The sequence below is a fragment of the Trachemys scripta genome, chromosome 5 (genome assembly GCF_013100865.1).
Source record: "Trachemys scripta elegans isolate TJP31775 chromosome 5, CAS_Tse_1.0, whole genome shotgun sequence".
NCBI classification, from domain to species: domain Eukaryota; kingdom Metazoa; phylum Chordata; order Testudines; family Emydidae; genus Trachemys; species Trachemys scripta.
Window position 1 is genome coordinate 60,386,753 of NC_048302.1, and position 72,089 is coordinate 60,458,841.

A 72,089-nucleotide genomic window follows, 5' to 3' on the forward strand; every position below is an offset into this window, starting at 1 on the left:
AATAAGGACAAATTCAAAGTACTCCACTTAGGAAGGAACAATCAGTTGCACACACGTACGAAATGGGAAATGACTGCCTAGGAAGGAGTACTTCAGAAAGGGATCTGGAGGTCATAGTGGATCACAATCTAAATATAAGTCAACAGTATAATATACTGTTGCAACCCCCCCACACTCCCCAAAACATCATTTTGGGATGTATTAGCAGGAGTGTTGTAAGCAAGACACGAGAAGTAATTCTTCCTCTCTACTCTGCACTGATTAGTCCTCAGCTGGAGTATTGTGTCCAGTTCTGGGTGCCATGTTTCAGGAAAGAGGTGAACAAATGGAGAAAGTCCAGAAAAGAGCAACAAAAATGATTAAAGTTCTAAAAAAAAAATGACCTATGAGGGAAGATTGAAAAAATTGGGTTTGTTTAGGCTGGAGAAGAGAAGACTGAGAGGGGACTTGATAACAGTTTTCAAGTACATAAAAGATTGTTACAAGGAGGAGTGAGTAAAATTGTTCTCTGTAACCTTTGAGGAGAGGACAAGAAGCAATGGGCTTAAATTGCAGCAAGGGTGGTTTAGGTTGGACATTAGGAAAAACTTCCTGACCGGTAATTAAATACTGGAATAAATTGCCTAGGAGGTTGTGGAATCTCCGTCATTGGAGATTTTTAAGAGTAGGTTAGACAAACATCTGTCAAGAATGATCAAGATAATACTTAGCCCTACCATGAATGCAGGAGACTGGACTAGATGACCTCTCGAGATCCCTTCCAGTTCTATGATTATGATTTTCTGAAGGATCCCAAAAGATTTTTACATGTTCCGTACTAAAGTTTCATAGGTCTGAATGATAGCTACTTCTGGGGTGGAATTTACCACAATACACATACAATTCCTACTTGTCTTTATTTAAAAGCACAATTTTTAATTTTGCAATGAGAGCTTCTTGGCTTTTTTGCCTTTAAACGTGACTTAGTTAACAAAGCATACGTGCTTATAACATTTATAAATAATGGCTGAATTTTTTTTTAAGATATGTGATGTTTCTCTTAACTTTTCCTTAATCTTCCATGCTTTGGTCATTTTAAAACATGCAATCTTTACATGAAAAAGAAAATAGTATATGGAGTACACACAAATGCTCCACCTGCATTGGGGAAATATAAATAAAATGCTCTTTGTGCAGTGGGTTGAAACATTATTTAACCTTTTAAAAAGGTGGCATTATCCAAACTCATCCAACTGAGGGCCAAATAGTGACTCCCTTACTTGCACTGACTTCCATGAGACTACTTGAACAAGTAACTCCTCACCAATGTAAGGGGTTCACCATGTGGTCTGAATGAGTAAGAGAATTTATCTACTCTTCCTTCAATGGGACTTGCAGGATTTGCTTCCAGTTTGTGGTCACAGGGTCAAATATTCCATGTGTTTTGGGCTGGGACACATTTAAAATATGGCACATGATAATCTAAACCAGACTATTGCATTCAACAAACTAACTTGTAATGTCTGAATGCATACCTATTCTTTCTTAAATAATAGATTAACTACTTTCTATTCCAGCCAGATGTCTCCTAAACTTATAGAGCTTGCAAAAATGTCGTCTGAGTTTATCCCCCTTCAATCGGTGTTGCTTTCTTTATCAAGCCTGTACTGTATACAATATGCTTGGATATTTTAAGTGTTTTAAGACATTTTAATGGATTAGTAGCTAACAAAGGTGTGCCTTGAATGGTTCTTGAACCCTTCTCATGGATACCTGCTAATGTTATGTTGGTTTAATGTTCAGGACCTGTACATTTTTTTTATTAGTAATGCCACAAGAAAAGGTAATTGTTATGGACCCAGTTCTTTCTCTCTAGTTGTATGACCCATCACCTGCCTTGTGCTGAGCATCACCTGAGAGTTTGGAAGTTTAGGATGCTCAGCATGTGACAGGAGATGTTTATTACCTTGTAGAATCAGATCCATAGGGCCAGAACCAAAGGCCACAGAAGTCAATGGGAATCTTTTCATTGACTTCAGTGGGCTATGGATCAGCCCCTATGAGTAGCTGTTTCTTATATTCTCTGAACTTTGCCACCATTCCATATAAAATAATGTGGTGAATCTTCCTTAAAAATTGTCCATTTAATTTGTGCTAAGGATGAATAAACTTTTTTGGATAAAATATGAACCATTCCACCACAACCTTGGCAACTTTGTCCAAAATGATGCTTTTCCATATATAAAAAGCACCTATTTAATTTTTGTAATCTAAATTCACATGTTTTAGCAATAGCTTTAGTAATTTGAGAAAGCTGCTGGAATCTATTGTGGAATGCAAAGAACTTTTCACAAACCCTCAGAATTCACATTATATAGTAAAAATCAGAGAGACACTCCAGGAAATAAATGAGTCATTTATTTAACTCTTGGCTGTCAACATAGAGTGTATAGAGGACAAATAATGGCAAATAATGATAAAAGGATTCTAATGTAATGAGTTGTGTTGTTATTGTTGTTTTTTATAGACCTTTGGAAGATTATCAAGAAAAACCCTCTAAATTTTTATTGGCTGGAGGACTTGCGCTTGTCTCTTTGCGGGGGAAGGAGGTTTCTCTTGTCACATTCGCACTTCTGCAATTTGTGAGTGCTTTGTCCTGCTTTGGGATTTTAACTTTCCCATAATGGGGAATAAAGAAAGACCCTGTCCTTGAATATCTCCTTGCTATCAAGTCCCAAAATATAGAATGTTCAGATGCTATAATTACTTGAAAGGCCACTTATATCCTAGATTTTCTTTTTCCCTTCTCTGCCCCATTGAGAGTCATTTGTTATAACTGCCGAAGAAGCAAGGTTATTTGTATTTCTTCATGAGGAAAGGTACTCTCCCTTAAAATATAATTCATGACCACACATTCATGAAGTGCCCAGCACTAATAAGCCTACTGAAGATCATAGATGTTTATGAAAACACAACCTGTAGGGTAGGGTTACCATACGTCTGGTTTTTCCCGGACATATCTGGCTTTTTGGTACTCAAATCCCCGTCCGGGATTGGTGGGTAAGGGGCGGGGCTGGGGCCCTGTGGAGTGTCCTCCTTTTTTAAGGTTTAAATATGGTAACCCTACTGTAGGGCCACTGTTTCAAGGGGAGTCTTGCAATGATATTTTCTACCTTGCATGCTGGATCCAAATGACAGACTATTCTCAGCATCTAACCTCCAACCATTACTACGATATATATGGAGAGAGAGACTCATAATTCACATTTTGTTGTCCTAGCTGTAACAGAACTACTGTAAAATATTTTACACACTAAAAATAGTATCTCTGAACCTTATAAGAAGTTTAGGAAGAAATAAAATGTTTATTTCAATGCTTTCTTAGTTATGTCAAAATATAAATACTGTATTTAGACTTGAAGACAGCTACAATGCATTGCCAATAACAGTGTGCTGCCCAATTCTCCTCTGACTCCAGTGCTAAGGAGGGTCTCTAAGACTCATCAGGGGAACCCTCCTAAGCCAGTATCTCCTGTTCCAGGTTTGCCTATAAGAATCCCTCTGGGGCAGGGAACGTGGTCACTGAAGACAGAGTAATCTCCGATAAGATGACTAGGATTTATGAAGAAGCCCATTCAGTAAACACTGGTTTTAGGGTGGAATGTTTCAGCCAAAACCTAAAATATTTTGGCTGAAAACTGAAATATTTTTATTGTGAAATGTTGCCACAGTGCCTCATGGGGGTGATAGTTTGGGTTTATTGTACTCCCATTCCCTCTATAGGCTACGTTCCCTGGTTGGGCATGGTGTACCACAGTCTCCCCTCTTGGTGAGAGGAGGTGGTGTCACATGGGCATGGTTCATAATGGAATATGAAGTCCAACTGGGGAGTCCAGCTGTCATAGGGTGGCTGACCTCTGTTAATGAAGCAAGCCCAGTGCTCTTGTTCCAGAAAAGGTGCTCCCCATTTGGCCTATTTGATGTGTCACCCTCCTAAGATCAGAGACAGACCCAGTGATCATGAGTCCTTGTGAGCATCAGTCAGAAACCAATAAAATAAAACAGGCTGGAGGAAGTCTGTGAGGAAAATAGCATAAAGACTAAAAATTGTATGCAATCTTGCAACTTGTGATCATAATCCTTTGGAGGAAATCAGAACATAATTGCTTTTTTTGCTTTCCTTAGTGTATTCTGATATACAGATCTACTGCAAGAGAATGGCTGTAAACCCTTTCATAACAGGTCAGAATTTTTTTTTAAATTTGAGTATAGTCTGTCTATAAAGACAATAGCAGCTTTTAAAAATAAATTGTAAAATTAACTAAATACACAAGGCAAATTTCTAAATAGAAGTATAACATCCCTCAATGAGAAAAGAGTGGAAAATATATTAATATTTATGGAACTAATCATCCCCTGCTAACCTTTCCATGTCTGCAGATTAATCTTATGTGAAAAAAACATAGTTGGCTGAAAAGGCACAGAACCCACTTTAAAAACAAAACAAAACTATATCCCTTTCCAAGGAAAAAATCCACACTAATATAATGTTTTACCAATCCTCACACTCTTTGGTCTCCTCGCATGTTGCATTCTCTTTCTCTAGATTGTCTTCATTGTTGTGTAAGCGCTTTTGGACAGGGAGTGTCTATTATTGTGGGTTTGTTATAGCACCTAGTACAAGGAGGTCTTGATCCTGATTGGGTCCTCTAGGTGCTACTGTGATACAAATAAGTAATAAGTACTCACAATACATTATCTTCTCATGGTGTAGGCTTAATAGCAGAGTTAAGGTGACCAGATGTCCCAATTTTGGGGGCTTTTTCTTATATAGGCACCTATTACCCCCCACCCCCGTCCCGATTTTTTTATACTTTGTATATGGTCACCCTAAGCTGAGTGGATATGCAGCTTTAAATTGTGTGCAGCCTGCAGAAGTGAATTGAGCCAAATTATTGTTCCCCACCAAATATTTTACAATATGCTGCTATTCCCTCTCTCTCCTGTAAATCTATATTGAAGGATTATCCAGTTTCAGACTGCTGTGGGTCTCAAGTTTGACTGTTTATATGTTCTAAAGGTTGTTACAGTACATTGGATACATCTTTTGCATTGAAGTTTTCTTGTAGCAAAGTTTTTGTGGAATAACTTTAGAGCAGAATGAATGAATGAATGAAGTCCTCATTCCTGGGTCGGGAGACTGGCAGTTGATCAAATAAATGTCTAATAGTGGCTCAACTGTCCAAATTGTGCTTCCAAAGCTGTGCCAATTGCTGCACAGGAAGGAAAAGCCAATGGTTGACCTTATAAGCCTTCAAAACTAAGACAAGAGCCCTGCTGTTTTCTTCTTCTAGTAGACAGATTATAGGAGAGGATACATTTCAACATGTTTACATTGGGTTATTCCGAGTCCATGAGGTTTGGGGTTCTTGTGTTCCAAGAGTTTTTGGTAAAACTGTAGCAAACTTCTTATTGTGGATGTATATTATGTGTATGGTAGAGACAAGCAGAACTTCTTAATTATGTGTCATAGGCCCCATATTGCTAACGGCTAATATACATTCTCTAAGCATAGTGATAGTGGTGGGTGTTTTTGAAGCTGGAAAACTGAGTTCTGTTTTCACCATTTCCATGAAATTCATTGCCATGATGTGCACCAGAGAGACAACTGTGAAGTTACCAGATAGACATGATTTGTTACAAAGTTTTACCGTATTGCAGCAGGGTTGGCTGATTCTACCACAGTGAGCTTCAGGCCCAGCCATCTGTTTGTTTCTTTTATGCTGCCTAAAACTGGTAGAATTGAAAGTACTTAGTCATTAAGTCATAACACTCACATGCAAGGGGGAATGTTCAAAGAAAGTTTGCCTGGGGCACCAAAAAAGCCTAATGGTATAAATGCCAGATTCAAGGTAAGCTCCATACCAATCAGACTAAAAGGATTAAAACATTGAACATGGTGGATTTATGAAGATGTTAGAATTTGTTTGTTTTTTTATTAGTCCCTTTGCAGACGTTTTCAATTAGATATAGAAATGAGCAGAAATGCCAAGTAGACCAGTTTCTTAGAAGTAGCCTATAAAACATTACTTTTTGTCACTCTCAGATATACATGAAGGTTGGGTTGTTCCATGCACAGGGAGCTGCATGAAAAACAGCATGAAGGAGGGAAGTGGGAGAAACAAATGACATAGTTTCTTTGATGCCCCTCAATGAAATGGAGGAGGAATGAGGGCATGCAAAAGAAAACGAGTGGAATGATGTGTAGGACCTTGAAAGCAAGACACAAGGTTTGAGTTTGATATGAAATTTAAGTAAAGGAACTTGAAGTAGGGAGAAGGGAGATGGGCAGTGAGCAATGGGCAAGCTTACTGTTTGTTTGTTTTTTGGGGGGGGGTGTTTTTTTTTTTTTTCATGTTACAATTTTTGTTCTATATTTTAGTTTTCCTTAATGCAACCGATAATAAGGCTGGCTGTCAATTTCAGTTCAGGACTTTTCTGGTTTTGAAGGAGTTGACTTTGAACAGCCATCCTTCTGTTTTTCTTATTCTTTTAAAATGTCCAAATAACTTTGTATTTTTAACTTTGATGCCTAAATTCCACCCACCCTAAAGGTATCCTATTTTTATTTTCACTTCTCTAGACCCAGACAAATGTCAGGTTTCCAAAGCCATGTCTGTAATAGACATTAAATCTCATCTTTTCAGAAAGGTGACCAGTTCATAAGAAGCTTAAGGCATGAGGATTCTTTGCTATTTCAGGTGCATACTTGCTGATTATACTATTCTTTTATTCTCTCTGCCCATTCTGTTCCTGTGAATAGGCAGGATACATAAAGTTATAATGATCCTTCTGTCTGGACTAAAGCAGTCAGACAAAATGCAGGAACATGCACTCATAAATGCTTCCCAGGGTAATGCTGTGGTCTTTACTACAAGACTTAAATAGGGGCCAGGACATAGTTTTGGTTCACCAAGAGCAGACTGGAGACCAGACTGCCTCAGAGGCTGTCTACACTGCAACTAGAGGTATGATTCAGCATATGTAGGCATATTCACACTGGCTTTAATCTAGCTAATATGGCTACAAAAAATAGTAATGAAGATGTGGTGACATGCAGAGGCTTCAATCTGGACTATACAAGCCTGCCTGGAAAACCCTTGAAATGTATTTGCATACCTAGGCTGTGCCTAGGTCATTATCTTCACTGCTATTTTTACTGTGCTAGCTAGATTAAATTAGCATGTATACCTACTTGAGCTGCAGCCATGCCTCTTATTGTAGTGTGGATTAACCCAGAGTCACAAGCAGTTCTCTGGTTTCCCTTGGCTCCTAGAGTAATTTGCACTACCCTATACCTGGCAGAGATTACTTCCTGCTTTGCAATGGCATAGACGTGTTGACCAGTGCATTTGGGGGGGGGGGAGGGTGTAGAGAATCAAGGGTCTGCTCTCTCCATCCCCACCCTAGGCAGTTGTCCCCACTTGGACTGCAACCCTGCAACATAGGTAGCTCATGAGGGGCTTATGCTCCTTTACACTGCTGTATAGGTATGCACCACTGGCCCCAATTGTACCTTTAGATTTCAAGTTCTTTGGGGCAGGTATTGTCTCTTACTATATGTTTGTACAGCAACCAATGCTATAAGACCTGATCCTGATAGGAGCCTCTGGTTACTCCCATGATATAAATATAAAATAGAGCTGGGCAAAGAAAGATCATTCTGTTTCACAGAGCACTTTGATATTTCAAAATGAAAATTTGAATTTTGATATTTGGAATGAAAACCCACAATTTTGAAATTCTCCATGAAAGGGAATGGAGCTTACCAGGCAGACTGCCGCAGAGCCGTGGACCTGGAAGCCCTGGCTGTTGAGGAGCTGGGCAGGCAGCAAGCTGGCAGAAAACCAGGAGATCTTCATCAGAACCATCCCAGCAGGCAGGGTTCCATTAGAATAATACCTGGTGTCTTAAAGAACTTCCCCAAAATCAGTCTCCACAAAATATTCTGATGAATCAGCAAATTCTGGCGAAAAAAATGTTTCTTCAGCATTTCTCCAGTCAGCTCTAATAATAACAACGAATATGCTTGCAAATTAAAGCGCGGCCTAACAGTACATTTTATGGGTCCCTTTATTTTTCTGTCTTAAAAATGTAAGTTACCAGTGAAACAGGAAATCAAAGCCCTCTGATCATCTGAACAGGTACCGTATAGGCAGCAGCAGCTGCATTACAAGCATCCCACAGCAATATGTAATAGTACGCTAGCTTAGTGCATGTGATCATGACTCCTATCCCAGTGGCTATACAGCCCTCTACTTCCTAGGGCTAAAGGAGGTCTCCCTTAACTCAGGTGTTAAGAGGCTAGTGTGTTTGGTGCTGCATTTGATCTCCATTGACAATCAAAGCATGTATATGTACCCAGAGCACAACCTTGACCTAGATGAACCACTGAGGTTAGAAGATAGTCTTTCTGCCTATTTAAGCTTTGCCCTCTCTGCTGACTCTGCCAATATGGGTGCCAATTATTGGATTTTTTGAATAGTGGTTTTGCGGGGTAGGCACTTGTCCAAATGGCACAAAACTAAGATCATCTCACTTCACAGACTGCATATTACTGAACAGACATCCGGTGATACTGGTAACTTGTAATCGTTACTTATGTGGGTTGGATTCTTTCCCGTGTCCTGGATGTAAATAGCTCAGTCTCAAAATGTTTTGGTAAACTTAGTGCTCATGGAAGTGAATGAATAGTAGCAGTGGTTAGAGCCAAATGTAGCATAAATGCGGTGAAATTGAGAGAGCTTTCCCAAACAATGAATAAGGAGACCTTAGAGATGACAGTAGTGTTGTAATAAGAGGGAGAATCTTTTTTTCCTCCAAGAGTAGTTCAACAAAGAAGAAAAAGCAGGGAGATGGAAACCATCAATGTTTGTGTATAAGTTCTGTAGTGACACTAAGATTTCCAAAAGCAGTGATATAGCACATGCACCCTTTACCCAGATTTACGGAGCATTTATTTGGAGACTTAAAGACGTGGAAAATAAGCAACTTTACTTAAGGAATTTAGAATTCACCATAATTGTCTTTGTTCCAATAGCCCTTATGAATCCAAGGAAATTATATAAACCTAAAACAATCCTCTTAGCACCCAGGGAGATAAAATCCAGTGGTAAACACTCTTATCACACAACACATGACACATGAGTACCACAGGCTCGATAGCACAATTAGGCAAACTGCCCACCAGATGGTACAATCTCTTATTGTGGATAATCACATGAAGTGATACAATATAAAAATAGAGCAGAAACCAGCCTGCAGTCTGTATATTATGTAAAATGTTTGGCTAAATACTTACAATTCACTTGCAGAAGCTTTCATTTTACAAATCGGCATTTAAGAGAATTCATGCTACTGAAGCACTAAAGTGGCAAATACCCAGCAGAATTTACTTTTTAACCACAATGCAACTGAGTTAGCAGTAATTATACAAAGTTTTCAGAGGGTCCAGGCTGAAAAACACAGCTTTATCTCTGAGGTATGGTTAATCATTATAATATGATTACAAGCATATAAAAATACTACCGGCATATGTTTGTTTCAATTCTTTGAGAGAGGCTCTTGCTCTCCACATCCTCTGACCATTCAGAGTCACAAAACAGAAGTGCCCCACTGCAGCAGACATACCAAAGATGATATTTTCTTCTTCTTTGCTCAGTTTCATCAGCTCTGATAATAAGGCAGAGACAATTTAAATGTCCCTGAATAGAAACAAGAAAGTTGTACACTGTGTTGCATGAATCTTCTGTTTGAGCTAATTAGTCAAGGACATTCAAACAGATAGTAAACAAATATTTTAAAAATTGTTTGTTTGCAAAACAGAGTTGGCTTTGAATCTCCTGATCCCAAAAAATTATCAGACAAAAGTTTCAAAATTGTGATTGTTTGGCATTTTCAAAATGGAAACAAAAGCAGTTTTTTTTATTCTTGCATAGACGGATTTACTTATTCAGCAGATGAGACTAACATCAATTACTCAGAAGTGGAAAGTTCATCAGGACAGTCTCACCATGCAGTTGCCTCCAGGGTTGGACAATTCACCGCTTCAGCTTCCCTTTGTTACACAGGACTTATTTATAATTTATCATCTTTTCTTATACATCTGTATTCGGCCATGTCTACACTTACAAGCTTACAATGGCACTTATACGGTTGTGCCACTGTAAGAGCACTCGTGTAGCCGCTCTATGCTGATAATAAAACCAGCTCAATGAGTAGCGGTAGCTGTGTCAGCAGGGGAGCGTCTCCTGCTGACATAGGGCTGTGCACATAAGTGTTGCTGGTATAAGCATTCATGTTGCTCAGGGATGTGTTGTTTTTTCCCCACGCCCCTGAGGGACAAGTTTTGCTGACATAATTGCTAGTGTAGACATGTTCTTAGTCTCTCATTTCCATCTCAATTCTCCACCTCAATCAGTGCATATTTTGTGTTAGATCAGACCAGTTTCTTCAGGCTCTGTGGCCGCTTCAACTTTTATTTTCCTCACAAACATGATTTTTCTGCAATTTCTTACAGATGTGCAGTTCTACTTATGCTTATGCTGCTAAACTTTATCAGCACAGATTCTTAAAATTCACAGCAGCCTTGTATCAGGCCTAAACATGGCTTCCCTCCCAACAATGACTTTCAGTTTCAAAACTTGAGTAAATTTAGACTAAAAAAACAGATTTAAAAAAAAGTTTAAATTGAAATTAAATGTTTTGAAATTATTGAAACAAGTTGTCTCAGGATGGATAAGAAGTTTTCTGCCTAGCTCTATTTACATCCTATTATAGGGAGAAAGTTCACTGAGTAAGAAGTCATTTTAAAACACTCACATTAGAAATACACTTTGATGGGCTACTTAAGCCTTAAGAAAGAAGCTCTACTGTCATTCTTTCCTTGTTGTAGGAGGGAGGTGTCCTCCCTCTCTCCCCGCCCCAGATCTCTGCGGCTATGGGGTTGGATGCTGGGGGGTGGTGGATTTTCCCCCAAGTGTGAAACCTACCCTTATTTCTTCTCTTGTTTTATTCTCCTTCTCTGACAACATTCAAGTGCAACTGTGAAAGCTGAACTGCACTGTAATATGGTACAATACCATTTATATAATAAAATCCTGGCTTGTTTTCCATCAATTTCCTGATGGACTGATTGTGACATCCTATATACCCTAGTCAAAATTTTATGCTCTATAGATGTCAAATGTGGATTTTTTTTTTAAATGGTGACCAACTGACATGGAAACAGGAAAAATGCTGTCTTACCAGCAAGATTGTTTCAGTACTTTGTGCAGCTCGCTGAGGGTGTTGCCTTAAGAAAGCCATATACTGCAGCAATATTCAGTAAGCACAATTTGTCTGCCAATTCTTCCATCTCCTTCCCAAGGAAAATGATTGAATATGATTTTCTCAATGTTTCTCTGAGCAAAAATCAGTGGGCCAGATTCTCAATAGGCAAAAATCTGTAGAAATTCTCTCTAATAGTGTGGAAATCTATATGCAGAAATGTGACTTGGTATCCAAGATAAACGTAACTGGTGTAAGATACATTGTTTAAAGTTTGTCTTATGATCTCCTGCACTTAGAACCTGATTCTGACACCTTGCTCACATTGAGTAGTATCTTGCTCTGAGAAATCATCCCATTCAAATCAGTGAGACCTCTCATGGAGTAAGTTACTGCTCAGAACATATGTGGGAAGCAAAATCTGGCAGTAAGTATTTTCTGCAGTATCTGAGTCCTGCATAGCCATCAGTCCAAACTTAGAATTCAATAACAGAAGGCCTTTTAACTCATGTTTTTTTCATTCAACATATAATTTTTTTTTTAACCTCCTATATATGTTTTTTCCCCAGGGAATTACCATACCTCCATAATGGACAGGCTACAGTTTCTCATGTTGTCCCTGGCACAAAGGCTTATAAGATACAGATTTAATCGTAGTCAATGTCCTGATAACACATTATAATACATTCAGTTTAATTTTGACGTGATCAATGCTCACCCTAACTAAATCGATGACTGCTTTGAATTTTCTTTAAGAACTCTTAACTGGTGGCACTTATGCTGATGAAACACTTATAAATTCACTGATGTTAGCATTTATTTATATTACATGCATTATTTGGTACCAATAGCTGGTCTAATTATTATTCAGATAAAGGTGTAATAATTATAGATTGCGGTGTTGATGCCCACTTTCAGTTTTCTCCTACTTTCCAAATGTCTTAACTGAAACATAACATACTGCACAAAGTCTCAGTCCCAGGAAGAATTTGCAAAATGTCAGAAGAACCAGAAGAGCCATATGTTTGTTTAAAGAATGGATGCTTAATGGAACACAGAAGCACTACCCAACATTTTCAATGTAAAGAAGGCTCGGGTGTCCAATTGAAATCACAGGAGAAAACTTAGTTGAGTACAGTATAATTACCCAAGCTAGAGTATGACCAGAATATTAGGGGAAATAACACTTCTACTCTTTCCAAAAGGGCCAGGGAACTTTTAATGACCAGAAGTGATCTGAACCTTGCAGTCTGGAGGACTCATCTAAAAGATGACTTATCCAGAACCATGGGCAAGGTGATTGAGGCACCATTGCACTTTAAACAACAGTGTCAGAAAGTGGAAATAATATAAAGCCGAATCATGGCTTTGCTACAAGGCCCAAACCAGGGGCAGCATGGTGGTGTGCTGCCCTTGGAGAAGCCTGTGAATGAGACTGTAACTGAGTCACAGTTTCCGCCCATTGCTCCAAGGAGGGAGCAAATTGCACCAGGTCTATACCCAGCGTGGTGCTGGTGTGCCAGCACAGGTACATTGGTTAATGCATTGAGGGGGGCAGAGGGCTTGGCTCTGCTGAATCCCCACCCCTGATGCCCAGCTGCATGATGGATGAATATACGGACCCTGCAGAGCCTGCTTCCCCTCCCACATTGTTGTATGTGATGTGGGTAGCCATTCCTCTGGGTGCGCCTGTGAAGCCAGTTTCCTTTACAGCACTTCCTTTGGCCTCCCAACTCCTTAGGCCCACTTATGTTCCCCCATGCAAGACACAATATGTTGAGGGAGGAGGGCACAGGGAGGGAGCCTTTTATCCTCTTTGCACCCCTGCATAGGGGCCAGCTGCTCCATACTAATGTCACCAATGGAGAAGAGGAAGGGCAGTGTGAAGGAGGAACCATTGCCATGCCCTCCCCCACTGCACCAACCAGGAAATGGAAGCACCTTGTCAGAGGGGGCTGGATGGCCCCTGAGAGGGTCAGGCACCCAGCCTATCTGTGACAGGGTCTGCTAAGGAGAGTGAGACAACTATCCACTTGTGGATAGTTAATTGCCTAAATAGTTGGGCTGCTGTTAGTTAAGTAAGGAGCACCTGGGCCTAAAAAATGCTTATGAGAGCTCCGTCAGGGTTTGTGCATATGAATTATGATACAATCAGATCCCAGTAGTCACAAATTGGGCATCCAAAAACTGTAAACCTTTGGCAATAATGTCTCTGTGCCTCATTTTCCCAGCTGTAAAATGGGAATAATAACCCCTCATCTTGGAAAAATGAGCCAGCTATGGCTAGTAGCCTTTAACAGTCCCTGCAAATATGTGATGTCACATCTTTGTGGTTATATCACCATATCCATGAAATGTCACACACTCTCAGGTATGCAGGTGGTGGAACTACCGCTGAGACAAAGGCAAACTCAGGCCTGGTAGAAACCCAGTGGTGTAAGCCCACTGGAATCGGTGGACATTAAAATTGTATGTCTAGTAGAATACCAGGGATGAATGTGGCCTAGCATGTTCAATTACTGGGTAAGGAGAATTTCCCTAATTTGATTTCAAACAATTTATCTGACACTGATGGCATTTGCAGGAAGTCCTGTGACCATCCTCAGCTGGAATGAGACATGTCAAGATACAAAGGCTGTAGAGTGGAGTAGTGAGAGAGGGAAATTGGTGCTCCCTCTCTGGGAGAAAACTTTCATTTAACTTAGGAGCTTTCTTGTTTATAGTATCATGTTGCTGTACCATGAGTAGTACTGTAGACAGAATCCCAGTACAAAAGTACAGTGGAGCTCAGTACTTTGCAGCAACTATTAGTCAGCTCCATACCTGTTTAAGCTAGCTGGAGTCTTTGCATATATCTCAGAGGGAGCTGGATCAGGCCCAGGGCTGGCGCCAGGGTTTTGGCCGCCCCAAGCAGCCAAAAAAAAAAAAAAAAAAAAAAGCCGCGATCACGATCTGCGGCGGCAATTCGGCAGAAGGTCCTTCTCTCCGAGCGGGAGTGAGGGACCGTCCACCAAATTGCTGCCGAATCGCTGGACCTACCGCCCCTCTCCAGAGTGGCCACCCCAAGCACCTGCTTGACAAGCTGGTGCCTGGAGCCGGCCCTGATCAGGCCCCATGCCTGTAAATGTGTATCATGCACTCAACGGTATACATTATATATGCGCCTTTGGACCTTAGCACCTGTTTTACTGAGAGGGACTGCTGGCCAGACTTTGTTCTTTATTCTTTTATAAAGGTATTATGGAATCTTTAGATTCCACCAGGACAGCCACCAGAGATGGGCAGAATGGATTTTGCTTTAACAACTCATTTCATCTCAAGGCCACGCATGAGTAGGCAAGCAAACTCTGATGAGATAGTTATAAAAGATTGCTCCTTTTTTAAAATGCATTTTATAATGCGTCTTAAAAAAATGAATTTACATAAGGTGGCTAGCCTGTGCTGGTGCTCACTGCTGCTCACACTACAGTACTATTGTTAGCATGCTAGCTTGATGAGACCTAACACCAATAAGTTTATTCAAGCTGGGAATCCCACTGCTAGTTCCACATGAAGACATAGCCAGCATATTAATGGGGGAGTGCATGACCATTAATCTCAAACACAAAAGGTGAGTTAAAGATTCTGGTTTATTAATGAAGGAAATATAAACATGCTGGGCTGCAATCTTTTCTACACCTCAAGTTTTACAATAAAAAAGTCACCTCTGATGCAACACTCTTTAAAAATAAAACTGAAATGTTTATATATCTGTCTAGGTATCTATATCATGCTTGTCACCATCATATCTGAGTGTGTCTCCTTGAGCTTTCTGTTTTCATTAACATAAATATTACTTCTCTGACTGTTGTAGGTTGTGTCCTTGACCTTTAAATCTGCTATTTTGTCTATTTTAAAAGAATCTTTTGCTGTGTTAACTGAGCCTCTCCAAACTCCTCTCTAGAAGTATTTATATCCAAGATCTGTGAACAAGTTGCACTTCTTGATCTCAGCTTTGAATAATACTTGTCTTCTTAAATATGCATCCAAGTTTAAATCACTTTGCAATTACATCATTATATATTGTTGATGGCACTTTAAGATGTTCTGAAGTGATATTTCCACATTATTTTCTGAAGTTCCTTCTGCATTTAATGCTACTGATTTCACTGGAATAATTTGCTTATTCATTAGGCTTCACCTACTGCATTTATTCATATTATAATGTTTCTACAGCAGATCAGTTGCCCTTTAACAAATCCTATTATTGTTAGTTAACTATTGCTTTATCTTCCAAAGACTGCAAATAAATTCTTGACCTTGTAGTGTTCTGTGTCTGCACAATTGCATTAGCAGATATTATATCCCCTTAAGGTCTTAGATACCATTAGCATGCAGACAATACACGCTTAGTGTTTTTTAAATGTTTCTTTGGCAGGCAGACACTCTCTTAGAGTCAATGTGGGATTAAGCAAAGTGTTCAAGAATGGATGATAGCTTGACCTTAATGCAAATTAGTGGGTTGGCATTGTATCAGCCTTGAAAAATTGTTTGGAGTCCCCTTTTCTTAGAGGGTTATAACCAATACAAACAGGGTCCTCTAAACCTTAGGGATATATTTGATTCTGCTCTATCTTTAAACTATTACTCCAGGCAAATGAGTACAGTGATATTGTGAATTGTTCTAATCTGTTGAAGCTCTCTGGTTGGCAAGTAAATCATCCTCTTCCTGTGTCTAGGTAGTTATTTTAGAAAGTCTTTTTACCATAACTGGGAAATTGATATTTATTTCTTGGTAGCATGACTCTAATTCTCTGCTATCTTGTACCTTGTCTCTTCTTTTCCACCTGTGAAAAGTAAGTTCAAAGTGTGTGTAAAATCTTGCCATTTTGATTTCATAGGATTTGACTGCCATATTGTACACACTTTGCTGAGGTGACTGCACAAAATGCCAGACACAGAAGAATCTGGATCCATATATTTCTTCGTTTTATACGGAAAAATATGTAGGAGCAGGATTTTATAATTGTACTATGAGAATTAATGTATGATTTAATTTCATCCTGCCAGCCATCCTTTTTGAATAGCAGAAAGGAATGACAGACCAGAACAATCCTTATGACTGATTATGGTCACCCTTTTGTTTTAGGATAAGTTATAATGTATACTATGGTTTCCTAAATGTATTACAAATTAGGAACTCTAGTTAAATATACATTTCTTTGTTTTAAGGTTTAGTAAGTAAGAGACAGGATCTTGTATTGTATCCTGAAGCCCCAATGTGAATTGTTTTAGTTATAAGATTTAGCAAGGCTTGATTTACAATGCATTCTGCTGAATATAAAATACTGCTGTCTGTATACCTTTGAAGGTTTCTGTAAGAGATTGTTTGTGTGAATGAGGAATGCATGCATCAGGAAAAGATAAGGTGTGAAAGCCATCACAAATGTCCAGATGGTCAAGAAAAAGTAAGAGACTTGGAAAGACCAGGAGACAATCAGAAAACATAATTGTATCAAATGCTAAACATGTTAGCAGCATTGATGACCTCAGAGGTGAGGCAGGCACCCCTGAAGGCAAGACAACAAATATGAGATAATGATGGGAAGCCCAAAATAACCATCAAATGATAACAGCAGAAAACCCCAAGATTAACACCACATAAGGACTAATGATTACAGGATGACATTGCAAAATGCATGGACTCAAGTGGGGATTTAAAACTATAAAGCTGGGGTGTTTTGCCATGGAACTCTGGGTTCAGTCTTGCAAAGCCTCGGAGCATCGGATCACGACTGACAGAGCCCAGCTCCTCACTCGTGCTCAATCTAACTGGCCATTAGATTGACTCAAGCTACAACAGACTGGTAACATCAACTGGCAGGACTGTGTGTGTGTGTGTGTGTGTGTGTGTGTGTGACTGAAAAGCATATGCTAACTGTTGTATTTTCAATAAATGCGGCGTATTTGCCTTCTCCTCTATAAAAGATCCCATGTGCTTTGTATAGCATAACAAATACACTCCAGTTTCACTGTTGCTTGTTATTCAGGCCTTGTCTACATGAGAAAATTGTATCAATTAACTAAATCAGTTTAGAAACTGATGTTAAATCTGTGCAATACTCTTATATAGACACTTCCGTTGCAATTTAAGTTTCTCATATGAATTTGGTTTAAATTGATTCTTTACCAACTTTAGCCAAGTCAGTCGGCAGTGCTGGAATAATTTTTATAGTCAGAGTGCTGAAGGTAGAAACCATGTATTTGGGTTGTTATTACTACTTCAAACCAGGGAGTGCAGCAGCACCCCTAGTTTCAGCATCTATGAAGTCCATATAAGACACTCTTTCTGAAACTGAAATAAGATTGTCCACACAATAGGGTTGTGACAATTTAACCAAATCCATTTATAAACCAAGTTAATTAAATTAGTACAATTGCCTCATAGACAAGGCCTCAGACAGCTTCTTCTCAAATCTCAGTTTAGCTGTAAAAGAAGTGCTATTGTGGCTGTGAAAAAGTCTGTAGTTTTACACATTTTCGTTAGCTTTGACCTACTTAGCTTTCTGTTCACTGAATTACACTTTTGAGTTTGGATTCAATTGAACTCAAAGCAAAATGTAAATTTTGCCCAGTTTCACACCGAAGCCATGCAATTTCTGCATGGTCCAGGTTCACACAAATTGTGTGAGTAGTCCAATTAATGTGGGTTGAATTCCCAGTTTGTAATGAAACTCTAAACCAAGCAAGTTTTATGTGTCTTTGAGTTCCCTGTGATTATTCTTCACAGAACTCATACTGGCATGTTTCCAGTACTCTTAAAAATGAACTCATCATTCTGTTCATTGTCTTCACTATATATGTTTCTGTTGCAAATTGTGATCAGAGGATGCATCTGATCAGAAGCCAACTTGAGAGAGAGCTATTGGCAGGATGTTTTCTGTGGGGGGACCTGTTCTCAGTAATTCACGTCCCCTTTCTTCATCAGCCAAAGCCTGTATTTAACTTTCTGGACATGCTTCAAAGCTCACCTTTGTTCATGGGCTTTTGGGCTAGTGGGACTAAACCTTTCACTGGAGTTCTATGCCCTGGTTTTGAATGAGTGGAGTTTTGGCATCTGGTGGTTTACTGTTATAACTGAAGCAGTGGACTGACTTTTTAATTTTAGAACAGTTCTTATTGCATCTGGCTAAAAAATAATTTGAATTTTTAATACTTTGGCAAGAAAGAGCTAATGTGTTTTGCAAACATTTTTACAAAAAACATTTTGACCAGCTTTACTGCAGGTTGAAAATATTGGAACTTAAAACGCTTTTTGATTGGCACGAAAAAGACATTTTCACACAAATGGCTTCCTTTTTTGACTAGTTATTTCATGTTTTAAATTATATGTCATGTCTACAGCCCAGGACAAGTGCTGGATAAATAAAAAATAATTATGTATTTTTGCTGTTATAAGGTAAAACAGTAACAGACTAAGTCAGCAAATGTAGCTATTTCTATTAGTCAAAAAACATGTTCTCATGTGGGAGAAATGTGGATCCATAGGCAAACACTCTGAGAAATGGTTCTATTACAGAAGCATTAACTAAATGACCTTTGTTTTCACATGCATCGAAATCCATGCCAAAATGGAAATAATGTGCTTGTCTCTCTGATAATTTATTATTTGCTTTTACAGCTATAGTAGTGCTGAGTTCCATCATGCATCCTTATTTTGGGAATTTATAACACTATTTTTATATTTTGAGAACAATGCAATCATTGCCATAGAGCTCAAGTTACAGATATATCTCAACCCTGAGCAATAAATGTTTTCTAGATGCCATCTCTGTTGGATTATTCAGATACTTATCTCGTTAACAGCACATTTACTATGTTTGTACCAAACTGGTACAATGTTGGCTTGTAGGTACTACTACAACATAACATTATTATTAATTAGGACTATTTAAACATTTTTCTCTTGTAAAGCTATTTAAAACCAACTGAACAATTATAAAAAAAAGTGATTAAAATAAGCATGATATTCATTTGTTTAAAACAAATGAACAAGGGCCTGGTTGACAGTAGCTATTGAAAAAAATTACTCTGATTACACAAGTAGCTATATAATTAGAGTACACACAACCATTTCTCCAGTAACAATAGAAATCAGAAATTAGCTTATATAGCATACTGCATTACATGAACATGGGTGAGTGATCTGTTCCTACTGAAGTCGACTGATCTGGGAGGCTACAGAGAAACATTTCTAAATGTCTGTCTAACCACTCTCAAGTTGAAGATTCATCTTTTTCATATTACTCAGGTTACCCAGACATAAATACAGAATTTATTGATCACATAAGGTGAACTGTTGTATGCATTATATGTCAGGTAGAGGAAAAACAGGGCTGGTTTTAGTTTTGGTTCTGGTTCAGATTCAAGTCCCATCTTTCTCAAAACCCCAAAGGTCAGGAAAGGCCAGGGGATGCCATTTGGATAAATCATTCAATGTATGGAATCCAAATCCCTTTATTTATTTATTTATTTATTTATTTAGCGCTATCAGAATTTGATTAATTGAAATGGATATGACATTTAAATAAAGTTCACAAAACAAGTATTTGTTAGTGTTGTAAAATTGCTAATCATTTTAGTTGTCTTTATTTCTGGTTCCTGTTGAATTGGGCACTGAAGATAAGGTAATAACATGTATTTGTTATGGACAAAATCCTTACTCAGGGAAAGCTCCTATCATAGCTTTCATTAATGGGAATTATTACTGAGCAATGTAGGAATCAGCGCATAGTATTTTGTGATCTCCTGTGTTGAGAGGCACTAGTATTTCTAATTGTTTCTTTGTGCTCCCCTGTCTGTTTATCCACTTGTTTCTTGTCTTGAGCCTGGTCTACACTATGACTTTAATTCGGATTTAGCAGCGTTAAATCGAACTAACCCTGCACCCGTCCACACAACGAAGCCATTTATTTCAAAATAAAGGGCTCTTAAAATCGATTTTCTGTACTCCACCCCGACGAGCGGAGTAGTGCCAAAATCGATATTGTCATTTCGAATTAGGGTTAGTGTGGCCACAATTTGATGGTATTGGCCTCTGGGAGCTATCCCACAGTGCACCATTGTGACTGCTCTGGACAGCAATCTGAACTCGGAATCACTGGCCAGGTAGACAGGAAAAGCCCTGAGAACATTTGAATTTTATTTCCTGTTTCTCCAGCATGGAGAGCACAGGTGACCACAGATAGCTCATCAGCACAGGTAACCATGCAGGCCAATAATCGAAAAAGAGCACCAGCATGGACCGTACGGGAGGTACTGGATCTGATCGCTATATGGGGAGAGGATTCAGTGCTAGCAGAACTTCGTTCAAAAAGACGAAATGCCAAAACTTTTGAAAAAATCTCCAAGGGGATGGAGAGAGGCCACAATAGGGACTCAGATCAGTGCCATGTGAAAGTCAAGGAGCTCAGACAAGCCTATCAAAAAACAAAGGAGGCAAACGGTCGCTCCAGGTCAGAGCGGCAGACATGCCGCTTCTACGCTGAGCTACATGCAGTTCTAGGGGGGCCACCACTACTACCCCACCTTTGACCGTGGATTCTGAGGATTCTGCAGACGGGGAAGAGGAGGAGGAGGAGGAGGAGCTTGCAGAGAGCACTCAGCACTTCGTTCTCCCCAACAGCCAGGATCTTTTTCTCAGCCTGACTGAAGTACCCTCCCAAGCCAGTATCCAAGACCACAACCCCATGGAAGGGACCTCAGGTGAGTTTATCTTTTAAAATATAAAACTTGTTTTAAAAGCAAGCGTTTTTTAATGATTAATTTGCCCTGAGGACTTGGGATGCATTCGCGGCCAGTACAGCTACTGGAAAAGTCTGTTAACGTGTCTGGGGATGGAGCGGAAATCCTCCAGGGACATCTCCATGAAGCTCTCCTGGAGGTACTCCAAAAGCCTTGCCACAAGGTTTCTGGGCAGTGCAGCCTTATTCCGTCCTCCATGGTAGGACACTTGACTGCGCCATGCTTGCAGCAAGTAATCTGGTATCATTGCATGACAAAGCCTGGCAGTGTCCCAGTGTTTGCTAGCATTCAAGGAACATCCGTTCTTTATCTCGCTGTGTAATCCTCAGGAGAGTGATATCGCTCATGGTAACCTGGTTGAAATACGGGAATTTAATTAAGGGGACGGAGGTGGCCCTTCCTACTGGGCTGTTTGCCTGTGGCTGAAAAGAAATCCTTCCCTGCAGTTAGCCAAGCGCGGGTCGGGGCGGGGGGAATTGGCCCAGAGCTTTTCACGTTTGGCTAGCAGGGATCTTCCCTGATACCAGCCATGTGGTGGGGGGAGGGGTAAAGCGATCATCCCAGAGAATTCATGGCAGGGTGGGGAGTGTTAGTTTGGTTCCTGCAGGTATCTTCCCTGATAGCAGCCACGCGGTGGGGGGAGGGATAAAGCGATCATCCAGAGAATTGGATGGGGGGGTTAGTTTGTTTTCTGCTGCTGAAGGTTAACAGGAAAACTGCAGCACTCAATGGGCTTTGCTTGGTATGTGGGAAAGGAGGGCGCAGAAGCCAAAAGACAATGGCTTACCATGGCCGCATGCAAACCGAATTCTGTTGCCCGGACCTGCGTCTGTGATCTCTAGCAGCAAAGCCACAGGCACTCAATATTAAGAGGCAAAATGCGACCTTGCACAGAAATCACATGTGCTATGTAATGTGAATAGTGTTGGTCACCTTGAAAGAGTATAAGCATTGTTCTGCAAAATGTATCTTTTTAAAAAATTCTCTCCTTTTTTCCCTCCCTACAGCAGCTGCAAATTCTTCAAGCCTCCCTCCTCCGTCCCAAAGGCTATCTCAGATAAGGCATCGGAAAAAAAGACGCGAGACGAGATGTTTGCAGAGATCATGGAATCCACCTGCAGTGAAAGAGCTCATCTGAATGAGTGGAAGGACACTGTTTCAAAGTATAGGAAAGAAGCCAGGGAACGTGAGGCCAGGAGGGACCAACGTGAGGCCAGGAGGGACACTTGAGATGAGAGGTGATGGCAGGAAGATCAGAGGAGGCAGGATGCAATGCTGGGGCTGCTGCGTGAGCAAACAGACATGCTCCAGCGTCTGGTGGAGCTTCAGGAACAGCAGCAGGATAACAGAGTACTGCTACAGCCCCTGTATAACCCCCTCTCCCCTCACCATGTTCCATAGCCTCCTCACCCAGATGTGTAAGAACGCGGGGCGGGGGGGGGGATGGGGAGGCTCCGTACACTCTCCCATTCCACCCCAGTGGACAGCCCAAGCAAAAGGCTGTCATTTTTTTAACCTTTTTTTAGTGGCCTTTTCCTTCCCGCTAATCCTCCTCCCAAACCCCACCTGGGTTCTCTCCCTCTTTTTATAATCAATTAATAAAGAATAAATGATAGTGACTTTATTTCCTTTGAAAGCAAGCTGGGGGAAGGGGGAGGGTGGGTTCCTTACAGAGAATGAGTCAATAAAGGGGGCGGGTTTTCATGAAGGAGAAACAAACAGAAATTTCACACTGTCGCCTGGCCAGTCATGAAACTGGTTTTCAAAGCTTCTCTGATGCACAGAGCTTCCTGGTGTGCTCTTCTAATCGCCCTGGTGTCTGGCTGCGCGTAATCAGCAGCCAGGTGATTTGCCTCAGCCTCCCACCCCGCCATAAAGGTCTCCCCCTTACTTTCACAGAGATTGTGGAGCACACAGCAAGCAGAAATAACAATGGGGATATTGGTTTAGCTGAGGTCTGAGCGAGTCAGTAACGATCGCCAGAACCACCTGCGACAATGTTTTTTGCCCCATCAGGCACTGGGATCTCAACCCAGAATTCCAATGGGCAGGAGTGACTGCGGGAACTATGGGATAGCTACCCACAGTGCAACGCTCCAGAAATCGACGCTAGCCCCGGTACATGGACGCACACTGCCAAATTAATGTGCTTAGTGTGGCCGCATACATTCGACTGCATACAATCCGTTTCCAAAATTCGAATTATATAAATTCGGATTAATCCCGTAGTGTAGACATACCCTTATACTTAGCCCCCGCACTTAGGAGCTTATAGTCTATCTCTTTGTGTGTTTGTAGAGCACCTAGCACAATGGAGTCTTGGTCTGTGACTGGAGCTTGTTTGACCCATCACTATTTCATCTCTGTGTGAAATGAAACAACTCTTCAATAGTACCTAGCAACCCTGTTTAACAGTTGGAAACAAGCAATGGAGAATACTTTCTCTAGCTGTGATTGAGACATGTCTGTGTGGCTGACTGAAAGAAAGTTGTCATTGTTTGTTAACCTGCCATTAAGCTTATCTTTCCATTGATCGTAATCGAAACTACATTTCAAAATGTGTGCCAGCTGTCCAAATGCATTTGTGGTCATTAAACTTCATGCAGCATGCTAGTCTCATTAAAGACAATGCAGATGCCTACCCTGATTCTTATCAGACCACTTCCATCAGTGGTGGTGTCCGGTGTTCATTTTTTGCCTGCCAACACAACCTCAAAATTCCATCCTATGGGAACAGGGAATTCTATCAACTCTTAAATGTGTGTACACTGCTAAACTGTTTACTAATGTCCTTGACGAGGAAAATGAGCAGCTGACTTTGATAGATTCAATTAAGAAGCTATTATAAAAGATGCCTCTTACTTATTGGCTGAATTGTGGTCTAAGGTTTGGCAGGAAACAATAGCCAGATTTTCTGGAAAAATCAGAGGTCCTACATAAATCCAAACCTGAGCCAGATACAGTATCCCAGGAAACTGAGGCAACAAATGAGCTGCATGCAACTTCTGAGCAGACAGATTTGGAACCTGAGGCCAGCCGGGAATGGATGAATTGTGAGGCTCAGAATGAGGGTTGTGGTGAGCTGTTGGACAAAGATATTATTAACATTGCCCAGAAAAAGATGACGCTCATGGACACAGTTGAAGAGGACAATGAGGAGTCAAAGGTAGAAGCGCCTTTGGATCAGGCACCTGCTACCTCTGAAGCAGATGCTGCATTTAGCCAGTGTTTACTCTGGCTGGAGAGTCAACATAGTGATTACCTGCACATCTTGCTCCTCTGGAAGTTACACATAGTGGCAGTAGAAAAATTACATTGTACTAAAAAGCAGGCTGCTATAACAGAGCTCTTTGCTGTATTGTAGCTGATTACTGGGACTGCCTATGATTCTGTATTCAGTGTGCTTTGTGTGAGCTAGCATTCCCTGGCAACCTGATTATTTTGTCATCTACTTTTCAATAAATGTGCATTCCTTAATGTATTTTATTAAAGTGGTAATCTGACAATTTACTCCCCTACCCCTGCTGCTTATTCAATGCCCTCTTGATTATCAGAACTCTGAATTTATCCATATAAAATGACCCCCGCCATGTCCCCCTAGGGGACTGGACTAGATGACCTCTTAAGGTCCCTTCCAGTTCTATGATTTTATGCTATTCAGGTGAATGGAAGTACACAGTAATTGTCCAGCTAAACCAGAAGCAGTATAGGAGACACTGGCTCTGGATTAGGCCACAAATTTATTACTAACAGTCTGGGAGCATGTGGTGGATAAGCGTACAGTGCATGTTTTCCATTCCTTTAACACACTATTTATCCAATAACTGTATCCCTTTCCTATGGAGCGCCTGCCCTGGATATCCACCTCAAGAAGGAACTAGCAATTAGCTTGGCTCCCTCTCCCACCCTTTCCCATACCCTAGGGTTACCATATTTCCCCAATCAAAAAAGAGGACACGGGGGGGGCGGGGAGCCCCGCTCTAGCCCCACCCCCACCCTGCCCCATCCACTCCCTCCCACTTCGCACCCCCCTGACTGCCCCCCTCAGAACCTCCAACCCGCCCTGCTTCTTGTCCCCTGACTGCCCCCTCCTGAGAACCCCCCACCCTAACTGCCCCCCAGGACCTTACCTGTCCCCTGACTGCCCTGACCCTTATCCACACCCCCACCCCATATTCACACCCCCACCCCTAAACAGACCCCCCCCCGGGACTCCCACACCCCATCCAACCACTCCCCACCCCCTGACAGGATACCCAGAACACCCGACCCATCCAACCTTCCCCCGTGCTACCTGTCCCAACTGCTCCGATCCCTTTCCACACCCCCGCCCCCTGACAGGGCCCCCCCCCAGATCTCCCGACCCATCCAACTCTACTCCCTGACTGTCCCCCGGGACTCCCCTTACCATGCCCATGCTGGTCAGATGCTGGCTCCACGTGGAGGCAAAACACTCTGTCGGGCTGCAGGCAGCAGGGGAGGGGCTCTGGCTGCTGGAGGCCAATGGGAACAGCTTAATCAGGCCCAGCCACCCAATCAGCCACGGCGCACTCTGCATGGAAGGGAGGGAGGGGGAAACATCCCAGACCTTTTAACCTTATTACCAATTCCTCCCAGACGGCTATTTAAAGACAAAAAAGTCAGACATGTCCGGGGAAATATGGACAGATGGTAACCCTACCATATCAAGCTCGGTTCCCAGACACTTCCTAATGTCCCCTTTAATATCAACCAAAAACATGTCAGCCTCCAAGGATGAACCTTATCCTCCCTGAATAATTCTGGTGCCCCATATGCTATGTTGGTTGTGAAATTACCAACTTTCTATGACCCCCTATGAATTTGGCCACCTCCTTCTTCACATACCTCCTAGCTTTGTCAACCAGAGAGGTCTTCACAGCTCTCACCTCACCTTTCAGCATGTGAATACAATTTTTATACCTGGGAAAAGTTCCAAGAACTAAGAGGGACTATGCATTAAGGCTACCGCTTTACACCTTCCCAAATTATTTTCCCCAAGGTCCACCACAATTATATCTGATACCCACTCATGGGCCCCCACGGTGTACAGAAGGGGCATCAGCTGGTCCCATAACATGCCATCTCAGGACTGCTTCATCACCGAGCCCCAGTTGTGAACCCTCAGACAATCTGGAAGCCTGCCTATACACCCAGTAAACAATACTGTGCCCACAGATTTACACCACCATCTGCCTGGCCCATCTTCCTGCACCTGGAATGAAAACACAATGGAAAATTAACACGGGTTTCCCCATGTGGAGGTCTCATTTATGGTCTGTACACTTCAGAATGCCAACAGTCAGTTGCCTGAATTGCCCTAGCCCCCATACCCAGATCTGCCATTGCTGCAGCAGTCCTGAATGAGTAGGAATCAAGTTCATGTGCTGGGAGCCCCAGTCTTGTCAGTCCCCATCTCAACATGTAACCAACTGATGTGCTGTGAGAGGACTCCTGTCACTGTGCATAGGGAGGGGCCCATTCTTCCCTGGTCTTATTGCCATGTATGCCCTGAAAGCCTCCACTGGGCAGACCCCAGGCTTGCCCCCTTCCTGTAGGTGTATAGATTTACCGCAGCCTCCTTGATCAGTCTTTGATGTGCACAAATTTAAAATAACTGCTGGCCCTTCCCAGGGCATATCCCACAATTCCAAAGCCCTTCCAGAAGAATCCTTATAGGACTTAGATACCAAGAACATAAGAATGTCGATAGTGGGTCAGACCAATGGTCCATCTAGCCCAGTATCCTGTCTTCCGACAGTGGCCAATGCCGAGTAATTCGGAGAGAATGAACAGAACAGAACATCGAATGATACATCCCCTGTTGTCCACTCCCAGCTTCTGGCCAAAAGAGGCTAGGGATACCCAGAGCATGGGACTGCATGCCTGATCATCTTGGCTAATAGCCATTGATGGACCTATCTTCCATGAAGTTATCTAAAATGTTTTGAACTCCATTATAGTTTTGGCCTTCACAACATCTCCTGACAATGAGTTTCACAGGTTCACTGTGTTGTGTGAAGTAGTACTTCCTTTTGTTTGTTTTAAAACTGCTGCCTATTAATTTCATTGGGTGACCCCTAGTTCTTGCATTATGTGAAGGAGTAAATAACACTTTTATCTCCACACCATTAACAATTTTCTAGACCTCGATTATACCCCCTCCTAGTCGTCTCTTTTCCAAGCTGAAAAGTCCCAGTCTTTTTAATCTCTCCTCATATGGATATCATAATCATTTTGGTTGCCATTTTCTGTACCTTTTCCGTACCTTTTTCAATTCTAAAATGCTATTATCAACCCCGGGAACTGTTTTGATGCAGATGCATTGTCTTGTTTTCAGATGGATGGATTTTGGGAGCTGCCACCAGAAGCCAGCAAGTAACCCAAGTGGATGCTTCTAAGTTTTAGCACTATGGAACCTTGGGGTATGATGGTTTTCACTGGAACATAGAGGTCAGTGGCTTTGCAGGCATTGCAGAGCTATGAGAGATTTTACTGATTTTTGTGCAATTTCAGGATCTGGAAGGCTGGTCACCAACACATGTTACAGAGGAATGTGTGCTGCAGTACATGGTGTCTTTCGTACCCCGATGACTGGCATCCTCAACCATCTCCAATCGCCTATCTGTCCTTATGTTTGTCAGTAGGCTGAATGGTTACCCAGATCCAGGCCACTTGAATCAATTCTCTCCTGCCTGTGCCACCTGCAAATGCAGCCAGCTCACCCACAGGCATTTGTTTTCCCTGGATCCACCTCAGTTGATCCACCTCAGTTTATCCTTTGATAAACAGACAGACTACCCTGAGATCTGCCAGCCCCAGTCAAGTTTCCAGCCCCTTGTCCAAGAGGCAAGGACCCCCATCCCCGTTCTAGCACTGCTGCTATGCCTAGCCGACAGGGGGAATCCCCTGCTCCCAATCTCACCCACTTGCTATGATTTGAATCAAAGCCTGAAACCTGATCTCTCTCACCTTCTCCCACAACCTGCCTGCTACAGTCCTGTTCCCATGCAGCGCCATGCAGATTGGAGAGCTGGAGTCCTTGCTGCTCTGCCTGGCTTGCACCTTGCACATATAATCTGCCCCTCCTCTGGTCACCTGAGGGATGAGTCAGCATCCCCATGCTGACCTGTTCTAAGTCTACAGCAATGTCCATGCCTCTCTACCCCTTAGAGATAAGGTGCGGTGTGGTCATTGTCTTGACCCTACTCTCCATTAACTTTGCATGTCTTGTAGGACCTCACTTTGACACACTGCACAGAACTTATACATAAAGCTGATCAGCTATTGATGGTTAGAAAATTGTGCCTTTTCTAGAATGATAGAGTATTCTACATCATGACACAACTATGGTGATTATTTTAAAGGTTTTACTCCAAGAAAGAGATTCACTTCTGCTTCATCTCCTGATCTCAGGAAAATGCACTATATTTTTGCACAACTGGAAAAAATGGCACTCTTGCAAAATTCTGGCAAAGGTGTTAGCAGATATTCCAAAATAAAATTTAACCTGTCATGACACAATTTGTCTTGCTGAGACAAATAAATGGTTTCAGTGCTCAGTATGCACACACATATTTATTTGCAACATGTTGGTATGGCTTTGTTTTGAATTAAGTTCTTTAGTTATGACAAAGTGTAATTTCTCTATAAGGTTACCCTTTGTGGGAGAGGGGTCAAGGGAGTCCAAAGAAATGGATTTTGTATGTAGCTGTGCTATTCAATTGCTGTGTAACCTTGAACAAGTCACTTTACCTTTTTGTGCTTCAGTTTTCCTATTTATAAAAGGATCATTATGATACATAGAGACCTATTAAAAGTGCTCTGATGGAAAGCACTATCAGAGGTAAATATTCATTATTAAGGTATGAATTTCAAATGTAGAATTTATTACATATCAGTAGTTACAACTAGCATAGAATCATAGGGTTGGAAGGAATATTTAGCTTACTGTTTTCATCCCTGCACTGTTCACTGTAGCAGGGCAAATCTAATTATCTTATCCCTAAGCCATTTCTGATAGATGAATGACATGTTTAGCCTTGAATACCTTCAGTGAAGGTAATTCCACATCCTCCCTTGGTAGCTTCTTCAATAGTTCAAAATAAATTTTCCTTCAGTTCTAGAGCTTTACTCACTTTTTCACCATTGGCATTAAGTCCATTACTTCAAGTCCGATTCATTTTAACTAATGATTGTAATTGAGCTGTCTTTATAACACCCTGAATATATTTGTAGGTAGGTTCTTTTCTCTAGACGAAACATGGGTGGTTCTCTTGAACTGTCCCTTACAGGTTATATTTTTCAAAGCTTGTATCACATTGCTTTCCTTTACACCTTTTCTAATGTGCCTTATGAAAATGTGATGCATCCAGTGCTTTGAGGACTTATCAGTACTGAATAGAAAAAGCCTGTATGCTCTTATTAATATTTCATAAGCCTATCTAGGACCTGATTCTGACATTACTTACTGTGGTGTAAATCACAAGTAATTACTGAGATCAGTTAAATTTCTACCATGTTAAACCCATATAACTGAGATGGGAATCTCCTAGGGCAAAAGAATAAATGGACACAAATAAGACATCAGGAATAGTAGCATACGAAAGCCAGTAGGAAAACACTTCAATCTCCCTGGACAATCTATAACAGATTTAAAAGTAGCCATACTTGAACAAAAAAACTTCAAAAAACAGACTTCAAAGAGAAACTGCAGAACTAAAATTCATTTGCAAATTTAACACCATTAATTTGGGCTTGAATAGGGACTGGGAGTGGCTGGCTCACTACAAAAACAACTTTCCCTCTCCTGGCATTGATACCTCCTCATCAGTTATTGGGAGTGGACCACATCCACCCTGATTGAATTGACCCTGTTAACACTGGTTCTCCACTTGTTAGGTAACTCGCTTCTCTTCATGTGTCAGTATAATAATGCCTGCATCTGTAATTTTCACTCCATGCATCTGAAAAAGTGTTTTTTGTATCCACAAAAGCTTATGCCCAAATAAAACTGTTAGTCTTTAAGGTGCCACCGGACTTCTCGTTGTTTTTCTAGGGCACAGTTTGCTTTTGTGGAGAACTCATGCAAAGCAAAGGAAATGCTGCAGATTTCAGCTGCAGATTTGAAATCCTGACTCCACTGAAGTCAACAAAGTTTTGCTGTTAATTTGGATGATTTCACCCCATAGCTTCCTATTAATTCTTCCACAGAGGACACGGGGGTGAGGAGAAGAAGGAGGTAGAAGAGGGGAAACCGCAGAACATAAGGGACATCCAAACAGTTGCCCCTTGCCTTTCTACTCTGCTGACCAGCCTCACCAGCTCCAATTCAGGCCTGGAGGAACCATATTTGCAGGGACTTCCCCTGTTACCATTGCCCTCGGAACTGTCTCTAAAGTAGAGGTTCTGCTTCACAGAGTGAAGCAACTTAAGTTAGCACCACTCCAGTCTCTATTAACTTGTGCTGCTTTTCCCCAGGCATTTTCTGGAGGGTGGAAAACACAAATCAGCATAGCCAGCTCCTCCCTATGGTCACCCTACCTTCAGCAGAAGCCTCTCAAGCCCCTCAAGGTAGGCAGAAGCTCTATCCTATCTGTTGGATGGGTTTCTCCAGGGTCAGCATGTTTCAGAGAGTGATCTTCCTTGCTTCCATGGACCCAAGTTCTCCAGTATGGGTCCTACAGTATTTACATTTTCTGAGAATGCACAGAATTGTTGCATACAATTTATCATGCTCTAAAACCCCCATGTCCTTCTCTGCAGTACTGTTGCCTAACCTGTATTCCTCAACTATATATTTAAATAACTGATTATTCCGTCCTGTGTGAACTACCTTGCATTTGTCTTTATTGAACCACATTTTATTGATTTCAACCCATTGCTCTCATTTATCAAGATTATTCTCGGGCATCTCTGACAGGTACTGGATCTATAGTGACAAAATGTGTTTGAAGGTTTTGTTATGAATTTATTATAGTGCCAACAGCTCTTTGTTTAATCTCAGTTCTTAGTGTGTGTCTCTGATTCTGACTTTTCCTTTGGTATAACATCTCGAAGACAGCACAAATAAGCCTTAATAATCCTTTTCCCTCTTATTTATAAGACCCTTTCTATTCTGCAGCAATTTGGATTAAAGGGGTCTCCACTACTGTTAATTGGAGTAGCTCCACTGACTTCAGGGAAACAATACTGATTTACACCATCTGAAGATCTGGCCCAAATTCTGCAGAAAGGCACTATGGTTTTTATAGCACTCTGGTGCAGCAAACTGAACATTCTGTAACAGATTAACTCACATTTAAGAAAAAATGGTTTTTAAAAATTGAATTATGTATATTCAATCAGTATATTCTTCCTGTTATTTATGATGTTAAAATTCAATTTGACATTCACCCAAATGTTTATTGAGGCAGATTTTTGCATTGACAACACACATGTGCATTTTAGAAGTCATTGAATGGTGAAAAGCCAGAGATTTAGGCAGCTAGGTAAAAAATGGGACATATCACTTAAAATTTAGAACCCTTAAAAAGGCTGACGTGTTCGATCACGGGGAATATGTTCATAAAAATAGTGGATTATATGAAAAAATGGATAAAAAGGGGCAGGAACTTAAAACTACTTCATAGATTTATTTCTTCAAGAGCAGTACTTTGATGTCTGCTCTCAAGAGGTGAGGGCTGCAATGTGGGAGAAATCCCTAACATCTGTGGATGCGGCTGACTTGTTTGTACAAGCACAGCTCCCAAAAGAAAGGGCAAAAGCCCATAGTAAAGTAGAAAGGGGGTGTTGTTTCTGGGCAGAAAAGGAAGGTGGAGGGGGGACTAAACTCACATCTCCATGGCTGCCTACTAATATCTATCAGACCCAGGCTAAGAGGAAGATCCAAGAAAGCTTTACTTATGTGAATCCCTTAAACACATGAAGCAATGCCCTAAATATGGAGGCCCATGCTCTGATCTGTCCAGTTATACTGGAGGGTAATACAGTTACCTTCCAGTCAGAGATTTCAGAGGTGGCAGTTATTGTGAATTTTGTCAAGTCTGACAGCCTGGAAGTAGACAAAAAGTTCATTAACCAGGCCAAGGTAAATGGTAAAGTGTGCGAGGGATGGAAAGACACTGGAGCACAGATTTCTTTAGTAAGGAGAGATGTGAGTAAGGAGGCTGATATAATCCTAGGGTAGTTTAAAACCATGGTGGCTTTAGTTCCCAATACATTAGAGTGGAAATTAAAGGGTACTTTGAATGTGGGAGTTCTCAAGAATTTACCAGCTGATGCATTGGTTGGAATGACACTATCTCACTCTCTAAAGTTGTTAATATTATGAACTGTAGAAGAGGGGACTATGTCTCTGAGTTCCCAGAGGTAAATTCTGAGGAGACAGGGATAGCAGTAAGAAGGCAGGTAAGATGCATCTGAGCCCTTATCAGTGGAAAGTAGCAATGTGTCTCATGAGCAGGTGAAGGAGGAGTCAACCCCCATACCTGAGAGAGGCTGCAGTGAAAACAAAAGCCAAATGGAGTTTGCTGCAGAGCAAAGTTCAGACCCCTCACTGGAAAGCATAAGGGAGGCCCTCTACAGTAATGCCCTAAGTAGAGAGAATGGGGCAAGGGATTCTTAATAGAAGCGGGAAGGATGTACAGGGAGGCCTTCGTGGGCAAAAATAGAAGTCCTGGGGATCCCTACAAACAGTTGATGGTTCCATTAAGGCATCATGTGGCATTAACGTTACTAGCCTATCATTGTCCTTTGCTGGTCACTTGGCAACAGAAAGGACATATGAAAGGCTAAAGAAAATTAATTACTGCAGGACTTGTGACTCATGTCAGAATCTGAAGATCCCTGTAGGATACTTGCACACACCACCAGTAATCAAAGTACACCTCTACCTCGATATAACGCTGTCCTCAGGAGCCAAAAAATCTTACCACGTTATAGGTTAAACCGCATTATATTGAACTTGCTTTGATCCACTGGAGTGCGCAACCCCCTCCCCCCCCCCCGGAGCACTGCTTTACCACATTATATCCGAATTCATGTTATATTGGGTTGCATTATATCGGGATAGAGGTGTAGCATTTTGCAGGGTGGCTATGGATAGCATAAGGCCATTATCCCAGCCAATCCAGAGGGGAAAAAAATACCGATTAGTCATGGTGGATTTTGGTGCCAGGTATCCAGAAGTAGTTGCTCTGTCTAATGTGGAAGCTAAAACAATTATTAAGGAATTGTTTTCTGTATTCAGTAGAGTGCATTTTCCAAAAGAAAAAATATCAGATTGTGGGTCAGATTTCATGTTCCAGCTATTTAGTGACACATGGAATGTGCTGGAGGTATAGCAATTAAAATCTGTCTTATATCATACACAGCCAAACAATTTGGTTGAGAGGTTGAGTGGGACTCTAGAATCTATGCCGGGATGGGAAAATATGCAAACAAGATGGCCAGTGATAGGGTAACATTACATCCCAATCTGTTATTTGCTTATTCGGAGGTGCCCCAAGACTGCATAAGGTTTGCCCCCCATTTGACTTTCTATATGGGAGAAGTCAGAGGCCTCCTGGATCATCTCATCAGGGACTCCTGGGAGGGTAGCACTGAGATGGAAGGGGAACCAGTGGCTGAATATGTGCAAAGGTTTAGAGGGGATTTAAAAACTATAGTGGGAATGGTACAGGAAAACCTCACAAAAAGCCAAACAGCTCAAAAAAAAGAACAGTATAATTACAATACTTGTGAACAACCATTTGATGTGGGTGCTCTGGCACTGGTATTAATCCCTATTTAAAAAACAAAACACAAAATGGAGAATGCCTGGGAGGGAACTTTTGGGGTGGTAGAAAGGGTTAACAAGGTTACTTACAAGGTATGAAAGCCCTACAGCAGGGCTGCACCTCAGACTGTGCATATAAACAGGTTTAAAAGGTATCACAACTAAGAAGCCATTGTAAACATGATATGCTAAACAGAGGAGCATTCTAAGACACCACCTGTGTGGGATCACAACCTGCACCCAGCAGAGTATACCAGATAACTGGTAAAATGCAGGAGCAAATTCTTAAGGAGATAAAAAGCATGCCTGCTGTGGGAATAATTACTGAGTGAGAGTCCCTGTGCTGCTACAGTTGTTATGATCCCCCCAAAAGGATAGGATCATGTGGTTTTATGTTGATTACAAAAAGCTTAATGCTGTAACAGTTCCTAATGTACACATTTATGCCCAGAATTTATGACATGCTAGACACTTTAGTCCAGGCAAAATTCCTGAACTCCCTGGATTTAACAAATGGATATTGACAAATTCCCTTGGACAGTGAAGCCCAGAAGAAAAAAAAAATCAACCGTAATTACTGATTTGGAACTTTTTGAGTTCAAAGTGTTGTCTGTTGGGCTAATTGATGCAGGAGACACCTTTTAGAGGCTTGTTAACCAGGTGTTAAATGGGTTGCAGGACTTTGAAGGGGCCTAGATAGCTGATATTGCAGTCTCTAGCAATTCCTGCTGGATCATAAAAAATGCTTGGGAATTGTTCTGGAAAGACTCAAAGATGGAGGTCTGACAGTGAAAGTGCCAAGGACAGCTAAAGTCACTTACTCGGGTCATTAGGTGGTAGGGAGCCAAATTTGCCTGGATCCCTTGAAAGTTGACTCCATTGTTAACTGGCCTCTACCCAGAACCAAAAAGCAAGTGCAGTCTTTTATGACTATTTATTACCACAGGTTTGTGTGGGGAGTTCAGTGACCTTGTGTCCATTCTTGCAGGTTTTGATTTTTTGTACATATCTAACATGGTGATGCGGACAGCAGTCTGTCAAAAAGGCTTTGGTGAGGTAAAGATAATTATGTCAGGAAAGCAGGGCTGGTGCACCACCTTGCGCCACCCCCCCACCCAGCTAACCATGCCCCCCGCCCCTCTGTGGCAGCTAACCACGCCCACCCCGCCCGGGGAGCCCGCTCCAGCTCACCTCCGCTCCGCCTCCTCCACTGAGCATGCCGGCGCTGTTCTAATTCTCCTCCCCTCCCAGGCTTGCAGCGCCGATTGGAGTGGGGGCTGTGTGCTCAGTGGAGGAGGCAGAGTGGAGGTGATCTGGGGCGGGGAGCGGTTCCCCTGTGCGCCCCCCTCCCCGTTACTGCAGGAGGCCCTCCCTGCGCCCCCCACACCCCAGCTCACCTCCACTCCAACTCCTCGCCTGAGTGGGTTTTTAGGCACCCTCAACCACTAGGCGCCCTAGGCAGTCGCTCAATTTGCCTAGTGGTTGCACCGGCCCTGCAGGAAAGCCTGTTCTGGCCAGTCCAGATTTTGACAAGATGTTTGATCTGTGCATGTGTAGGAGTGATACTAATGCAAACAGGGCAAGGTAACAAAAAGCATCCCATTGATTTTGAGTAAAAAATGAAACCCCACTAAACAAAAGTACTCTGTTATAGAATGAGATTGTTATGCATATGTGTGGGTGGTTAAGCAGTTAAGACCCTACCTATTTAACAGTGGGGGTTCAGGGTTCTAACAGGTCACTTTCCATTGGTATGGCTACACAGAGCAAAAGGTAGCAACTCCAAACTGCTGCACTGGAGTATAGTCCTCTAAGAATCTGATATGGAAATTCTATACATTAAGGGTAGAGAAAATGTGGTAACTGATGCCCTGTCCAGACAGGAGAAGGCTGAACTGATGCCAGTGGCTGACTCTATTCAGTCAATGTAAGAGGGGAGATATAATTTTGGGACCTCTTGGTTCCAAGTGGCAGAGGGCACATGGGTGCATGAGGTTTGCAGGGATCCCCTGGGTTTGGTATCTACATACTAGTTCACCAAAGTGTGTCATGTAAGATCTCTACTGAAAGTCTGTATTGTGCTGATCGTAATAATACAGAAAAGATGTAAGGAGTTATGTATATATACTAAAAATTATGTTCTTAAAATCTGTGAGTTGGTGCCAGTCACCAGAAATTGACAAACATCTGCAGGGAAAAAGTCCTGTTTATCCCTCAGTCTGTCTACATGTTAATTCAGTATTCTATATCTCACAGTGAACACCTATTTACTATCTGAGCAAAATGCTAATCTAGTGATTGCAAAGTCTCCAGGGGAGATCCTAGATAGGAAAACACAGACAGGGAGGGTTATCCTGTTTGCAAGTGAAGACAATGGGTTTTTGGACTATCACCGTAGCACAGAGACAAATTGCTTCTTTCTATTGAGCCAAGAGGATAGTGTGTTTGAATCATGAACAGAAGAGCACAGCCAACCCTGATGAATATGGAGAAGAATTTTGGGAGAGCTTTTGCTCTATATGACCTGATAATGTGGTGTTAGTTATGTTTAGGTTTAAGTATGCACATTATGATTTAGTTTTATAGATAACCCTTTGTTTCCAATATTTCTGTTTCCTATCATTTGCATTTCTGTTTGGTGTCAAATGAACTTACACTTGCTTTCTGTATAAACAAAGTTAAGGGCTGTGTGGTGAGCAGTGCTGTGTTCTACAGTGTAACTAGTAAGCTGGGTGTACTGTTCCTTTATGAGAAGAGCATCTAGGAAGTCTTTGTTCAGTGGATCACGGGTGGGCATTCCAGGGAGATTCTTGGAGGACATGAGAGTTGGAAAGTGCCTATTGTTAACCTGTAAGGAGAGAACAGGGCCTATGGAGGCCTGGAAGGCAATGCTTGTGTTGCCAGAAGCTGGTGGTATTGTGGAAATGATCTATAGCAGGCACAGACAAGGCTTCCTCATGCTAAGGTCAGGTGGTAGTAAGATGTCTCACGAGCCTGGATAACCCCAGGGAAGCATCACAAACATACGAAAGCACATGTGTGCAGGACCAATACCAGGAAATGGACAGGATAACACATGTCAAAACCAAACAGAAAACCAAGCTGTTCCGCTTGCCGGTAACCTAATGAACGCATGGATTCTTGCTCTTGAAGGGTTCACCTCTGCCTTGATATGATTTGCCTAGTCTCTTTGGTACCTGTTTGGGTTCCCTGCTTTATTGGCAAATACAAACAGGAACACAGGTATGTGATGAAAACCCTTTCTTCTCACATAATGTGATTTAGGAAATAAGATGGAAACTTGTCTGAAGCAGAGTTGAGTCTGAGTCTCAAAAGTTTTGATTTGCATCCCGCTGTTAATCTGAACTTTTCAATATGTTTGAGATGTTCAGATCTAGGGATCTGGAGTTGACCCTTTTGATAGATAGACCAGAGTTATGAGGTTTGCATCCAAAACTGTACATTCCCAAAATTCAGGTATAGGATTCTGGCTCAGGCCCATCTCTCATTAAAACACAAAGGTTGGAAAAAAGTTCTGACAGTAGCTTTTTCATCTCCAAGCAGGCTGTTAGTCAGTGTCACTTGCTCTGAAGGGCAGCAAGAAGAAATATGATAAAAAACAACACTGGAAGAAAAGCCAGATACTTTATGGTAATGAAGAACTGGAGCTGTTAGTCCATTTGTAAGCTGGGCAAACATTTAACTGTCTGCTATGCTCACAGGAGGGAATAAACACTTTGGAACTTATTTCCTGAATAACTCATTCATTGCATCATCTAATGTTATAATTTGGTCCAGCATAATGCACTGTACAGTTCTAAAGAAACAAAAGTGTTTCTTGTGTGCAGTGCCCCAGGTATGGCTTATTTCCAAGAGTGAATCATAGTCACTGTCAATTACAACTGCAATCACTGCTTACACAACTTTCCACTCACTGTACTTGTGATTTATTTATTTGTATTAAGTTTACACAGAAGTAGAATTAGATATTGCATATCTTGCAAATTCTTTTAAAGGATTTACTACACTGGGAACACTTCGATATTTTTATTTATTTGGAAAATATTACCAGCTGGAGAGACATTCCCTATGCACACAATTCCGATTCTGCCACTCTTTATTCATGTTACATAGCATTTTACTTGAAATCAATAGGAAAACTTGCTGAATAAGGTGTTATTCAATGTGAATAAGGAAAGCAGAATCCATCCCAGAATGGGACTATGGCTAGAACCAGTAAAAACTTTCAGTTTTTCTTTTGTTTGTACAGTGCCTAACAAAATGGGGTCCTGGCCCATGACCAGGGCTCCTAGGTGCTATGATACCATCAAATGGTAAAACTTTGTCCACTGTATGATGCCAGCCTTGATTGCATTCAACCATTTCTTCCACAAGCATCTTTCTATGCTGCCAATATACATGAACTGCTCTCTGTGCTCTAATTCACCAAATTAATTCTCTCATTTAAATTCTGAAAATGCACTTACTTTACAATGCCCATAAGTGAGTCAATAATATTCACTAACTTGTACATTTGTCTTCCTGAATTATTAAAATAAAAAAAAACTTCATCAGACACTAAGATGTAAACATGCTTAAAATGAGTAACCTTGTGATGGGGCTTATCTTTGGAATGGGAAAAAACAAATTAGTTATGCCCTGTACCTTGGAGGTGATTGATTAATTGCCTTCTGGCCAGAGGTGGAGGAGGTATGCCTTATGAGTAGATGGAAGGAGCTCAGCTGGGAAGAGACCGCAGAGGAGAAAGGTCTTTGTGGAGGAGAGAAGTTCTGGAAAAAGGTTTAAAGAGAGGCCATAGCAGAGGAAGAACACCTCTGGAGCAGGTTAGGCTCCTCCAGGGGAATCCCTGAGATAGAGCCAGCAAAGCATAAGAACGGGCATACCGGGTCAGACCAAAGGTCCATCTAGCCCAGTAGTATCCTGTCTACCGACAGTGGCCAATGCCAGGTGCCCCAGAGGGAGTGGACCAACAGGCAATGATCAAGTGATCTCTCTCCTGCTATCCATCTCCACCCTCTGACAAACAGAGGCTAGGGACACCATTCCTTACCCATCCTGGCTAATAGCCATTAATGGACTTAACCACCATGAATTTATCCAGTTCTCTTTTAGACGCTGTTATAGTCCTAGCCTTCACAACCTCCTCAAGTAAGGAGTTCCACAAGTTGACTGTGCGCTGCATAAAGAAGAACTTCCTTGTATTTGTTTTAAGCCTGCTGCCTATTAATTTCATTTGGTGACTGTGACAGACCCAGACCAGTGGGGTACAGGAGTCTGGTAGAGGGCAAATATACTGGTCACTGGATGAGTAGTTTTCTGTTCCCTGAGTGACCAGAGCAGGGGCTGCACTAGAGTAATCAGGAACTGCTAGAACCAGTTAAGGCAGGCAGGCTAATTAGGACACCTGGAGCCAATTAAGAAGAAACTGCTAGAATCAATTAAGGCAGGCTAATCAGGGCACCTGGGTTTTAAAGGAGCTCACTTCAGTTTGTGGTGTGAGTGTGGGGAGCTGGGAGAAGAGGCGCAAGGAGCTGAGAGTGAGAGGGTATGCTGCTGGAGGACTGAGGAGCACAAGCATTATCAGACACCAGGAGGAAGGTCCTGTGGTGAGAATAAGGAAGGTGTTTGGAGGAGGCCATGGGGAAGTAGCCCAGGGAGTTGTAGCTGTCATGCAGCTGTTACAGGAGGCACTATAGACAGCTGCAGTCCACAGGGGCCTGGGCTGGAACCCGGAGTAGAGGGCAGGCCTGGGTTCCTCCCAGTTGACCTGGACTGTGGGTTCTTCCAGAGGGGAAGGTCTCTGGGCTGTTCCCCAACCCACATGGTGAATCTCTGAGGCAAGAAAATCTGCCAATAAGCGCAGGACCCACCAAGATAGAGGAGGAACTTTGTCACATGACCCTTAGTTCTTGTATTATGAGAATAAGTAAATAACTTTTCCTTATCCACTTTCTCCACATCACTCATGATTTTATATACCTCTATCATATCCCCCGTTAGTCTCCTCATTTCCAAGCTGAAGAGTCCTAGCCTCTTTAATCTCTCCTCATATGGGACCCGTTCCAAACCCCTAATCATTTTAGTTGCCCTTTTCTGAACCTTTTCTAGTGCCAGTATATCTTTTTTTAGATGAGGAGACCATATCTGTACGCAGTATTCGAGATGTCGGCGTACCATCGATTTATATAAGGGCAATAATATATTCTCAGTTTTTTTTCTCTATCCCCCTTTTAATGATCCCTAACATCCTGTTTGCTTTTTTGACCACCTCTGCACACTGCGTGGACATCTTCAGAGAACTATCCACAATGACTCCAAGATCTTTTTCCTGACTTGTTGTAGCTAAATTAGCCCCCATCATATTGTATGTATAGTTGGGGTTATTTTTTCCAATGTGCATTACTTTATCCACATTAAATTTCATTTGCCATTTTGTTGCCCAATCACTTAGTTTTGTGAGATCTTTTTGAAGTTCATCACAGTCTGCTTTGGTCTTAACTATCTTGAGCAGTTTAGTATCATCTGCAAACTTTGCCACCTCACTGTTTACCCCTTTCTCCAGATCATTTATAAATAAGTTGAATAGGATTGGTCTGAGGATTGACCCTTGGGGAACACCACTAGTTACTCTTCTCCATTCTGAGAATTTACCATTAATTCCTACCCTTTGTTCCCGGTCTTTTAACCAGTTATCAATCCATGAAAGGATCTTCCCTTTTATCCCTTGACAACTTAACTTACTTAAGAGCCTTTGGTGAGGGACCTTGTCAAAGGCTTTCTGGAAATCTAAGTAAACTATGTCCACTGGATCCCCCTTGTCCACATGTTTGTTGACCCCTTCAAAGAACTCTAATGGATTAGTAAGACACGATTTCCCTTTACAGAAACCATGTTGACTATTGCTCAACAGTTTATGTTTTTCTATGTGTCTGACAATTTTATTCTTAACTATTGTTTCAACTAATTTGTCCGGTACCAACGTTAGACTTACCAGTCTGTAATTGCCGGGATCACCTCTAGAGCCCTTTTTAAATATTGGCATTACATTAGCTAACTTCCAGTCATTGGGTACAGAAGCCGATTTAAAGGACAGGTTACAAACCTTAGTTAATAGTTCCACAGCTGCAGTGAAGCCTGAGAGAGGGCTATTTGCAGATTTCATTGGACTTTCATTTGGACTTGCTTGTGTTACCCCAGACGGGGTTTAGACTTTTATGTGTCTTGGATGGAGGGCCACGACACACAGCACCATGAGTGGAAGTTGGGAGAAGAGGCAGGCTGAGAAAGGTCATTGCAGGCTCAAGGGAGACCCCAGTAACAGGTGCCAGAGATGAGGACCCTGTGCAATACTGTGACCAGAGACAAAGGGTCACCCAGCAGGCGAGGATATGCTACTAAACCATGTGATTGTATTGATGCAATCCTCATCCTTATTCATCATGTCTGCCACAGATTTCTATGCCCGTGCAGTGCCCCCACTGAAACTATAGAAAGACACAAGATCAGCTCCACACACTTTATAACATAAGGCCCTAATCCTGCCAAAAGAAATGCACAGGTAGACTCCTACTGAAGTAAGTGAGACTAAATGCAGGTGTGGGAATGCACTTGCATATCATTGCAGATCTGGGGCCGTAGTTTGTAAGTATGTGGTGTGGTGTTACTGTGTCTTTAAGAGAATAGTCTATCCAGGGTGTGCTAGCTGACAGAGGGAGGAAGCAGCTGGTTTGAGGTTAGACAGATAGATTTGACCTAAGATAGAATGCTCTGTATATCTCTTATCTGTGTCAAATAAACACTGTTAAATTATTAGCAATGAATTATTATTAAGACTAGGTGGATTACGTGAATATACACCACCACATGGTACCAGGAGTGGGGTAAGTGATAAAAAGAACTGGAAGAAGTTTACAAAAAACAAAAACAAAAAACAACCCAAACTAAAGGTTGCTGAGAAGCAGGGCCGGCACCAGCACAGTAAGCAGGTGCTTGGGGAGGCCAACGGAAAGGAGCGGCACGTCCAGCTCTTCAGCGGCAATTCTGCGGCGGGTCCCTCAGTCCATCTCGGAGCGAAGGACCTGCCACCGAATTGCCGCCGAAGAATGAAGCAGCGACGGTAGAGCTGCAACTGAAGTGCCGCCGATCGTGGCTTTATTCTATTTTATTTTTTTTCCTGCCGCTTGGGGCGGCAAAAACCCTGGAGCTGGCCTTGCTGAGAAGTTTTAAAAAAAAAAGTTTTAATTAAATAAGATGTGTCAGTTAAGAATTCCCACGTTTCTAAAAATGTCGAGAAATGCTGCAGGAAATTGGAAAAGGTTCAAACAAGAATTTAATTAATTTTTTGAGGGCATCGGGATCTACCCAGAAGGAAGATGAACAAAAGATTGCCATCTTTTTGAATATTGCATGTGCTGAAGCAATTTCATTATAAAATTCATTTAAGTGTAATAGAGAACGAGTGGACTGAGTTGTTGTTTTTTTTAGTTTTTTTTTTTTTAAATTGAGGAATACTGTTTACTGAAAAGAAATGAAACGTCTAAAAGATTTCAGTTTCACTCAAGAAATCAAATAGAGGAAGAGACTTTGGGATTTTTTTTTTAAACAATCTAAAGATATGAAGTCAGACTCGTAATTTCCAGTCAATAAGAAAGCAAACTGTAATGGGTATAAAAGATATCAGTGTAAGAAAGAGACTTTGAGAAAAGACAGATCTAAATTTGAAAAAAGCAATGAGAATTTGCCAAACTGCTGAACAATGATTACACATTTTAGAAAGAAAACAAACTGATGTGAATATAGACTTAATAAGAACAAGTTAAAAACAAGTCTCTGGAAGAAAATGGAGTGAAAATATTAAAATTAAAACATATGAGCATATGAAAGAATCTTCTAGATGTAGAAGAAGAGACCAACCTAGACAATGTCCAGCATATGGGCAAACAAGGTATTTCTATTCCAGGTATACAAACATGTTTAGCACTAACTCTAATTAATAGAATTCAAACTATTTGGGATCGTGAAACACTGGAAACAGAACATCAATTTAAAGAGTTATTCACTGACAATGATAAATTAGATACAATTAGATATAAAATGTTGTTAAATGAAACAAAGTAGAAGTTGTCCTTAGCTTTTAATAAATAGCATACAAAAAGAATTGGGAAGGTTCATTAATTTAGATATAATCAAAAAGAGTGGAACAGCCAAATGAGTGGGTGAATTCATTAGTAATAGTAGAAAAGAAAGATGGATCCTTATATTTATGTGTAAATCCAAAAGAGTTAAATAAGTATGTTAAAAGAAACATTTAAAAATACCTACCAGAAAAGAAATATTTGGACAAATGTCAGGAGCAAAATACTTTTCTTCTTCAGATGCTCTGCATGGATTTTGCAAATACCATTGGAGCAAGAAAGTCAATTGTTATGTAAGTTTAACACACCTTTTGAATGTTACTGTTTTAAAAAGACAATCTTTTGGATTATGTTCAACTCCAGAAGTATTTTATAGAACAATACAAATGATTCTTGTAAAATATATGTGGCACACAAGAATACATAAATGATGTAATAATATGGGGAAGATATTTAGAAGAGCATTATCTAGAACAAAAAGAAGCGGATTGAAACTTAACAATAAAAAAAGTTACATTTAGAGTGTAAGAATTAATGTTTCTAATTAAAAAACTGACCAGGGATTATAGGATGATCCAAAATGAATACAAGCAATTGGTAATATTGCTTTTCCAAAAGAGAAGGAGCCATTACAGAAATTTTTGGGTCTGGTAAGTTTTGTAGGAAAATAAATGCCTAACCTAGCAGAAAAACAACAATTTTAAGGGCTTTGTTTTGTAAAAATAATCAGTGGAAATGGGACTGTCACCATCAACAAGAATCTTAAACAACTAATAAAAACATCTCCAGTATTAAAACCATTTGATAGCAACAGACTCACAAAATTGCCTTCGAATTCATCCAGAAAAGACCTAGCAGTAGTTCTATTACAAAAAGTATGGTGATCAATGGAAATCATCTGCTTATGCATCTAGAGTTAAGTCAAAAATGGAATGTCAATATGCCCAAATAGAAAAAGAGGCTTTGGTATCAGTTTTTGCATGCAGAATGATTCACAATTATATCTGGTAGATCTGTACTGGCAGAAACAGATCATAAAGCATTAGTTCATATTTCAAAAAGAAACACAACAGATATACCAGCTGATTATTTTTTCAATTGTATTTATATGATTTTAAATTAGAGAACCAGCCATGGAAATCATTAATTGTTGCTGCTGCTCTTTCTAGAGCTTATGATGTAACCAGTGTAATTGAAGATGATGATGATGTGGTACATATAGATGTACTTTAAAAGTTTCCTATATCAGACCGAGTATGGGAAGAAATGGTACAAGCAATTAGACAGGATAAGAATTTACAAAGGGTTATTACAGCTATTGAAAAATAATATAATAAAAAAAATACCAGAGCCACATACTCAATTTATTCCAGACTTATCAGTAATTGAAGGAATTCTGTTTAAAGGTAATAGAGTAGTAATTTATTTTAGGGTAACAGCAGAGATTGAAACACATACACGAGGAACATTTAGGCATAGAAAAATGTAGAGCAAGAGAGGTCCTGTATTGGCCACACGTAAACCAAAAGATAGAGAATTATATAAAAGAATGTGACATGTCAAAATTTAGAAATACTCAGTCTAAACAACTTATGATATTTATTTAAGAAAAACTTAAGACCTTGGTCTAAATTAGGTTTAGATCTATTTGAATATAAAGGACATGCATTTCCTGATTATTTTTCACATTTTCCTGAAATATCTATACTAGAAAACACGTGTGCCAAAGAAGTCATTAATAAAATTAAATCAATTTTTGCAAGGCATGGCAAACCCAATATGTAATGATTGATAATGGACATCAATTTCACAGTCAGGAGTTTAAAAGTTTTGCCATAGCGTATGATTTCAATCATATCACATCAGGTCTATGTTACCCACAATCTAATGGGCTAGTAGACAATGGTGTTAAAATAATAAAAAGATTACTACAACAGCTGAAGAAATACATACTGATTTATATTTGGCATTATTAAATTATAGAACATAACCATAACACAAAAGATTTATCACCTGCAGAGTTATTTAAAAAAAGCTTAGAAACAGATTACTTATGTTTTCTGAAGAAGGGTATAAGAAAAGAAATAAGTATAAATATCAGTCAAGTTTATAACAAAAGAATTATAAGAGAGGATCACATAAACTACTCTACTTGAAACCAAATGATACAATATGTATCTACATTGGTAGAAATTAGGCTCAGATAGCCACTATACAAAAGAGGTAGCACCTCAATCTTATGTTATCATGACTAATAATGTATGTAGATTATATATCTTTTATTCAAAGAAGAAATTATGTAGTACAGCAATAAGAGCAGCAAGAGCATTAAAATGACATCATTCCTCTAAGTAATAACTTCAATAATACAGCAAATATAGAAGGTAGATGTTCATAAAGTCAAATAAACCCATTAAGACTTATAGAAAGCTGTTGATATAATTCTGGTGTGTGTGCGTATATGAATAAATTTGTGTTTTAAATAAATAAAAGAAAGGAGATGTGGTCCTGTAGCTTTAAAAGAATGAATAGCCTATCCAGGGTGAGGAAGCTGACAGTGGGAGGAGGTAGCTGATTTTAGGTTAGACTGATAGATTGACCTGAATGAAGATGCTCTGTATATAAGTTAACTATGTACCTAATAAACACTCTTGTTAAATTACTAGCAATGAATTATTAATAAGACTAATGGATTACTTGGAATATCAAACTACACATTTTCCTTTCTAGTTCTTATCTGAAGTACTTAAAAGACTTGGGGGGTACCCTGCAATAAAATAAAATCAAAATAATGTATAGTGTAAATAATGTGAACTGTAGGATGCACACTGACACTGAATGACCTCAAAAGGCATGACATTTGCCTCTATATAATACACAGAGCTGTTCAAATTTTTTTGCAACAAAATTTACAAAGAAGGGAATACAAATCTGCAACAAATGTACAAAACATTTGTGTCTGTTTTTCAACAAGCTCTAGTAACAAACAATTTTCAATCTAACGCCTATTGATCTAAATATATGAGTTTTGATTGAGCACTAAGGGGGAGATGGGCATATTTCATTACAATTGTAAATGCCATCCTGTTTTTTTTTTCTATTTAAGTATTTGCTACCACATTGTTGTGCTGGTTCCTTACTCTTTACTAGGTACCAATATACATATCCATTTGTAAATGAGCAAATTATTTAAAGTACTTTAATAAAAGAGACATTGTTATAAATGAAGATCTACATAAGCAAATTTTCACAATCCTATCAATTGAAGAAGTTTGTTTAGTGTAAGAAGTGGTATTAAGTAGTGTTACCATAGTAAGAGCTGCTTATTTTTCTTGAAATCATTCTTGTTGCTCTTCTCTGGACCCTCTCCAATTTCTCCACATCTTTCTTGAAATACGGTGCCCAGAACTGGACACAATATTCCAGTTGAAGCCTAACCAGCGCAGAGTAGAGCGGAAGAATGACTTCTTGTGTCTTGCTCACAACACATCTGTTAATGCATACTTCCATAATAGAAATGGGATTTTCAAAATTGTTCAGTTCTTGCCTAACTCTGCTCCAACTGAAGTCAATGGTAAAATTCCTATTGACTGTGAGGGGAGCAAGGTTAACCCATTGCACTTAGCACTTATGCAAAAATCATAGTTAATAAGGAGGGAAGAGTGAAAGCTCTGTCAATAAGCAGTGGGAAAGATCTTCAGATAACATAAATGTCATAGCTCCACCCCCTGAGATCCTGCTATAGGGACTCTAAATTATACTTTAAATATACCACATTTCTCTAACCTTCCCTGGAAGTTCCTGAATGTATGAACCATAACTATAAAAGTTAAACAAATTATTCAATTTTCTGATCATCTGCCCTGACAGAAAATTTTACCTAATGTCCCGATTTTTTTTTTGCATATTCAACTATTTTTCACCTAGTGTTAGTACTGTTGTCCAATCTTTATCCTCACTTGAAATCTTTATCTCCACTTGTTGCTGTAAAAGTATTTAGATATATCACTCCTGTTGTTTATAAGGTAGTATGTCTTTACATAGTTTGTGAACCCTCTAAGGCTGCTCACTGTGTTCTATGATGTAGAAGCTGAGAGAAATCAGCCAGAGCAGTAGTATGTATGTAGCTAGTTCTTGCATGTTTATGTACATTTAGTAAACACAGTTATTTGGGCCCTAACTGTGTCTTTGTTGTTTCTTCATCTTATTTTTGTTTTTTAAAAGGAAGACACATCAGACCCTTACAGTTTTGACAAATGTAAAAGAATTCAGTTAACCTTTCTTCCTTGGGCATATTCAGATCTCTTTGTCAGTTTTGTTGCCTTTTTTGATCTTTCTTAATCTCTCAGCCTCTTTTTTTAAAGTGGGAAGATCGATGGCCTGACTGACTTCTGTTGGACTATGTACCTTGGTAGGTAGGCATTACATTAGGAAGACCTTGAGGGATTGAGCTTTAGAATTTACTGTACACAGTATTCCAGGTGCTCTCTCATCACCTTACAACTAGGGCCCAGAGGATGAGAATTCTGCTTTGTGGAAATTTTCAAGGTTTCCAAATTTGTTTTTATTCCACATTGGAACAAAATAAAAACCTTTTAAATATTTGAGCAAAAATGAAATAGTTTTGAAATGTCCATTTTCAGATAAAATCCTGAGAGACAGAGTATGTGGGTGGGGGGAGTAGAGCATTGATCTGGGATATTGAAGACCCATGGTCAAGTCCCTACTCCATTAGATTCACAGAAGACTATTTAATCACAGATCACTCTGGAGCAAGGACTTAAACCTAGGTCTCCTCAGTGACTTAACCATGAGGCTCTATAGTCTCTCTTTCCCCTGCCCACTGAAAGCTTTGACAAAACAGCATATCTCAGTAAAATTTAATGTTTTGACCAGCTACTAATAATATATAAACTCCATTGTCTCCAAGAGACATGGCTTTATATTAAATACACATCACAGAAATGAATGATCATTTTTATTAATACAACATACTATAAACTCATTTTTGATGAATCATTACTTTCCTGAGGTTTCCAGTCAAAAATAGTGAAAACTAACTAGAATCTTTCTTCACATAACACATCTGTAGGAAAGACAAAGACTATGGGTCTAGTCCCCTCTTACTGACATTAATTTTACAGTATAACTGCACTGGCTTCAGTGGAGACACTTTTGAATTACATCAGCATATTACTAGTTCACCATAAGCATTCAATAGCTATCATTACAACTGATTTATTTTCAAACTTTAATTAAGAGGAACCCAATTTACTTGTCAAATTCAAAAGACTGAAAAAATATGTATCACTTATGTTTGATTAAGTTTGTTCACACACTTTTTCTTTCAGTGTGTAGTTTTGCAATTAGTTGGTGCCGCTTTATACCAGTATATTTATTACACAGAAACTCTGAAAGTTACTTCATGCAGGACTTGGCCGTGAATATGAGATTATTAATGTGCACATCTTTTTGGATATACCTCTTTAATTATTAATGTAGCACCAAAAGTGTGCAATATACTTCACATCCAGTTAAGACAAGGTTCCTGCCACACACATTTTACAGTCTCATCAAACACATGGGTAGCAAGAAGGGGAGGAGATGCAACAAAAAGTGACAGGTTTCAGAGTAGCAGCCATGTTAGACTGTATCCGCAAAAAGAAGAACAGGAGTACTTGTGGCACCTTAGAGACTAACAAATTTATTAGAGCATAAGCTTTCGTGGGCTACAGCCCACTTCTTCGGATGCATATAGAATGGAACATATATTGAGGAGATATATATACACACATACAGAGAGCATAAACAGGTGGGAGTTGTCTTACCAACTCTGAGAGGCCAATTAATTAAGAGAAAAAAAAAAACTTTTGAAGTGATAATCAAGCTAGCCTAGTACAGACAGTTAAGAAGTGTGAGAATACTTACAAGGGGAGATAGATTCAATGTTTGTAATGGCTCAGCCATTCCCAGTCCTTATTCAAACCGGAGTTGATTGTGTCTAGTTTGCATATCAATTCTAGCTCAGCAGTCTCTCTTTGGAGTCTGTTTTTGAAGTTTTTCTGTTGTAATATAGCCACCCGCAGGTCTGTCACTGAATGACCAGACAGGTTAAAGTGTTTTCCCACTGGTTTTTGAGTATTTTGATTCTTGATGTCAGATTTGTGTCCATTAATTCTTTTGCGTAGAGACTATCCGGTTTGGCCAATGTGACATGGCAGAGGGGCATTGCTGGCACATGATGGCATATATCACATTGGTAGATGTGCAGGTGAACGAGCCCCTGATGGTATGGCTGATGTGATTAGGTCCTATGATGATGTCACTTGAATAGATATGTGGACAGAGTTGGCATCGGGGTTTGTTACAAGGATAGGTTCCTGGGTTAGTGGTTTTGTTAAGTGATGTGTGGTTACTGGTGAGTATTTGCTTTAGGTTGGGGGGTTGTCTGTAAGCGAGGACAGGTCTGTCTCCCAAGATCTGTGAGAGTAAAGGATCATCTTTCAGGATAGGTTGTAGATCTCTGATGCGCTGGAGAGGTTTTAGTTGGGGGCTGAAGGTGACAGCTAGTGGTGTTCTGTTATTTTCTTTGTTGGGCCTGTCTTGTAGGAGGTGACTTCTGGGTACTCGTCTGGCTCTGTCAATCTGTTTTTTCACTTCAGCAGGTGGGTATTGTAGTTTTAAGAATGCTTGATAGAGATCTTGTAGGTGCTTGTCTCTATCCGAGGGATTGGAGCAAATGCAGTTATATCTTAGAGCTTGGCTGTAGACAATGGATCGTGTGGTGTGTTCTGGATGGAAGCTGGAGGCATGTAGGTAAGTGTAGCGGTCAGTAGGTTTCCAGTATAGGGTGGTATTTATGTGACCATCGCTTATTAGCACAGTAGTGTCCTGAGTGACTGAACAAGGTTCCTCAGCTGTTTAGATTCTTCTATTTAGTCTATTTTGCAAACACTTTGAAGGGACAACTAGGATTGGGGGAGGAAGGATCATCCTTGAGTTGGCAGCAGGATATCTAGGATGAGATGTTGGATGTGCACATCTGAATAGACAGAGATTGGGGTGGAAAAGATCTGTCAGGTATCCGCATAAGGGTACTAGCTAGAACAGTTTAGGTTCCAAGAAATAAGTAATAGACGAAGAAAAGGAGATGGCCCAGTATAGAGTTCTGAAAGATTCTGGGGTATTTGGAGGAGAACTGACAATGCAGCGAGAGGGATAAGATAAGGGGCAAGAGGGCTCGAGGATCAGCAAAAGAGAATACACATCTTGGGCCATGTAATTTCCAGGGCTGCCCAGAGGATTCTGGGCCTGGGGCAAAGCAATTGCAGGGGCCCCTTCCATAAAAAAAAAAGTTGCAATACTATAGAATACTATATTCTCATGGGGACCCCTGTGGGGCCTGGGGCAAATTGCCCCATTTTCCCCCTTCTTTCCCCCTCCCCCCTGGGCAGCCCTGGTAATTTCTTTGGCTATGTCAATTCAAAGAGATTTTATTTTTACCGTTTACAATGTAAGGAAAAACAAGCCGTCATCTGTACAAATTATTTTAGGTTATGTTGTTGAACATGAATCAATGAAATTAGCTGAAAGAGTTCCACAATCCTCAACTTCCTGAATTATCAAAACACATTAAATAAGAGTTCATAGAGTAGTCTCTTTAGTATTGAGAGAAACAATACATACTTTCACTCAAGATATCAAAGTATCTTTATTTATTCCTCCTACTGTACCTCTGACTGCACCACTTCCTCACAGGCTAGCCAGGATTGCATTTCCTTCAGTGTATGACAAAAACTAGAGACGTGAAAGTCCTATAAGGTAATTTGGTCATTGTCCAGCCTCCCACCCCAACCTGCACTGCCAGATTGTTTAGTGCTCCCAGAAGCATATGAAGTGGCAGAGGCAGCACTGCTTATTTTAGGGCATATTTGAAAAGATCACTGCAAACGTGCCTTTCAGGGAGACTGGAGAAGAGGAGTGCACACACAATTTTGCCTAATATTTTTGTTCTTCTATATAGATGTTCCTCTATAAGGAGGACAAGATACCACTAATTTTACTGTATAGATTAACAATAAACAAAGAAAAGGCATAGCAAGCTTGAAATAGCTTATACCCCCTCTCTGACCTTTCCTAATCTCTAACTGCATAGAATCTGAACCCATTCTCCCCACAAGCCAATGTGATGTAGTGCCACCTGGCAGGCAGTGAAGTCTTTTTTCATCTGAGTTTTTCATCTCAGGTAAGGTTTCCTGCTGCTGCTGGCTTTGGCAGAAACCTATGGATTTCCTCCTTGATTTTTCTGTTCAATATTATCCTTCCAGTGGTTTAGCTTTGCATATCATTGGAATTTAAAGAAGCAGAAGGAAAGACATACATCTTTTTATTAAAGGTTGACCCTGTGCTTTTTTAGCTCTTTTCTGTATTTTTTTTAAAATACTCCTTCACATCATTTTATAAATTAACACAAATTGTTAAACAACAAAGAGATAGATTGGAACAAAATGCTTGCTTTTATAGGGGACGATAGCTCAGAGCCTACTATATGTAGCAGCTCTGGCTTTTAAAAGAATATAGTCAACACTAAAATTTGATCCCCAAAACTTAGTTCAGAGATTTGGTTTATTTGAGTGTTTTAGCCAGAGCTTTTAAGAAATGGGTTTTGTATATGTGAGTTAACTGTACTGATTACCAGCTATTAATTCTTGGGGCCCCCCATCCTCCAAAGTACATCATGCGAGCAGACCCTTGCACCCGCATGTAGCCCCACTTAGTTTTACTGCTCAAATTCACAGAAGTCCAACCATGAAGATCACACCTTACAAGATCAGGAGCCTTACATGTTTCATTCCTCAATGTGATCATCTCCCTTTTCGGTCTAGAATACTCAGGAAGATCGATCAAGCTCTCTGCAGTCAGAGACACTAGTGAGAGAGGAGTTTTGAGGCCTGGTTCATGTTCATTTGAACTTTTAGAAATAAAAAAGGCAAGAGTAGGAAAAAGAGAAAACTGTACATAAGTAAAATCTATTCAAATGTCCAAGGGTGATTCTTATTCCCTACATAGCCTGTGATATTTATGAAGAATTTTCTGTTATTGAACTTTAGTATTCAGGTCAGTTTAGTCCTTTAGGGCCAAATTCTGATACTTCACCCATACTGACTGATACTTTACTCCATAGTTTGTGAGCACCAAAGAGAAGGGGCAGTCCTTCATAAGTGTTTGGCAATCACTCAGTATACCATGGGCCATGCTGTAAATAAATAACAAATGATAATATTAGACTCTGTTCCTAGTGAACAGAAACTGTCAAAGAGCTGCCATTCTTACAAAGTTATATTTAACAGCAACAAGACAGATATCTTCATCATTTGTTCCTCTGGGAATTTTCTGAAGGTTAAGCTTATTGGATGAGAATAATACAAGCTATTCTAGGTCTTTGATAGGCCTGCAATTTTGAGATGCAGCCAGCATGTGACATTTGAGGCTGTTTTATTGTGATAAAGTACATTTATTCAGAAGCTATTATTTGTTTCCAGTGGTGCCAAGAATGTGTTAGATTCTGTAATCAGAGTTACCACTACAAAAGATAACACTGCTGACAGACTTAAATGAATTCTGGGCCATAGAGGTATCTTTTGTGCTTTGCCTACAGAACTCCACCTTCTTAATAATTAGAGCTAGCTACATAGGTAATTGTCCTTCTCACAGAAACTGTGACCATCAGAACATTGTAGGGTTGCATGTGTTTTGTTTTTTAATTATCTTGAAACAATTTAACCTGGAGAATGACATAGTTAAAGTAGCCCTGTGCACATGAACAGATGAGTCTCTCATCGATAGAAGCATAAATTTGGAGTCTGTCCTGTGAAGTTTTGAGTATCTCCTGCAAGGCTTTCAGCACACTCAGCTTCAAGAGAAGCTGAAGAAAGTCAAGGTTGTTCCACCCCTCCCAGAACTGGACTGAAAATATTGTCATTTTGGTAGGATTTCTTCTCCGGTGAATTAATGCCTATGGGACATGAAATCTGATTCACTGCCACAATTATTATATTTGCTAATATTTCATGACAGGAAACCATTAGGGGCACAGCCTTTATTTTATATGACAATTTGAGAATCACACTAAGATCACCTCTGGCCATTCCAGCTGTTCTAAGAACAATAAAACCATGTAAAAATGGACTGAGAGTGTAAGTTTTCTTTGATAACTCAAGCATAGCAGCCCTCTCTTATGAAACATAGTCCTAAATAGCTCTGAGAAGCAATATCACTCCAATGTTTCACTTATGGTTATAGTCACCAAGTTTAATTAGCTACTACTCTGAGCAAAGTTGGAAAAAAAAAACCTCTCAATTTAATTTACCACATTAAACCAACTGACTGAGTTCTACATATTGTTCAACTCATGAGCAAACCTGCTGTCCTACCAGTAACATATACTGTATTTATGATTAAATTCAGCTTGAAACAGGCATACTATAATGGTAAGCAGGATTTAAAGTTTTAAATTCCCTTCCTTTCACACTCACTACTGAAAATACTATTGATCATAAAGTTGTAAAACAACCGTTCATCAATAAAAATCACAATTTGTCTTACTGAATTGAGCATAGTAAAAAAGAAACCACTCTATCAGCAAGCATTCAGTTTGTAATTGCACGATGCAGTGTTGTCTTAATTAGTGTCATTTAATCATTTTTGGTTCAGCACATTTGTTTCTCAATGGGTTTGATTCATATTACTACAAGAGAATTCATTATCACCTCCCTTAACTTTATTTTAATTTATTTCTTTAATTACAGTACATCGCTGTGGCAAGTATGCAACTTCAAGTCAACTAATTCTCATATTCTAGTTTACATTAAAATAAAGTATACACTTAATATGCATTGATCATTTTGCTTATGTTTTCCTCTACAGCTAAATCATGTTATGTGCTGATACATCTAGCCAAAAGGTTGCCATTAAATAAACAACAATAAAAAAATACTCTGTTAAATACCACTTGTAGGTGATAGGCATAATAATGATTAAACATTGGCTTACCTTTGCTTTATTGTGTCTGCTAAATGTAAGTGAGATTGTCTGTCTGGGTATACCGCAAGAAGGACAGGAGACTTGTTATGGGTTTAATCAGGCCACAACTTTATTATATAGATGTCTGGGGCTACCCGGCAGATAAAGTGTACAGTTCAGGCAAATCCATGCTTATGCAAATCAATTCTCTGAGGCTTCCACCAGCCCCCCTTTGTTTCCATCCAGGTCCCCCAGCTGACCCATGGCTTGGACCTTACCATCCACCAGCCTCATAAGAGGGTTAAGGAGGGCTGTGAGAATGGTGGGGGGTTGGCTTTCTGCCGTACCAATCATAGGAGTCCCCAACCCCCCTCCCCGATTCTGCTCCTTTATCCAGTACCTCATTTTAAGACCTTTACCAGGCCATTTATCTGGTCACTGACTGCCCTCCCTATGGAGTACCTGCACTGAACATCCGCCACAAGGAGGCGCAATAAAAATATACTCTGTTAAATACCACTTGTAGGTGATAGGCAAAATAATGATTAAACATTTGCCTACCTTTGGTTTATTGTGGCTGCTAAATGTAAGTGAGATTGTCAGGTTGCTTATGTGCAAAAAAAAATTGTATTGATTACAGGGACTGGTGCATAGGTGAGCAGTGCCCTAAATAACCAGTACTGATGGTGAAGAGTAAGTTTATTCAGGTATATGTTGATTCAAGTGATCAAGCTTTATATTCATTTGCTTCTAAGGCACGGTTTCATATGTAAGGCTTTTGGTGGTCATGGATCTTTTACTGCACTACACCCACAGGAAAAAATATCACCTATATATCAATTATGTATTGGAAGTGTAAATAGCTCATTCAGGGCCTGATCTACAGTCTATTTAAGTCAATGAGAATCCTTTTATTGACTTCAGTAGGTTTGGGGTCAAGCTCCTAAGGGGTAGGAGGAAAGGAAGTAATGTATTTTACATTTCCATTCAGTTTCAGGTACAGATGGATTTTTGAAGGAGCTGGGGAAGTGACCTTAATCAATGCCATTCCTTAGATCCTACTTGATGCACAAGACCAGTGAAAGGATGTGTCCTTATGACTGAAAGAAAGGGAAAGTCAGTGTAGAGATATGTTTATGAAAGATTGTGATTTGGAGATGCTCCCTCATAAGGGACAGTGTTGTGAGTGTGGGAATTTGGAGATATGCCCTGAAGGAGAGGGTTTGGGAATACTGCATGGTTCTGTGTAGCAGCTCACTACAGAAGCTCTCTAGTTTGTTTTATTAAAGTTTTACTCCTTTGTCATTCACTGGTTTGTTATTTAATGAACCTCTAAATCATTACAGTTTGGGAAAAAACAAGAGTCAAAATACTTAATTGCCAGAAGAGAGGAAGAACTGTAGAACAACCTGATCCCATCAGTAGCAAAATGGTCACTTTAGAACTACAGCATTCTACCTTTTCTGGATTTAAAAGGCCAACTGCCAGAGGAAAAAATGCTGAGCTAGGTCCCTGAAGGAATCATTATTTATGTGACAAGTTTCAGAGTAACAGCCGTGTTAGTCTGTATCCGCAAAAAGAAGAACAGGAGTACTTGTGGCACCTTAGAGACTAACAAATTTATTAGAGCATAAGCTTTCGTGGACTACAGCCCACTTCTTCGGATGCATATAGAATGGAACATATAATGAGGAGAGCATCTATATATCCATTCTATATGCATCCGAAGAAGTGGGCTGTAGTCCACGAAAGCTTATGCTCTAATAAATTTGTTAGTCTCTAAGGTGCCACAAGTACTCCTGTTATTATTTATGTGGATATGCATTTTCAGTGAGAAAGAAAGAATTTTGAGTTTGCTATAATCTTTTGGAGCAATGATCTTGGCCCATCTCCTAGCCAAAGAAAAAATTCTGCAAATCAAATCTAGCATGAGTACTAGTGCCATGTGATTCACTGATTAATGAATAATTTTTTATCTAAAATATATAATTTGTTGTTCTTATGTACTGGAGGACATCTACTACAATATACATTAAAGGTCTTGAGAACATGACTATGAAGGAAGGCTGAAAGAATTGGGTTTGTTTAGTTTGAAAAAGAGAAGACTGAGAGGGGACATGATAGCAGTTTTCAGGTATCTAAAAGAGTGTCATAAGGAGGAGGGAGAAAACTTGTTCACCTTAGCCTCTAAGGATAGAACAAGAAGCAATGGGTTTAAACTGCAGCAAGGGAGGTTTAGGTTGGACATTAGGAAAAAGTTCCTAACTGTCAGGGTGGTTAAACGCTGGAATAAACTGCCTAGGGAGGTTGCGGAATCTCCATCTCTGGAGATATTTAAGAGTAGGTTAGATAAATGTCTATCAGGGATAGTCTAGACAGTATTTGGTCCTGCCGATGACCTCTCGAGGTCCCTTCCAGTCCTAGAATCTATGAATCTATGAAGTGTTAACATGGTACTTCATAATATTTATCAATGACCCTCAATCATAGGGTGACTGCATTAACACAATCAGTATCTGTTGAATGGAACCCTAAGTCTTTTCATTTATGCCTAGACATTCTAATTTGTGAAACTATGGGGTTAATGATGTCATTGATATTATACTGTTCTAAATAGCATTTAAAGGTAATACATTTATCTGAATATTTTTCCAATCTTGCCATAATGAATATATGAAATATACAAAAATTAATAAATGATTTTTACCTCTATAGTTGTTGTTTTGAAGAGCACTAAGTGCTTCCATGGGTCCCATGATTCCTGTTAGCTAAAAGCAATGCTGACATGCTGATGTCAGTAATCAGCAACAGAACTCTGCATTTAAAAAGTAGGTCAGCTATCTTGCACTATGAAAGGCAAGTCCTTTGCTATTTCTAAGTATTGTATAGAGAAACTACTGTAATCAATAGCGAGATGAACTAATAGCAATTCCTTACTCTCCAGCACTAATCAGTTGTACACTTCAGCATTCCAGTTCATCTTGGGACTTCTATTACCAGTAGTAAGTCCAGTCACCCACGGCAGCACTCTAGCAATTTTTAAAACCACTAAAGAAATTAACAATTTTGCATTTTGTATAGCGTTTTTCACCTTGAAAGATATATACAAATATTAACTGCTCAATTTCCGTTACATGTCATTTTGTGGTCCAATTCTTCCCATAATGTGATAGATCTTCTATGGATCTCACAGGTTGTAAGGAAGTGTCTGTTTTTATTAGAATTCCATCTCAGTGTTTTGTCTTACATATTGTATCTTTGACATGTCTTGCTGTACTGTGCCTTAAAAATGAATTAAATCATTAAATAATTTAAAGAAAAACTAATCACCACAACACATTCCTAAGGTAGATAATGATTTGGTTCAATTATTTGCTTCAGTGAAGTTACTCCAGATTTATATTGATGTAGTTGTGAGCTGAATATGGCCCACTAACCCCATTTTACAGTTTGTGAGATGGAGAAACAAAGTTAGAGAGGTTATGGGACTTGGCCAATGTCACTGAAGGAGTCAATGCTATCGTTGGATCAGCACTCCTGAGCTTCTGGATCCCTGCCATATGAGTAAACTGCAATACACCTCTCTCCTTAAAAATGTTTTATTAATTTGAAAACTTTAGTGCTGTTTGCATAAATCTACTGAGGCATTTAAGCTGACACTAACATTCAAATCTTAAATTGCATCCTGTTTATGGCTTTGGAATGAATGAAATATGGTTTTAAATTTTCTTTGTCATTTTCTAGTTGCTGTCTATGGGACTTTCTGAAAAAATTCAAGTAAGGAAAAGGAAAATTAAAAAAACCTTTTAAATATTATTACTCTTTGCTCTGAAGTACACAATTTCCTTTCAACTATTGTATTCTAATAAAATATAAGCCTTTTCTAAAGACGTGGAGACAGAGTCCAGACTACATTACATCACTGTATTATAAAAATAAATGTTTTTATCTATTTGTGGTGAAAAATGCATATTTTTCAGGAAATTACTAATTTTTCTAAAGTGGCTGATCCCAATTTCTTTAGAAAGAAATATATAGCTGTAATAAATTGCTGGAGCACTCCTTGAGGAGTTAGCAAACTGCAGCCTAATTTCTGGTGAACCCAAATATCACCCAAATTAAGCTACCATAAGGGTTATTTTCCTTTCTAGTTTATGAAGATGAGGATTCTCCTGTTGTCTTTCTCCAGATTTCTGGGACAAATTTCTAGGATTGAGAGGATAGTTCAATCTTCATTCAGTGCTTAGGCCCTCGGAAAGGGTAACAATCAAATAGTGTTAGCTGTTTTTGTTGTTGCTGTATTTTGGAGTGTCATGTTTTGTGATGCAGGCCTCTGTGCACTGGGAACTGCACTAAAATCACCAAACTCATTTCACACTAGGAGGAATGGGAGTACACTTTCCAACTAAATGTTTAATCTACTTTAACACTGAGCATTTGAAACTTACAGAGAGTAAACTGTCTGAATTATTCAGAATCTCGAGAGATGTCAGGATGAGGAGTAATTGCCCAAAGCACAGATTTGGTTGGGAACAATTCTTGACAGAAAGAGTGACTAGACAACAGAATAGACACAAGAAGTTGTGGAGGTATCATTACTATTGAAGTTCAAGAACAGACTGATAAGTGTGACACTTTGTCTTTCAACCCAGGACAATCACCATCTGCCCTGCAATTCTGGGTGCCTTAAATGTTATGTTGCTGTGGCTCACAGCCTTGAGGCCAACAGCCATCATACAAGCATGCAGATCATACCCTGGCTTCTACCACCCAATTACTTTTTGCAGTGACCCCAACACCCTTTCAGTCCAGTATTTCCCCAAAACCTTCTGCTGGGATTCCTATTACTGTGAGGCCCCTCAGCAAGTGAGAGTTTAGCCACTGCTAAACTGTGACAACTTTGGCACACCAGCTTGTCTGCCTTGTCAGCAAATTCTTCAGACATCTTTGGGGAACTTGGGAGTTGGCATTCACTGTTAGCTGCAAGGCAAGCTCCAAACCTTGCCTTGCAGCTAACAGTGAACGCCAACTCCCAAGTTCCCCAAAGATGTCTCCCTGCAGCATCCAGCCCTCTCCAGGAGCACTCGCAGAAGTCATTAAGTTCATTGCTCCTTTTAAAAGATAATACACTGCAGCTCATTAACTTGACTGGGCCTTGACTAACACTCATTTCAATCACAGAACTGAACTGGGTTATAGTAAAAGTAAAACAAGTTTATTAAACAAAAAGTTATAGGTTGAAGTGATACCAAATATAATGAATAAAAATAGAAATGGTTACAAACAAGCAAAAGTAAAAATATGCTTCTGAGACTACAATTTAATTTCAGCAAGTACAATCTTTGCCTAAGCAGGTTTCTCACACATCTCCAATTCCCAAGACTTCCACCCGTTGGCTGAAGGATCCAGTGTTCTGTGATTCCAAGAGCTGTGGCCCCTCAAATCCCCCAGGTGATGGATAACTATGGGGTTCTCTCACCTTTTTTTTATAGTCCAATAAACCTCTGAAATGTAGACTTTGACGAGTAAGCCCAGCCCGGCCATCTCTTTCCTACTGGTCTGTAGAAGCCATGCTGTCTTCCCAAAGTTCATTGACCCTGCTTCAAGACTCAGGCTCCTGAAGCACGCAGACTCTACTCTCTGTTGATATTGTTAAGTATTTGTCTTTCCCCACTTGCTCTCATGATGATTTTGCTTACCTTGCATGTAAATGTGCTCTTCTTTGTCCTTGATCACATATCACCTAATTTATATCAGAGACACATTCAAGCAGATGGAACCACATTCCTTTGTCCGGGGTGGGGTACTTTATGTCCCACCTGGCACACATTTTATATGATTTTAGTATATGTTTTGTAATTTTGCATATGTTACCTGTACATACAGCTCACAACAATATTAGTGATCAGTGAGTTATGAGTTTTCCAATGATATATTACATGCCATATTTTGGAGATATATCATGACAGCAGTGTGTTAAGTGTAATGAGTGTGTCAGGCCTGACAAAAGTTGCTGACAGTAGTGAACCACCAATGGGCCTTTATGTCACAATTTCCCCATCTTATTTAGTCCTGCAAAATGTGGTGGATCAGACTAGATAACTTAGTGGGTATTTTCTGCCCCTGCATCTGTCTGTAATTCTAGTTTTATCCTTGAATTTTCATGATTATGGTTTCCACACATTTGTCATCATTGCTTATAATGTCATTTGTGAGGTCAGGAAACCTTTTGTACAACCTTCTTTCATAATTGTCATTTATTCTTGAATATCAGCCAGAAATATTTTCAGTTGCTTTGCATTTCCTTTCAGACTTTTTTCTTTGTGCATTCCTTTGCATCATCCTATTTTCTAGAGGTTGCATAATTGTCTTTGATACATGGGTAAAATAATTCAACCTCAATTTTTTGTGATCATCTGAAATAAATTTTTTGTTCAGGAAAAGAAAATATTCAGAGGTAGGAATCCTTTGGAGGATGAAGTGTATAAAATGAAGGAATATTCTAAATTCCCTATTCCTATATTTGGCACCTGCAAATTACTATTTTTTTTATGAGTTGTTTAATGAACATATGTGTTTAAACCTGAGATTGTCTGGAACCAAATCACCAGACCCAAATTTCCACTCAGTAAAGTTCAGATCTGAAGCCCAAGACAACCCAAATGTTCCATTTGGCTCCCGCTTTTAAAATGTGTTGAACCAAATCCCAGAGTCTCATCACCTCTTGAGCACTAGAGATTTGAAATTCAGATGCAAATCTGAAATTTTGTCATTCATGCCCATCTCTTTATATTTCTGTTTAGTTTTAATGGAAATTTGAAATTAAATATTTTGTGGTTTTCAGTCCATAGAGAAGATATCATTCAACCTCACTTTACCTTTTCTCTTAGCTTAAGATCTGAATTTTTTCCTTATCATATTAGGTATGTTCCAGAAGCTGACGATTTGTACAAGAGAGCCCCATTCCCTTGAGAGGGGTCAAAAGTGTGCATGAAAATCTCTGAAAATTATCTTCTTCAGAGCCCAGAAAAAACTCCTATGGTGGCTTGTTGCTGTCTTAGTTTTTGTACAATGATTTTCAGACCATAGGACATATATTTGACCTTCTGTTATGCTGTGTTTAGCTTCCTTAGTAATTCTTTCATAGTTATTCATTCTTGACTGAAGGGATTTTGTTTTGTAATGAAGTATCAGTGTATAAGAATTGCATTCAGATGCCGAACTACATTTCCACAAGACACTTGGAATAGCTTCTGAAACTTTAGCTTTCTTTCCTTTAATATATGGCAAAATAAAAAATGACTTCTGCAGTTTTTCAGGAGTTGTTATATAGATTGTGCAATTATCTCTACCATGGTAAAGACCTGCTGCTATCCTACACTGTGACTAAGTAAATGACTCAGATGATTCATTAGCATAAGTAAAGTACTTGAAATTTAAACAGAATTTAAACAGAATTTTCATCCATAACATGCTGCAGCAGGTACTGACCTAGCTCATGACACAAAGTGATGAGTGTTGCACAATGTGAGTGCAAGATAAGAAGCTGTAAGAATAATATAAAAGGATCTTCAGAATAGCAATCCCATAACACCATGGCAGCACTTAAGAGCCTTGACAGTCCTGACTGGAAGATAACTGGCAAAAACAAGACAAAAAAAACCCCATGCTTGGTAGATATTTCTTAGCAAACATTTTTCTTTTATTTTACCACCAATTGAATAGATTGTTTTGGTCTCTTCCAGTATTATTTTTTCTTTTGGAAAAAAAGATTACTATTTTAAGCTAAGGAAAGGAAAACAACAACAACAAAAAAGAGCCACATAACTGTTACAGGACAATGCTTTTCAGCCTGTAGCAAGTATACCAAGCTTCACTTGCAGTCATCCTCCTGTTAGGGTTACTAGTACACCCTCTCTTTCCTGTCACTTTATTCCTAGGTAACATTCCCTACCTTAGACATTAGCATGTCTCAGCATGGTCTACTGAGCAGAAAAACCTTTTGGTTTCTCTTGGTCTGTTTTCTAAAATACTGGATAATGTGAGAGTGGTTGTTTCTCGCTATCTTCCTCCCCCCTCACCCGCACACACATACACACTAAAAAAGTATTATGTCTATAATTAAAATTGCCTAGACTAGTGGATTTCATGGCATTTTGAAAAAAATAGCACTGCTGCAGGTTTTACTGGCGAAACGTAGGACATAACCCAGGGGTTCTGGAACTAGGAGTGCTGGGGATGCGACAGTGCTTGACATGCTTTCCATCATATTCGGGGTATACAGTTTTGTTCAATGGCTTTCAGCACCCCCATTCTACAAATTGTTCCAATGCCACTGACATGGCCCAGGGTTTGAACCACATAGTACTTGAATTAGGAGTGAATCCTAGTCCCACACAATTTATTCTCCATGCATTCCATGTGATAGTATGGAGTTATTTTTGAACATTGAAACTTTCCTCACATTGACATTATCTAAAGAGGTCTTAATGTAGGTTAATGAAACCTAATAGTTATGTGTTCCTCAGCAATATGTTGGCTAGCACAAGACAAGAGGGGCTCATTACTTTGGATGGCCAAGATCTATATTACATCCCAAGGGCTTCTGACTAGCCTTCTATTTTATATGCTGGGATGCAGGACAACCAGCTAGAGATGATTCATACAGCGTTTTTGATAGATTACACACACACACACACACACACACAGAGAGAGACAGAGAGAGAGAACTGACCTTAGAATCTAGCCAGAAACATTGAGGCAGGTAAATACACTGATTTTTTTAAGTTATTTTAAAATTAGGTTTTCTCCAGCGGATTCAGAATACCGGCTCAAGTGTTAATGACAATTATTGGAGTAAGAACTCTTAGCATTTTCCATTGCTCAGTACCCCTCCAATTTTATTATTCAAAAGCAGTTTAAGAACTGTTAGAAATCAAGGCTCCAGTCCTGCAATTCACTATTCACAGGTGTACTGCTCCCCCCAGCAGTTCTCGACCGACATATGTTGAACTGAAGGATGAAAGCCCAGAGATATAGGATGAGTGTACAGTAATTACCAGATGTCTTTAATGAATGTCATCTATTGTCCTAAATCTTACTCCAGTATTTGTAGAGTGGAGAGCTACACAGATTTCTTTCTTCCTTATACAGAATTGTCAGAATTTTTTATAGCTTTTTTAATGGTGCCTTTCAGTGAGCAAGGAGGTTTTTCTTTTTAAAAGTTTATTTCTATAGCGAGTATTTATTTTGAAAATCTTCATGTTATATGTTTGTGGTCTGGTGTGCTGTAAGTATTTTTTTATTTTGTTTATTTTAGCAAGGCTGTTCCTATGCAAGGTGTTTCTTTAAGCAGGTACTGTGCAAATATGTGTGCATATTAGTAATGTCTAGACTAAAATTACTTATTGACTTGAAACGGAACATCAAATTTTATCTTCTTTGTAAATTGGAACTTGACAGTTTGGATCTGAATAACTGGATATTTTCCATCCCCCTACAGTTTTAGTTCTGGGTCAGATCTGAAAAATGGAACAATGTTTTGGTTTGAGGTAGCTGAAGTCTTGTGAGAAGAGCTCTTCCTATGTGTGATGGGCTATCATTCCCTGCCCCAAAACGAGCAATGTAGGTGAGTCCTCCAAGCAGCCTAGCAGGGCCGGCTCTGGCTTTTTTGCCGCCCTAGGCAAAAAAGCCACCCGCCTTACCCCTCCCCCCCCAGCAGGGCAGGGGAGGGCGCCGAGCCCGGCTGCGGGCCCGCAATCCCCAACCGGCCGGAGTGCCGGGAGCAAGGTGGAGAGCCCGACTGGGGCTCTCCGCTCCCCCCGGCGGCCAAAGTGCCGGGGGGAGGGTGGAGAGCCCCCGGTGGCCAGAGTGCCGGGGGGAGGGTGGAGAGCCCCCGGCGGCCACAGCGCTGGGGGGAGGGCGGTGAGCCCGCCGCAGCTTTCCGCTCTCCCCGACCGGCCAGAGCGCTGGGGGGAGGGCGGCGATCCCGGCCGGGGCCCCGCTGTCCCCAACCGGCTGGAGGGCGGCGAGCCCGCTGCAGCTCCGCTCTCCCCGGCGGCCAGAGCGCCAAGGGGAGGGCGGCGAACCCAGTCGCGGCCCCGCTCTCGGGCCAGAGTGCCCCGCCGCGCTGCCCCCTCCAGGCGCCGCGCCAAGCACATGCTTGGTGGGCTGGTGCCTGGAGCTGGCCCTGCAGCCTAGAGAGGCTGCATGAAGCTTAGCCAATCAGGGAGGAGTTGCAGGGAGCAACCAATCCAGGACTGGCAGGCTCAGATAAAAGAGAACTGCAGGGCAGAGTAGGGTCAGTTGCTGCTGGGAGCTCAGGGGGTAAGGACTATATCAGTGGAAGGCTGAGAGAACTGTAAGTATCTTGGATAGAGCAGCTGCTGGCAGGGGCTGGGGGATCAAGGTGGATTGACTGGCTGGCTGCTGTGTCTGAGCAGCTGAGGGCCCTGAGATTAGAGCAAAGAAAGTGCTGGGGCCGTGAGGAAGCAGCCCAGGGAAATATAGCAGTATTGAGAGAACTTAGAGACACAACAGGAGGCTGCTTTTACAGGGTCCCAGGGTTGGAACGGGTAGTGATGGGCAGGCCTGTGTTGCTGGAATTGGGAAGTGGCTGGACAATAAGATCATGGTATGCATCTCTGGAAGGGGAAACGTGGATGGTGGCCTACCCAGAGGGCTGAGTTGCAGTTATGGAAGCTGAGGAAGCAGAAATGGAGTGATGGTGTGCAGAACACAGATGGGGGAGTCTGCCTTAATTAGACCCCAGAGTGTCCAGGAGAAGGTGCTAGTCTGGCAATAAGGGCTGCACTCCATGACACTGTTATTTTAAATTAGAATGGTAGAAATCTTGAGAGACCCAACTGTGATACCTAGCCTTGTCTGACCCCCAAACCTAGTACTCCTCTGCAACCAAATAGTGCACATCCCTGCTTTATATGGTGAAATACCCAGCTAACAAGCACCCACTTTACAAATATGGAAATGTATATGTGTTTCTGATTACAGTGTGTAATTGTTGTTGTTTTTTTTTTTTAAGTGACTTTCTCAAGTAGTAACAGTAATAAGCAATTTGCCAGAAGCTGATAGGCTATAACCCATTTGCATGTACATCTACAAAATTTTGCATTACTGATGTATACATTTGTATTCCCCATTGGATGTAAATAAATCATTAGTGAATTAGGAGTGATCACCTTTGTAAAGATAACTGGAAGAAGAAAAGGAAACTCTTTTAACAAAACCTCCCAAAAGAATAGATTTACTGAATGGCATTGTGTGAATTCTTGCCATATATTTTAGTGTTTCAGCAGCAATAAATAAATTAACATATAGTCCTTTTTCTCTTTATAATCTTAAATTCTCCTATTGGCATTACCACTTTTTCTGTCAGATCATTTTCTCTTTCACTTACTTTATTATAGCTCTCCCTTCTAGGAGATTCCCTCCGATCCCAATGACTCTTTTTCCTTTACTCCCTGCCTCCTTACTCTTCACTCTTGTCTTTACAGTTCTCCCCACTTGTGTCTCTGCTTTCCATTTTTGATTCTCCTCTGTGCCCTTCTCTTCCTTGTTCCTTATGGTGTGCTTTCCAGCCTCCATTCTAACTGTCACTCTCCAGTCTTATTTTCCTTTTCTCTCCCACCCTCCACTGTTACAATTGTTTAAATACAGAGAGCAAACCCCTACTTCCAGTCTTACTTACATTAGATTAAGAAAAAACAGCAAAACAAGGGCTAGCAAATTTCTGCATACGTCTGCCCTCTAACACACTCAGTCAGCCTCATGAGTTGGCAGCAGATTATAAACTCCTCAGACAGGGCCAAAGTCCACTGTGTATTCATACAGAAATGAGCCCCAATTCTGATATGGCCCTCTGGAGACTTCCATCATGAAAATATTTAATTCCCATTCAAACAGCAGCCTCCTAAACTTTTAAAGTTGCAGCAGTACAGAGAAAACAAGATCATAAGTCACATACCTGCATGAACTATATTACCCTTTTTCTATCTACTCATTCCCCCCTCAAGCCCCTTGCTGATGGCACTTTGAAATCAGCAACTGCTTTTTGCCCTGCTCCCATCTAGGGCCATCTCCACTGCATGATGCCACAGACTATTGGGACTTCGATGAAGCTCTGCAGCAGAGAGCAGGAGTTCTATTTTTTTTTTTAAATCTGCAATCAGCAACATTAAAGTGAGATTTGATAATAGATTCCATTTTTCCCTTCCCCTCATATTTCTAACCATTGGTAACATAGGGAGGGAAAATCACTTTTAAAAATATGAGTCTTAATTAGACTGTGTCTCTTTAAATTCTGAAGATGTGCAGAATATTTTGGAATGTGAGATACAGTAAGGTACCAAAAGTGTGATGTGATGTTGCTAAGCAACTTCCCCCCTTGTTTTAAACAAATCACACAGAGCTGGCAACAGCTGCCAGAACTCTTGGCTCTTAACAATAACTCAGAGCTGAAAAGAACCTAGAACAAAGGTCTTCCAAAATGAGCTGCATTAAATAATGGACGCTCACAGTGCCAGTAAAAAGGAGTCCCTATTTGTTAAAATAATTGATTAAAATAATAAATGTAGCTGTCTGTTAGAATTCTGTCTCTAAAAATATTTTCAGTGACAATTATTCAATATTCTTTAAAATTAAAGATATAAAACCCTGTTTAATAAATTGCTGTTTTGAAATAATGCCATTTTTCCTTTTCTGCATGACAACAAATCTGTGGGAGTGAATAAGGTCCATACCAGATGTCTGGAAACATGCTTTAGCTTATCCAAAAAAGAGCTTTATTTTTTTTTCTTTTCAAGGGTGTGTGTTCTGTAAGCAACCTTTGCCCTGCTATTGATTGTGTCATCATTTTGGCATCTTACAAGGAGAGAGGTGTTCTTCTTTTTCAGTGTCAGATTCAATAAAAGTAGGTCTGGCTTTAGCATATTAAAAACCTTCAGAGGTTAGCATATGCTCTAAATTACTAAATTGACTGGATTTTTCACAACCTTTTTCAAGTCTCTAGCTAGATTCCAGATAAAGATTTTTCTTTATTCTGGGCCTTTATTAGAGATAGCTTTTGTGAGCAATAGTTGTAGAATTATATTTCAGCAATACCTGAGTGTTTCAGTGACATTTGCTGCCCTCTGGTTAGGGGCAAAGAGTTCTAGGTAATTCACTTATATCATTTCAGTGTATCCACTTATGGCAGCTTGTCACATATTGTTTATTTCTTGCTGTGTTTCAGAATTAATTGTAAAGTGGTTAAGGTGCATGCCTACTAGCGTGTTCCTGAGAGCTGATGGAGTGAATCAAAGATCTAAAAGGATCACAGAAAGGTGTTCGGTTTAGCAGAGAAACTACTATCAATGTTAAGACCCTCTCGGATTAGAGACTAAGGGTAAGAAAGTTCATTTATCAAAAAACATACATTTGTGTCAACTGTTTCACAGTTACTTGCTCAATTTCTATATTGCAGCATGAGTATAAATTACTTTTTAACACAGTGGGGTCAAACAAGATATACAAGGTTGCATTTTGGTCATTATATGTATGATAATTAGCCACAGACTCTTATTTTCTAACACATACATACCCCCATACACATAAAAAAGCAAATAGGTGATAAGCCTATAAATGTGTAAAACATGGCTTTGTTGCCTAGAGCGCACACGCTAGTATACACAGTCACATTTAAAGTTCAAGGATGAATGATCAGACCTTGTATTCCAAAAGATAAAATTCTGAACTCATATGCTCTACTATTAGGATGAACGATCAAATAAATAGTGACCACTTCGTTAAATTCCATTGGAGAATTTCTAGATAGCTTTCCTCAAAACTTTGAACACAGCGTAAGATTATATGGGGATGATTTACCCATCTAAATACCTATAGATTTAAAGGTAAGTGTGTGAGTAAATTATCCTGCATCTCACTGAAAATGCAGGGGCTATTAGATGTTAATGTATGTAATATTAAGATTTATGAGACACTAGATGAAATATCTGTAGCATGTATCAGTTCTTGTACATGAATAATGTTGTTGTGCCTAGGCTTGCTACTGTAATAGTAGGAAGAATCTTGTGGTGTTTACTGTGAGGTACACTACTTAGACATGGTAGGAGGACTCAGTTGTAAATTGATAAATCTTGTTCATATCCATATAAGAAGAAATGGCCAAGGACAACATTGGGACACAGCTCCTCTCTCAACGTGACATTTTAAACCAGATGCCATCCTAGAGGCTGCTCTATAAACAATAATGCCTAGAACCAGCTGGATGTGATACATAGAGCAGTATATTATCCCCATAACTGGCTCATTTTTGTTCCCTTCCTTATACGGTTATCCCTGAAGAATATATTCCCTCAGCATGGTAGCTAGTGCTGCAAAAAGAAATGCAAGAAATCATGAACTAAACTGTTCCGCTCTGCAGAAATGCATATACAAAGGATAGCAGAGACCAGGAAACACTGAAAGAGCAACCTTGTAGATTTTTCTTCAACTAGACCCCTCCAAAGGGCTACAGCAGAGAGATGAGGAAATTTTCCCAACCCTGCAGCTCCTAGGAATCAGCAAAGAAGACACTTTACTCTTCAAACCTCTGATAGCTCATTTGTCGACTTCACTGGCAGCTCTTTCTTGGCTGTTCCTGAGAGCTGATGGAGTAGATCAAAGATATAAAAGGATCACAGAAAGGTGTTCGGATTCTCCTCAATCCCTCATAGAATCATAGAATATCAGGGTTGGAAGGGACCTCAAGAGGTCATCTGTTCCAACCCTCAGCTCTTTCTTGGCTGTAGAAAATCCCCCTTCTAGTATTAATTTAGGGATGGCCAGCAGCTGAAATACGTTCTGCCATGAACAGGGAGTGTGCTGCAGAGAGTGGCAGCTCCTCTCTGGACTCTTGGCCCTGCCCATTAAACCCTCATGGCAATCCAGTGAGTGTCTTCTTTGGGTGTGTTCAGGATGGGAGAATGATCTCCACCCACAATCCCAAACAGGGCCTCACTTCTACTCAATGAAATGAAAGCAATGATAGTGACCAGGATGGAGGGGTGGGAGTGCTAGATGGCTCTCATGACTGTCTTGTAGTGTGTCTATTGAAGAAATTATTGATTAACTGTAGTTGATGCAAGTGCAGACGGGTAACATTGTTCACCCAATTGTATATTCAAAGTCCTAGGTCTGTGACACTGAATACAAACTAACCACTGCATTATTGTGGTCACCTTCAGAACAGAGAGCTGGACTTAGGGCCAACTATAAAAAGATATTTAGGTGCCTAAAGTTACAGTTAAGTCTTTTGAAAATCCCAGTAGGCACCTAGGTACCTAACTCCCCTGGATTCCCATTGCCTGGGTGATTCATTTGCAAAAAATCTAATGCTGGTAGAATCATCTTGCATGCACATATACTAACTAGACCAACGAGGGACTCACTTGAGACCATACAGCAGTCCTGAGTGTTTAAAAAGTTCTTCACTTTAACTAGGTGGAGGGGAAGCCTCTGAAGTTACAAGTGGGGCAGACCAAGAACAGCAGCAGGGCAAAAAACTTCTGCAGCTGTAACAGTCTTTGCTCCTGGCACTGATCTCACATATACTGATTTTATACCAGGATATAATTGGTTGACAAGTGGAGTTGCTCCTGATTTACACAGGTATAACTGAGAGCAAACTCAAGCCCTTTATTTCTAGTGTCTTAACTCAAGCAGATTGTCATTGCCTCTTGGTGTGGTCTCCCAGCTTCTCCTAACTAGCCCTCCTCTGTTTGTTTTCAGTTAGCTCATGGACCCTCACCTTAACTTGAGTCTATCAGCCCTTCAATTCCAGGAGTCACAGTCTCCTTCTACCTCCTAGCTGCTTTCTCAGAAGCAGCCTGCTGTGAGGCTATCTTACACCTTTCTCTCCCTTTTATAGCAGATCTTGTTTTCTCTGCTGGTCACAGTTGTGGATGTCTATCTCCATGATAGGCAGGTCTGGCAGCTGTGTGGGGTTGTGAGGGAGCTGCTTGCCTGTAAGTAGAAAAGATTCTTCCCTTCTGTCTTTGCTTAGTATGGGGTTTGTAAAGTCCATTACTCAGCCAAGTAGACATACACATCTTCTGTCTGCTCACAGGAAGCGCTGCTTCTGGGCAACAGGGAGGGAGAGCAACTGAAATATAGCCTCTTCATTTAGCAGAGAAGGACAGAGGTGTACTCCTCAGAGCTTCAGCTCAGTGCCGGTATGTTTCATTATGGTGGACTGCCAATAAGTTCTCAGTTGAGCACTGGAATAATTCTGCGCCAGATATCAGTCTGGCTTTGAAGTGCCAGAATTTCACAAGGAAAATGAATTGATGTGAATCATGCTCATCCAGATCTTAGCCTTTCTAAAAATCAGCCTTCCAAAAGCAAACTGTTAATGTCTCTGGAATATATCTTTCTTGGAATGAGGCATTATAAACATCTAGGAGGATATTAGTTACCCTTTCTGCCATATGTTTATACAATTTTGGTCCTTATCTGTCCCAGAAGTTTTTCAGAGTAACTTGACTCATGATTTGAATGATTTTAGAAGCTTAGAGGAAACTTGTATTCTAATTTATTCTAGAATGCAAGATAATTAATCTTATATTTTAGAAAATGGTGTAATATGTCTTAAATAGTTTGTGTGTTTTTAACTTTTTAAGTATTATTTTCCTGCTTTGTCTATTTTCTTTTGTATTCCTGATACGGTTAATCCAAATGGTTTAGTTTGTTTACAAGATCCAGCATCTGAGATGCATACAGTGGTCACATATTTTGCTTTAATGACAGTTTGAGGGTGACATTACATGTAAAACCTGAATGATTTGCAATTCATAACATTTTATAGCCCTTTCTATAAAGGTGACTTTGTTCCTACAAAATCCTGGCTTTCATTTCCTCTTCAAATGAATTTGTTGTAATTTGTACTTTGGCCAATGAGTAATTTACTTATTTTTTTAATTTAGCAGCTGAAAAGAAAGGCTGTAAAGCCTCTTAAAAGGGCTTTATCAGTCTTTCAAAAGAGCAGCCTTCCTTGCTTCATTTTAATAGAAAGAAATAGTTCACATTGAGTATTAAATGTTTAGCAGATATTATATTGAAAAGATAAATATTAAGATGATGACAAATTGTATTTGATCATTTCCTTTCCAGTTGTCCAGTGGGTAAAAAGTAGCTATGAGACCAGATAATTTTAATTATGACATCACAGTTTTAATGTATTAATAAGATAGATCATCTCCTGTGTTTAATTTAAATAGAGAGTCAAGACACATAATTTGTACCCAGATCGAGACATTAATCCCCTCTCCCCTGAAATGTGAGGGCCATTCAGATCTAGAACTGTGCTAGTTTCAAAATTCAGATCTCAATCCTAGTTTGAATTCTCCTCAATCCCTCATAGAATCATAGAATATCAGGGTTGGAAGGGACCTCAAGAGGTCATCTGTTCCAACCCTCTGCTCAAAGCAGGACCAATCCCCAATTAAATCATCCCAGCCAGGGCTTTGTCAAGCCTGACCTTAAAAACCTCTAAGGAAGGAGATTCCACCACCTCCCTAGGTAACCCATTCCAGTGCTTCACCACCCTAGTGAAAAAGTTTTTCCTCATATCCAACCTAAACCTCCCCCACTGCAACTTGAGACCATTACTCCTTGTTCTGTCATCTGCTACCACCAAGAACAGTCTAGACCCATCCTCTTTGGAACCCCCTCTCAGGTAGTTGAAAGCAGCTATCAAATCCCCCCTCATTCTTCTCTTCTGCAGACTAAACAATCTCAGTTCCTTCAGCCTCTCCTCATAAGTCATGTGCTCCAGACCCCTAATCATTTTTGTTACCCTCCGCTGGACTCTTTCCAATTTTTCCACATCCTTCTTGTTGTGTGGAGCCTGAAACTGGACACAGTACTCCAGATGAGGCCTCACCAATGTCGAGTAGAGGGGAATGATCACGTCCCTCGATCTGCTGGCAGTGCCCTTACTTATAGAGCCCAAAATGCCGTTAGCATTCTTG

General features: G+C 40.3%; 3 long non-coding RNA genes across 4 annotated transcripts in view; all 3 read left to right on the forward strand.

Annotated features, from left to right (window-relative positions):
• Positions 1-4,168: 4,168 nt before the first annotated feature.
• Positions 4,169-30,675, forward strand: LOC117877642. Its single transcript, XR_004645776.1, has 3 exons — positions 4,169-4,221; positions 27,449-27,561; positions 30,589-30,675. It is a non-coding gene; the product is annotated as an uncharacterized LOC117877642 (long non-coding RNA).
• A 33,693-nt stretch (positions 30,676-64,368) lies between these two features.
• LOC117878541 overlaps positions 64,369-72,089 on the forward strand; it is a 140,041-nt gene continuing 132,320 nt past the window's right edge. For both annotated transcript variants that reach the window (XR_004646001.1, XR_004645999.1), the window contains exon 1: positions 64,369-64,423. This is a non-coding gene — a long non-coding RNA (uncharacterized LOC117878541). The remainder of the gene's footprint in view (positions 64,424-72,089) is intronic.
• The window catches only part of LOC117878542, a 6,456-nt gene continuing 4,574 nt past the window's right edge, over positions 70,208-72,089 (forward strand). The window contains exon 1 of the long non-coding RNA XR_004646002.1: positions 70,208-70,292. This is a non-coding gene — a long non-coding RNA (uncharacterized LOC117878542). The remainder of the gene's footprint in view (positions 70,293-72,089) is intronic.